This window comes from Schistocerca nitens, chromosome 7, assembly GCF_023898315.1.
Source record: "Schistocerca nitens isolate TAMUIC-IGC-003100 chromosome 7, iqSchNite1.1, whole genome shotgun sequence".
NCBI lineage: Eukaryota > Metazoa > Arthropoda > Insecta > Orthoptera > Acrididae > Schistocerca > Schistocerca nitens.
Window position 1 is genome coordinate 279,340,840 of NC_064620.1, and position 72,089 is coordinate 279,412,928.

A 72,089-nucleotide genomic window follows, 5' to 3' on the forward strand; every position below is an offset into this window, starting at 1 on the left:
AGTTGAATGGAATTTGGCATAAAATGACCAGTTATCCTCCAAAGGTCATGTATGGATGACACTTTTCCGTACACTACAGTGACAGCAGAATATAGTCGCAGATTGCTGCTCACAATATCTGTCAGATCATTTGTGTATGTAGAGAATAAACGTGGTGCTATCACACTTCCCTGGGGCACTCTTGACGATACCTGCATATCTGACGAACTCTCGCCGTCCAGGACAACGTATTGAGTTCTGTTACTTAAGAAGTCTTCGGACCACGCACATATCTGGGGATCCTCTTCCGAAGGCTCGTATCTTCGTCAACAGTCAGTTGTGGGGCAACAGTTCCTGAAATCTAGCAATCCTCAATCTCGCTGCGGCCCTTCATCCAAGGTTCTTAGGAGAAAAGGGCAAGCTGAGTTTGGCATGAACGATGTTTTCTAAATCTGGCTTTATTTGGGGGGTAGAAGCTTTTCAAAAATCCTGCAACAAACCGGCGTTAAATGGTATTGGTCTGTAATTTCGTGGTTTGTTTTACCCCCTCTTATGTGCCGGAGTCATCTGCTTTTTTCCCAGTTTCTTGGCACTTTGCCACGGGCGAGAGATTCGCGATAAATACGGGATAAGTAAGAGGCCAGTGAGGAAGAGTACTATCTGTAAAACCGAACTGGAATCTCATCTGGACCTGACGTATTATTTGTTTTCTACTCTTTCAGTTGCTCTTCTAAATTATAGGGGGTGGACAAAGATATGAAAACACCAAAAACGTAAGACATTATCGTTCATAAAACGGTTTAGGAAACTCATTGGCATTCAAAACAATTCCTGAGACAATTCAACCTCGTACTCACAAGACCAATCCTAAATGGTGCGAGCTGTGTGAACAGCGGTCCTGTCTTCTTGAAACACAGCATCACCGTTGGGGAAGAAAAACTGTACCATCACATGGACCTGATCGGCCAAAATGGTCACAAAATCCCTGGCAGTAATGCGACCTTGCATAGTAAGCAATCGTCTTCAATGATCGCCTGTAGTTATCTCTTAATAAAAAGTTTCGTGCACGTTGTGACATAGCGAGGGACGTTTTCCCACTTTCCCTGTGTGCGCTATAAATTTTCGGTACGGTGTCTTTTGAAACACCAAAAACTTGGGCTATCTTGGTTACCACAACCACCAACAGTTTTCCCACGTTCGAATTCACTTAGGTATGACATAATGCACTCACAACTACACAGAACACTGTTCTGACGCGACTGACACTTGCAAGATACTGCGGACATTCTACAGGTACCATTCGTGGTCAAATACAACACTGCACCCTGAAGGCTTGGCTAGCATGTGTATTTAAGTTCAAACATGCGTTTCTCGCGGTATTTCCATATTTTTGTCCAGCCTCTGTATTTGATTACGATACATAGTAACTGAAGTCATCATGAGATTACTCGAATACGTTCCACAGTACCTCCTGTAAGTACACTGGTGTCCAAAATAAAGCAACAAACTGCTATTTCCAAGTCATATATCTAATTCACGACATAGTCGTACAAACTGTCAACAGATGTATGTGCGATCGTGTCCTGGACGGAAGAAGGCATTCTGGTCACTGGACAACCACGCCAACGATGACGTCAGGGCACCTATCAAACGGGAGAGTGTTTTCTGCGTAGACCCCATAACCACAATCGCCGTGTACATAGTCACTGTTGATGCAGTGTGGCGCAGAGAAGACGTCTATCAGGTTCTCTGCGATGGAGGTCCATGGGAAGAATGGAAGCAGGACAGTCGCACACTGATGTGGCCCGATGCCTTAATGTGAATCGTTCTCTTGTTTTCCGGATGTGGCGACAGTTTATAGAGATCGAAACTGTATCCTGAAGACCAGGGCGGAACCGACCACGTTTAAGAGAGAACCGTTATTTGGCTGTAAGGGCACGACAGTACCGCCTTAGTACTGCCCGGCAACTTCCATCCCACCTCGCAGCATCCACTGGACGTGTTGTAGCGAGGCAAACGGTGTACAGAAAACTTCGTCCGAGTGGCCTTTATTGTCGGAGACCTGATGTGTTTGTACCTCTGACGTGTCTTCACAGAAGGGAACATCTATAGTGCAGCTGTCAACATGCCACCTGGACGGTCGAACAGCGGGCCAATCTTACTTTCACAGAGGAGCCCTGATGTAGTCTGAACAGTTACTCTTGATGGATTCGCATCTGGGGGAATGTGGAAAACGATTTCGGGACCCAGCCATTGTGGAAAGAGACTGATATCGAGGATGATCCCCTATGGTGTGTGCAGGGATTACGTTGACCACTCGAACACTCATGAAATTGTACGGTTAAATCTGCAAGATTTAACTGATCTCAGGTATCGTGACAAGATCTTGGGACCTCATGTGCGGTTGCTGCGGGGTGCTATGGGCCCAGACTTCATATTGCTGGACCATAATGCTCGACGTTATAGCGTTGATGTTTTCTTGGAAACGGAAGGTATTGGTTCAAATGGCTCTGAGCACTATGGGAGTTAACATCCATGGTCATCAGTCCCCTAGAACTTAGAACTAATTAAACCTAACTAACCTAAGGACATTACACAACACCCAGTCATCACGAGGCAGAAAAGCGGAAGGTATTGCACGCATGGCGAGGCCTGCTTGCTCTCCGGATTTCAATGGCATAGTGCATGTGTGGGATGCACTGCGGAGCCGGCCGGTGTGTCCGAGCGGTTCTAGGCGCTTCAGTCTGGAACCGCGCGACCGCTACGGTCGCAGGTTCGAATCCTGCCTCGGGCATGGATGTGTGTGATGTCTTTAGGTTAGGTTGGTTTAAGTAGTTCTAAGTTCTAGGGGACTGATGACCTCAGATGTTGTCCCATAGTGCTCAGAGCCATTTGAACCATTTTGCACTACGGAGACAAAGTTGTATCACATCGGCATCCACCAACCACTCTCCAAGATTGGCGAGCAGTATTGCAGGAAGAATGGGCGTTATTGCCTCAACATGAGATTGGTGACAACATTCACAGCATGCCCCGTCGTTTGTCAGACCTCTATTGCTGCCACAGGTGGTCACACCCCAATCTCATCGCATTATCCAGTTGTCGGAATGTGTGTGTAAATCCGTTAAGTTGGAAAAAACGAAGAACATTTTTGTCTGCCGTTATGCATATTGTAGCTATTACGTTCTGTATTCTTTATATTGTTTCTAGTTTACTATCACCTGATTATACTGCTTTGTGGCAAAATAAACGCTACCTTGCAAAATTTCGGTTTGTTGCTTTAGTTTTGGACACCAATGTATTTGACTGCATTACTTAGTAACTTCTCAAGTTTTACTACGTAACGTATTCAAATAATCTGATGACGGCTAGGTAAAAAGTGAAAACCGGTAATGCTTGTATTCGTGTGACTTAAAGCTGTAATATGTAATAAAAATTGTACTACTTTTCGCTACTTTGTCTCTAGTGCCTATTTGAAGCAGAAATATCTATTCTTCCGCACGAATATCGCAGTTTTATTTTATGGGGAAATGTGGCCATTAGAGGAATGTTTTTAGAGTGCATCCTTCCAGTTTCCTCTTTCCCCAATTTCAGGTTAACTTTTTGGGAGTAGTGTACATGCCGTCGAGAGTCAAACTTTAAAAGCGGCATTTTGTTGGCGAAGCTAACCTCGTCGCAGATGACGAGTTCTTAAGAAACCACAGACGAATTTCTAGCGGAGCATGACTGTTCAGGGCGACAATATCGTTTATCCCACGGACCGGTTGTCGATTGGACAAAGCTGTTTCCTAGTAGCAGGACCTCCGATCAGCTAACGTTCGTCCACATCTACAACACCGCATGGAATTCGCAATCCTAAGACTAAACATCTCTGGCGCATGATCGTCTCGAATCGTGCCCGGAGAGGCAAAGTATTTTTGTAGCAGTGGACTACAGCTGCGAAGACAGATGATGTCCGCCACCAGTGTTGAGGAACAGTTCACTACAGGGTATTCTGTCTGTTTTTCTTAACCTTTTGAGACTACTATTGACCAATGATCACTTACTCGTAATACTGCATAGAAATTCGTGAAAGAAGACTGCGACGTGCTGTTTAGTGAAATATCGTCAGGTGCCATGAAAGCCTCGAACACTGTGGTGAATAATGCTTAGAAGCATTGACCCAGCACACTGTGGTACGATTTCGTACTTCAGTTTCTTTTGATATCCAGAATTTATAGTGTTTTGCCAGTGCACCAACGTCTCACTTACTTTAAATAACTTAGAAATTAAATGAAGCGACAAAAGGCATTTAATATAGGCACAATTTTATATGTAAAATAATTTGTAGTAAAAAAAACATATTTTTTGAGTACTTGCGTACGCGAGAAGAAAGTTCCCCAATAATGCAAATGAAAACAATTTCCAACAAAATTAAAAAATGACGTACTGAATAGTTATATGTTGCGTGAACAAAACAGAGAGAAAATTAGCGTTGTAAAACCTAAAAGAAAATAGATAGTGAGAGCGTCTACATAGTAATGTTCGCTGCATAGTAGGTGGCGCATTTGGAGGAACTTCGTAGCGGGCACGATCGCTGGTGCAGTGGCGTCTCGTAAGACCTCATGGTTGGCGCTCCAGGACACCGTCTCATGTAGATGGCTGCCCTCTATATTTTGGTTCTAAAATATAACAATTCCTCACTAATTTCAGTTCGTACATACCTTTTTGATTGCACTCTCCACGAGGAGAAAACTTATAATCACAACACTTTTTCCTCTCCGTCTAAATTCTTGACGGGGGTCTAGAAATTTTCCACCTGCTTGCTCAGTGGAATTTTGCAAACTTTCACTTCATCTTCGTCTCTGGATGGAGCCACGTGGATTTCCCCAGCGCCATGTCATCAGAGTACCGTGAGCGTGGGCAAGCGGCCCATTTCGCTGACAACCTCTCTGCTGAGGGCTCCAGATAATATATGGAAGTTCCAGCACTCTTCACCGCGTCTGTATACGCCATTATCCTATCATATATTTCAATCACTTCCTTCATGGGTATTCTTTTATCGTGCGTGATACGGCTTGATGGAAATATCACTGTTACATTCTATACAAACAAACCTTTTTACTGAAATCGTTTCGCAAAGGATAAATCATTTTCATTCCATTGTATCTGTAGCTTTATTCTCTTCAGTTTTCTTGTAAACTGTTTATTGCTTGTCTCGCGTTTAACAGTATCAGATGCACGCATTATTTTGTATGACTACATACAAATGTAATGATACAGAGCAGTCACTGTGAGGGACAAAGATACCCGGGGTATAAATCATGTAGAATACAAAATAGCATTTTATCGAAATTTCTTAATTATTTTTCGTGACTCTGTGGATCTATACCATCATCATATGTCTGTTGTTCTAAATTAATATGTAAAATATGAACAACTGATCCGAAGTGTAATGTCGCCGCCAGCGTACTCTGTGCTGTCGGTGAAGCTACACTACATTTAGGTGTGGTTATTTGTTATAGTTTTATTATGTTTTACATCTTTTGATTTGTTTATTTATACATGACTGCCAGAAACCGCATTTTTAAACCTCGTTACATCCTTCTTTGAACGCACTACATTAAAACGCGTTGGAAATTTGGAAATTTGTCGTAAGGTCTTATGGGAGCAAACTGCTACCATATATTTAATGTTAGATAACTGCAACAGATGTCATTTAAATTGGCGATATGCAATATTGTGTATAGACAAGCCTCAAACAAAATTTATATTATTAAAAAGTTCCTTTACACAGCGTTTTGCAGTTATAGTGCTCATGAACTGGCTGTGTGATATCTAACTATATTCATAATATACAGCACGTACAAAATGTATAAGCATAAGATGTAGTTATATTCCAAAAACATTTTATGTTTAGATTGTTTTGCTTTATCGAGACAACTTCATTAACTGAAATTCAAACAGAGACAGTAGACATAATGCTCGTTTTAACCCTTACAGCAAAATCTGTAAGTTATTTAGAGGACAATAAAGCGGAACAATAACCAGCCTGCAGAGCCTCATGATCACTAGATAACAAAGCAAGCAAATAAGATGTTTATAATTAGAGACCAGCATACAGAGAGAAAATTATAAACAGCTACATGTAATTTTAAAATCGTAACGTGAACACGACCAGAGATTCATTTTATGTGTTAGACACAGAATAGTAATCATTTGAAATTTAAAAAAAATATTGAAACTAACTCATACTGCCGCAAGCAAAATAAAATCAGGCCAGTGGCAAGATGTGGAAGCAAGAAGCAAGCCAGTATGGGTCAGATCGTCGACACATTACGACACCGCCTGTTGTCTAAGGATACACATTCAGCAGAAAAAAAGACTGTGACAGAAAACCAAAGGAAGCGAGACAACATATTCGTTAGCTCGTAAGACATGCTAAAAGGAACTGTGTCTCTTTGACAAGAGCACATAGCAAGGAACTGACACAGACGTTAACAGCCTGTTAAGTGAATAAGGATCACACATGCAGTCATTAAGAACTGAGGCTTGCGTCAAGGCCTCATGCTAGCTTCCTTTAAATACCACAGCTCTCCAGTTCTTGTCATGAATTCATCACTGGGATCGATAGCACTGACAGTAATAGCACTCAATTTCATGATTACAATACTGTAGTGAAACTATGTCCCAGATCAATGGTTTCAGTCTGGGGGTAATTACCCCCTTAGACGTACAACGAAATTTTCTGAGGGGTAAAAGATTAACGATTTGAGTCTGTTTCAGTCACGAAACTAAATTATTTTCAAAAGATTATTACTAATATTCTAACATTCTGCGTGGTGCCTGTTGTTCTATGTCGTGTCTCCCTACCACTTTCGCGCAACGACGCTCTGAGCGTGTTTTTTAGGGAATTGACTAGTTTCAACCTGGGACCTGTTGCTGGTAAGGAGACGCCGGACCACACATGACATGTAGAGTTCAGAAGAGTTCAGTGAGACTAGCGATGATATAACCAAATACTTAATATCAGCGTCAGCTCCACTGCACTCTCTGTAAAAGAATCTTAATACTAACTAAATTTAGTGGAAGGGGTTCAAGGCTTTCCTATTTTTAGTTAGCTGGTAAAATAACACCGAAAAAGCAGTTAAGTTTACCATTGGAAATTTTATTCTACTCACAAAACGTTGTTTATAAATTGCACTATTGATAAAAGGAAATGTTTTAATACAGGATGATAAAAACCAACTGCGCTCAACAAAAATGTGAACGAGTATTCCCTGAATGGGTTTCCAACTTCTGCAATGGATCGAAGGATGACCTATGCCATATCACATCTATAATCTAGGTTTAAATTAAGTTTCACAAAAGAGAAAACTATCAAAATGGTCTACAGTGACCCTCAATTATCTTAATTACTTATCTACTTGTCGTAAATTACAGTGGCTGATGTGGCTTCTCAGTAATTATATAACAGAAAAATCATCGCGTTTCAGATTTTAACTTACGTAGCAAATGTGAATACCATGAGATTCAATTGACGATCGACACTAGTATTATGTAAAAAGGGGATGTAACAGATGAGACTTCCGCAGTTCTGAGTGAAGCCTTATGCGCTCAAAAATGCGACATCGCGTGCGTTCATTACCTTTTCGGTGTTCGTCAGGGGGCGCCGGCCGGCGCAGCTCCATACAGCTCGCCGTCTCGGAAGCAACTCCCTCCTAACTTCTCCTTACTACAATTTACCGAAGTTGGTTTAAAAAAAAACTATCTGGCTGTGTTTTCATCTGACCAATCAGGGTCTCAATGTTAGCCTTAACCTCTGCCTACAAAAATTCTGTCTATCCAATGAGAAACGTTATACTTTTCGTGGTGGGGCAATGTTTTTAAGGTTTGCAACGTAACAGAGACGCGAAAAAGTCTCACGCTAAAACTTGCAGCTGGTGTGGCCCTTTTAGTGTTATCGGAAGATCTATACTGTTCTTCTGGAGGGCTCTATCTTTTAACATGGGTTGGGGGTGGTCCTGGCGGTTACTTTTCGTGGTGGGGCATTGTTTTTAACGTTTGCAATTGAACAGAGACGCGAAAAAGTCTCATGCTAAACCCTTCGGCTGGTGTGGCCCTTTTAGCGTTATCGTAAGATCTATACTGTTCTTCTGGAGGGCTCTAGCTTTTAACATGGGTTGGGGGTGGTCCTGGTGGTTAGCTGGCGACGTGGGTGTCCGTCCCTTATCATAGGGCCTTCTAGCTTAACACGGTTCTGCTCTCGGCTTCTGTTCTCGTTTCTCCCCTCGGAACTGCATCTGTCTCACGGTGGGAAGGTATGATATGCATTTAGGCTTTCTTGTGTTAGTCTGTGGTATTCCATTTTCTCACTCGTTACTCGTATTACTTTGGTTAAATTAATGTCACGATTTATTCGGAGCTATGTGACATACTACTGGATTTGCTTATCATGTCAGGGTTTTCATGGAGGGTGTTGGATTTGCCTGCCACCTTACATATCACCACCCTTCGAACTTATTTTTGCACTGAAGTTGGGCAATGATTGAATAGTTGTCTAAGTCAGTCAAAAATTATTCCTTTATCTAAATTTTGTTGCCTACTGTTCAGCCATGTTATTCTGGTTCTATGCTAGTTTGTATTACTAATTTATATTTTTATATTCTTCCATATTATTCTCAAAAATATGTTTATATTGACAAGAGAAGAATATTTTTATGCTATTATTATTATTTAATTTTATTTATTTTCTTTCCTTATTTAAGCATGAAGTTTGTTTTTTAAGAAGTTTGCTATCGAAAGTGAGGAGTCTTTCACATCGATTTACTTAGAAATATTTTTTTACAAATGTTGTAATTAAGTAAAATCTATTCCTAACACATTTTCTAAATATCATGTACAAGTAAAATGTCTTTGTTTCTAGACATTCATTTCAACATTGTTACACTAACAAATAAGAATTATTTCCAATAATTGCTTTGACAAAGAAATATACATACACAAGTATTGATATATTATCCTAACAAATGGTACAAATGTTTAAAAAAAAAGGGAAAACATCCAAAAAGATAATTTTTTATTCTTTGTTTTTATAAGGAGAAAATAAGTAAAATATAGTTATTCTTCTATTTTTATGAGGAGAAAATAAGTGGCATATAGTTTTAGTGTTTATTATGCCTTACTTTTGTTCTTTATATACTGTCCATTTCAGAACTAATGACTTATTTTTATCGATAGTCTATTTTTTACTTAAGTCCATAGTCAATGACTGTTATTTTGTAGTTTATTAGCTGTCTGGTGTGCTTAACGCATTTAGTTTTTCACACGTTTCTTTTGCACAATTCCTACATCACATAATTTGATTTCACACATTCACACAATCCTATGAATGTTTAAGCATGAGGTTGGCAAATGTTTTTGCACGAAGGTGATGGACTTGAGCGAGATAGATCTGGGCAAGTATTTGATGTAGAGATTCGTTCGTCGTTCCTTGTTGGCTTTGCAAGTGTGTGTTGCTGTTGTGGAGGTACCGTAATGGAATGGGCCTGTGAGTGCAGAATCTCGTGGTTTACTGGCTTTGTATGCATGAAAGTCATCGTTATGTGTCGCTGAAAGCGGTCGTTTTTCTTTGTAATACTTCGCAGACGACTTGTTTACAGTAGGATAGGGATTTGGGAAGGTATGTCGTCTATTCTTCACCCATCTTCTTTCTTGGTCTCAATCTTTCGAATCTTCAACTTCCTCCTGCTTTTTCTCTGCTTCTTACTTGATTCTTGGTTCTTCTCTGGGCAGGGTATGAAAATATTTATTGATAACTAGTCGATTTGAAGTTCTCCTCTTAGTAACAGTTTGATAAATTGTTTGGGTGTGTCATTTTTACTTTGTGAATTTTTCTTCAGTTTCGTGCATCAGCGTGCTGTTTAATAGCAGTATTGTGACTTTTACACATATTTTTTCCAGTGGTGGCGTGCCCAAGTGGTCTTCTCATCGGGCCGTTTTTTGCTCGCTCCACTGAGTTGGGGCGTTCCAAGACCCTCTTGGCCTTCCGTGTTCTGTCCCAGCAGGGTTCCACCACTCTGTGGTTCCGTGTTCTGTCCCAGCAGGGTTCTGCTTAGCGGGCAGATTTACTGCCCACTTCGGCTACAAGAGCCCTCTGTTGGTCTCGCTGTCCTTTCCCTTCTCTCGACTCTTCTGCCTTGTAGGAATCGTGTCTTGCTAATTACATCCTTTTCTTTCGTGATACTTCTCACATTGCAACTTGTGGGTCGTTGCATCTGGCCTTTGCTGGAGTTTTTACAATGGTTCTTACAAAAAGTTTTGCTTATAATCATCTAACATATGTCTAGTACCTACATTGTTTTACGTCTTCTTAAAAAGCTTTACAAATTTCGGCACCCTTTCCATGTTTTCGTTTTTTATCTTTGTGTAGTGTCGTGGTGTATAGGATTTTAGTATTTCATACTGTTAGACTATCTACATTTTATCCCTTCACCTTAATCTATGGTACTATTGGTGTTATCTTTGTTTTTGTTTTTATTGAAACTACTTTCTTTTTCCCACATTCCTCTCTCTTCATTCTTCTTTCTCCTGACAATCTTATCTGCAACATAGTCTTGAAATATTGTGGTGATTATTTACCAGTAATAAAATTAATCTTCAAACTTTTTGATATGGCTCATATGGTGAAGTCCTAAGGTTTTACCTGTTTTTGGGTTCATTAGTTCCACAGCATTATCATGAGCAATTCGGCTAATTATGACAGGTCCTTTGTATGCAGCGTAAAACTTATGTATTTTGTGTTTCTGTTTGCTGGAGAGATGGTATGTTATGTTTGGGGGTTCAATATTTTTAAGTACAGTAACTGGAGGTAGCAGCGTAGTGCTATGTGGCATTTCATTTATTACTTCTTGAAAATCTTTAAGGTATATATCCCAAGTGTTGTGTCTTTTGCCTGCATATAATCGGCATAAAGTGTCTATGTCTTTCATAGATCGTTCTGCCGGATTTACGCTAGGTTTGTACTTAGATATGTAGATGGGTTTTATTTTGTGTTGTTTTATCGTGTTCTGCCATTGCACTGATTTGTATTGTGGGCCATTATCCGAAATTATTCGTTCCACTTGACCTACTTGTCTGAGAAAATCTTGTCTAAATGCTTTACTTATAGTAAGACCTGTTGCCCGTTTTAATGGTGTCAAGGTAACATATTTAGAAGTAAGTTCCAAAACGACAAATATGAAAATATATCCATTTTTTGTGTGTGGGAGGGGCCCCATCAAATCTGTTGCAGCTATTTGTTTTAATTTTTTAGGGATTATTGGAAACATAGGTGGTTTGGTTTGGAAAGTGATGTGTTTAGCCCTCATACATTTTTTGCATTTGACTAATATTGTTCTAATTCGTCTTTCGATATTAGGAAAATGGCTTGTATGTTTTATTTTTAAAAAGCATTTCTTTGGTCCAAAGTGACCATTACTTAAATGTGTATACCATATGTACTTATTAACTAGTTCATCTGGGATATAAATTAACCATTTATTCATTGCAACATTTCGTCTAAAAAATAAAACATGGTTTTTTACGAGATGGTGCTGTCGAATGTCTGGAAAATCCTTACTTCTCCACTTGTGTTTGATTCCTAGTATTTCGGGATCCTTGTCCTGTTCTTTGCCTATGTTTTTCAATGCTGTCGTAATGTAGTTTTCGAAAGGTACTTGTTTCATATAGTACATTGTAAACTGGTCTTCTGCTGCCTCCAAACCTATGCTATTGGATGCACCCTGTGGACATCGTGATAAAGCATCTGCTAATACATTCGCTGGTCCTGGTATGTGTGTAATAGTGAAGTCAAATTCTTGTAGTATTAACATCCATCTGGCTAACCTCCCATGAGTTAGTTTGGCGGATAACAGAAATTCTAATGCTTTGTGGTCAGTGTATACTTTTGATTTTCTTCCGAATAGGAAGTATCGAAAACGTTGGAAGCCCCATACAATGGCCAATGCTTCCAGCTCCGTGACTGAATAGTTTTTCTCGCTTTTTGTGAGTACCCGACTGGCAAATGCAAATGTTCTATATGATCTTAGCCCTTCCTGTTCGTATTCTTGGAATAAAACAACTCCTAAACCTGTTTTCGCGCTATCAGTGGCCATACAAAAATTTTGTGTTAGATCAGGATGTGCTAAAATCGGTGCTGTTGCTAGTGCGTTTTTCACTTTTAAAAATTCTTCATTGGCTTGTTGATCCCATACCCATGGCGTGTTTTTTCCAGTCAATGCACATAGGCGTGGTGTTGCGAGAGAGTCGATCCAAATAAATTTTTTATAGAATCCGGTAAGACCTAGAAATCCTCTGAGAGTTTTCTTATTATATGGAGTACAGAATTCTTTGATTGCCATTAGTTTTTCTGGGTCGGGCATTACCCCTTTCTCTGAAATTATGTGTCCTAGAAATTTGACCTCTCGCCTTCCAAATTTGGATTTTGTTATATTTACTGTGAGCCCATGCTCTTTCATGATCTGTAAAAACTGATTTAATGTGTCGTTGTGATGTTCCCAAGAGGGTTTTGCTATAATCACATCATCAACATAACAAGTAATTTTTTGTAAAATTTCAGGACTGAGTATAGTATTAAATCCCCTAATAAACGCTGCTGATGATATGTTTAAACCAAATGGCAATCGTTTAAACTGGTAACATCTACCGAATATGATAAATGCTGTAAATTTTCTACATTCTGGGCCAATTCTATTTGCCAGAAACTACTCTGTAAATCAATTGATGAAAATATCTTAGCACCGTGGACGTTTTGCATCAATTCCTCTAATTTTTCTAGGCGATCTATCTCAGTGATTATGATTGTGTTGATCTGTCTGGAATCAAGCACTAACCTGATGCTCCCATCTCGATTTTGTACAATATGGAGCGGGCTGTTATATGTGGAGGTAGCTGGTTCAATAATATCATCATCTAACATTTTAGATATCTCCTGGAATACTTTATTCCTGTAGCTTAATGAGATTGTATAGGGTGGCACTCTAAATGGTTTGTGCTGTTTTACTTCAAACTTGTACTGAAAGTGTTTAATACTGCCAGTCTTATGTAAAAATACCTCTGCTTTATTTCGTAAAATACCCTGTAATTCTCTTTTACTGTGTTCCGAAATACCTTGAACTTCTTGCAATTTTTCGTCGATTTCTTTATGGACTTCTAACATGAGTTGAGGCGATTCCCCCTTTTGTGCATACCATTCTAATTCTTCATCCTCTTTATCTCGCGTCATTCTTAATTGTTTGTTTATAACTGGTATTTCTTCTAATTTTAGCTTTTGCTCAAAGAGAAGTGTGACATTTCCGAATGTTACGCTACCTTTCCCCATATCTATTATCGCTCGTCTCTCATTTAAAAAATCTGTACCTATAATCAAATCTACAGTTAGTTTAGGTATAATCACGAAGTTGGCTTCGATCTTTTGACCTTGACACGAAAGAGTTAACCTCGTTTGTCTCGTAACTTCCGCAGCATTGTTTCTAATAGGACCTCTTACTTTAATCTTACGTGTTTTCAGATCTGGCAATTCCTGATTGGCATTACACTGCACGGATAAATTTTCTGAGATCGCAGTCAGTTCACTTCCGCTATCAATTACAATATTGACTGGGATATGCTTTACCATGGCCTTCACAATTGGTTGAATTTGAAAGGGTTGGTTCTGTTCTTCTTCTTCTTGCATCAACGAATCCTCCACTGAATCATACATGAGTCTTTTCAGGAATTTCCCTTGTGAATTCGAACTTTCTGTAGGATAAGCTTCGACTGCTACTTCTCTCTCTTTTATTTCCTCTTCTCTATTTCTTCCTTCATTTACGCTTTCTTCAACATCCTCTACTTTTTCCTCACCCTCGTCTATCTTCTCCTTCTTCGTCGCTACTTCCACATAATCGCATCTAAATGCTCTAATTATCGCTTCATAACTTCCTTCATTATATACGTTGAATTGTGTGCCCACTAGTAACTTATTTTCAACTTCTGTCGACTGCGCATTATCCTTATTGAATTCGCTTTCCCTGGTTTCCATCTCAAATAGCTCTGCCATACTCATTACTTCGTCCTTTCCTCCTACATTCGTTGTGCATGCCTCTGATAATTCATCTTCCTCGTCAGTATTCTCCCAATTAAGTTCGTCCCAACACGATATTGTTATTTTCCTGTCTTCGTTTTCATCTGGTCCCTGCGGATTTGTTTCTTCCTTCTTCTCTTCTCGTGATAAGGTATTTACTTCTGTTCAAGGTGCTGCAATTGTCCTGGGTCGGTGCGTCATTCCCTTTGGCATGGGCGCCTAGCTGTCAATTCGAACGTTTTTAGGGGTTTGGTGGTCTTACCTCCACCTCTTCTATCTGTATTCTCTTTTCTTGCTCCGCTTGTTGATAGTGGTTTCTTTGTTGATAATTTGTCGGTCTATTGGCGCTCCAATACCCGTTCCGGTTGTCGTTATTCCCTCTGTAATAGTTGTTGCCGTTCCTGGGTGAATTATAGTTATTGCCATATTTTCTTCTAAATCCATAACCGGTTTTTGTTGAAATCTATTGTCGTTTCTTGGTGCGAAGTTATCACGTGGTTCGTACTGTGTCTTGTGGATTCCACTGCTTTTTGCTTTCGTTTTCACGTGCGCTTCGTCTTTTTCTTGCGTCATCTTCCGAAAATATGAACTCTAGTTCCCTTAGAATACCTTTAAATGCTTCGACGTCAGTGCCTCCGCGACCTACTAATGATTGCTGGTATTTCAATGGGAACTTCATGGCACATAATTTAATCAACTGTCCGTCACTGTATGGTACATCTAAGCATTGATTTTTCTTTGCCATTAATTCGAAAAATTTCACGGGACTCTTTTCTCCTTTATTTTCAAAATATGGCTTCTGTAATAATTCGTACTTCACTCTGTTCTGTGCTTCGCTGGACCAATATCGTGAGAGAAACTTCTCTCTGAAATCTTCGTACGATCGGCATGTCGCTGCAACATTCTGCATGGTTTCTGCGACTGTTCCTGACATGTGTGCACATATAAAGTCTAATTTGTGTGCTAGCGTCCAGTGTTCTGGTAATCCTACTCGGAATTGATCAATAAAAGTTCGTGGATGTAATGAGTTTCCTTCTCGAAAGTGTTGAAATTTTCTGACTGTGAGGAAATGATCGTTGTCGTACTTTGTCATAGTTCCATATGAAATTCGCGATTCTTCGCCACTTTTGTTTCTGATCATTTCTCCCGTCGTTCTTTCCGGTTGTGGTAGATCCATTGGATATTGTCCACTATAACTTTCGCGTACCCTTGCGTAGTATCGTTGGAGTGGTACGCAATAATTTTCTTCCATCGGTTGTGAACGTGTAGCTGAATGCATTGCACTGTACTCTTCGCGACCTGGCTTTCCATTGTCAGGTATTGGTTCGGTATCTTGTCTGGCTAACCTTGCCGCTTCATTGCACGATCCAAACTGTCTTGACACATACATTTGTGGTTCTGCATGTGTTTGTGGTGCCGTTTGTTCATCAAGAATTTCGAAACGTGTTTGTTGCGGTACAGGCTGTCTGATTCCACGTATGTTATTTTCCGCCTGTGATTGGAATCGAAAATGCATGATATCTTCGTTAATTGCTTGTTTTTCCGGTGCTGTTACAGATACGGATGTGGTTGCAGACTCAGTGCTTGTTCGATCTTGTTCACTACGCTCTTCAATGGTTTGCAACAACTCTGTTCGCAATTTCTGAAATTGTTGCTTCGTTTGCGCTTCTATTTTGACTATGCGGTTATCATATCTTTTCAGCGCTGCTTTTGTGATACGTTTGCGTAACACACTGTTTTCAACAATTTCACACGCTGTACCTGCTGCTTGTCTACTAATTACGTTTATCTGTTTCTCTAGTTTCTTGACTTCTCCCTGGGTGTTGTTACGTAATGTTTTGATCTCGTCCTGAGTGTCATTACGCAATGTTTGTACATCCACTTGTACCTTGGCAATGTCTGTTTTCAATTGATTGTGACCTGTTATTAAGTTTCCTATCACTTCTCGAGATTCTTTTGCCTCGTCTTGAATACGACTTAGGTGTAACTGAATTTTCTTGTTTTGTTCTTTAATCTCACGCATTTGTCTCGTGGTTTCTGCATTCTGAATTTGAATTTGGTTCGCTATGTCTTTATTTTGCCTTGTCATGGTTTCCGTAATTTGTTGTAATAATTCTGCCAGATTGGTGGGTCATATTGCGTTTTCTTCCGACGTCCTACGCTCTGTGTTTTCGCCCAAGTGTTGGTTTGCAACCGATTGCATTGAACTGTGCTGTGACACGTTTCTGCTCGCATTCCTTGTACTCTGTGGTGAGGGTGCTCTGATTACTTGTACTATGGGTTCTACGTAATCAAGACGCAAGTTAGAATCCTCATCGGCTGTCTCTCTACTTTCCTGCTCCTCTGTCGTATGCTGACCTAGGTTTTCTGTGCCTTGGCGTACATTATCCTCGTTATGATGCGTTATCTGTCCTATTTCTCGCGATACTGCATCGTCTGTTGTACTGTCCTCTGTTCTCTGTCCATCTTCATGTTGGGTCTCTACCTCAATTCGGTCAAGGTCTCGATCTGCCATTGCTAATCTTTCCGAATCCCTTATTTTCTGTTTTAAAAGCAATTCACGCGCCCTACTTCGCGTCAACATGCGCTCATACGATCTCTCGCGTTTCATAAACTTTTTGCACACACCACTTGACAATCCATTCACTTACTTGTTGGGTCGACACCAACTTGTCAACGATGTATCCGCCACCTGTGCGCTTGCATTGGAGAGAAAACTTAATTCTAACAATATTAAAATTCATAACTTAATTATGCTATTGTCTCTGCTATAATGTCTCACGTTCTATTGAATACTTTCTTACTATCTATCACTGCAGCTACTGTTTTCCACTATTTATAACTTTCGGAAAAAAATTTTTTACTACGAAAATTTTTCAACAGGATATTTTTCTCACCTAGTTAGGCATGTTGTCGCCCTTCAATCATGGTATTTTACTATCCTGGCAGGGTCGCCATTCTCTAACGCTCTGCGTGGTGTCTGTTGTTCTATGTCGTGTCTCCCTACCACTTTCGCGCAACGACGCTCTGAGCGTGTTTTTTAGGGAATTGACTAGTTTCAACCTGGGACCTGTTGCTGGTAAGGAGACGCCAGACCACACATGACATGTAGAGTTCAGAAGAGTTCAGTGAGACTAGCGATGATATAACCAAATACTTAATATCAGCGTCAGCTCCACTGCACTCTCTGTAAAAGAATCTTAATACTAACTAAATTTAGTGGAAGGGGTTCAAGGCTTTCCTATTTTTAGTTAGCTGGTAAAATAATACCGAAAAAGCAGTTAAGTTTACCATTGGAAATTTTATTCTACTCACAAAACGTTGTTTATAAATTGCACTATTGATAAAAGGAAATGTTTTAATACAGGATGATAAAAACCAACTGCACTCAACAAAAATGTGAACGAGTATTCCCTGAATGGGTTTCCAACTTCTGCAATGGATCGAAGGATGACCTATGCCATATCACATCTATAATCTAGGTTTAAATTAAGTTTCACAAAAGAGAAAACTATCAAAATGGTCTACAGTGACCCTCAATTATCTTTAATTACTTATCTGCTTGTCGTAAATTACAGTGGCTGATGTGGCTTCTCAGTAATTATATAACAGAAAAATCATCGCGTTTCAGATTTTAACTTACGTAGCAAATGTGAATACCATGAGGTTCAATTGACGATCGACACTAGTATTACGTAAAAAGGGGATGTAACAGATGAGACTTCCGCAGTTCTGAGTGAAGCCTTATGCGCTCAAAAATGCGACATCGCGTGCGTTCATTACCTTTTCGGTGTTCGTCAGGGGGCGGCGGCCAGCGCAGCTCCATACAGCTCGTCGTCTCCGAAGCAACTCTCTCCTAACTTCTCCTTACTACAATTTACCGAAGTTGGTTTAAAAAAAACTATCTGGCTGTGTTTTCATCTGACCAATCAGGGTCTCAATGTTAGCCTTAACCTCTGCCTACAAAAATTCTGTCTATCCAATGAGAAACGTTATACTTTTCGTGGTGGGGCAATGTTTTTAAAGTTTGCAACGTAACAGAGACGCGAAAAAGTCTCACGCTAAAACTTGCAGCTGGTGTGGCCCTTTTAGTGTTATCGGAAGATCTATACTGTTCTTCTGGAGGGCTCTATCTTTTAACATGGGCTGGGGGGTGGTCCTGGCGGTTACTTTTCGTGGTGGGGCAATGTTTTTAACGTTTGCAATTGAACAGAGACGCGAAAAAGTCTCACACTAAAACGTGCGGCTGGTGTGGCCCTTTTTGTGTTATCATAAGATCTATACTGTTCTTCTGGAGGGCTCTAGCTTTTAACATGGGCTGGGGGATGGTCCTGGTGGTTAGCTGGCGACGTGGGTGTCCGTCCCTTATCGTAGGGCCTTCTAGCTTGACACGGTTCTGCTCTCGGCTTCTGTTCTCGTTTCTCCCCTCGGAACTGCATCTGTCTCACGGTGGGAGGTATGACATGCATTTAGGCATTCTTGTGTTAGTCTGTGGTATTCCATTTTCTCACTCGTTACTCGTATTACTTTGGTTAAATTAATGTCACGATTTATTCGGAGCTATGTGACATACTACTGGATTTGCTTATCATGTCAGGGTTTTCATGGAAGGTGTTGGATTTGCCTGACACCTTACAATATCACAATTTTTTAAGACTCGAATATTGATTATATAAGTTATCAATAATTACTTTTTGTCAATTAGTAGCATTAATCCGGTGGAGGTTGCAACTTCCTCACATAGACCATCCGCTAGATAAATATTTTGGGCTTTTTTCCGTACATTGCTGATGACAAAAGTGAGACATATACGTAACAAATGCTAAATATCTCAAGAAAATATCTTCTCCAAGTTGTAGAGAGTACCATAAATTGTTTCATTGCTCGCCTACAGATAAATGAATTAACTGACAGCCCGACACAGCATAACTACATAAGGTATGCGCAATGTTATTATTATTACTATTATAGTTATTATCATCATTATTATTAGACTGGTTTGACACAAAGCATTAACAGCCTGTAGTTGTGCAAACAGAGTGCCCAGGGCCCTCTGGGTATAAATAATGGACAAGATACTCCAATACGGCATTCTCCAGTAGCACCTGAAGAAGGCCACGAGTTACGTGGCCGAAATATTGTGCCAGAGCGCAAACATCCGGCAGTAGACCCTATTATTCCACGTGTCAAGATCTCGCCGGGAAAGCCTGAAGAGTTACAATGTTAATACTGTTGTCAGATTTTAACACTGCAATGGACGCTTCAGGGGTTTGTGTCACAGCTTATACTTCCTGTTTAAGCAATTCATTTACTGCCTACATGTTTGTTACCAGACTCATACTGGATGTTTGGTATGTTCAATATGAAAAGAAGACTTGCTCGGCAAATTCAGAGCGGGAGAGTTCCAATATGATCCAAGAAACGCTGCTCTTTCCACACACACATATAGTGCACAAGACTATGAAGGACGACTCAACTGCCCATACCTATGGGTTTTCATGCAACTTGCAACGCCAGGAAAAACCACTCACGAATCTTCCGTATTGTCTCGCTCGCTACACGCAAATTATTAGTCTTGCAGAAAGTATGAACGGGAAAATTTTGTAAGAAATTTAATGTACTTAAATTCTGCAGTGGGATACGTTTTCGCTGGATGCCACAATTTTCGATTTATTCAAGAAAAACGTGTTTGAAAGCAACTTTTATAGCTTTTTCTTCAACAACTAAAAAACTACGACCTATAGCGAAAACGTACCCGAATACAAGATTTACCTACATTAAATTTCCTACAAACAGATGCTGTTCATTTCTGTTCTATAGGGCTAATAGATTCCATGTAGCGAGCAAGAGAATATCAAAATCTTGATCGTGATAAGGCGTTGCAGGTTGCATAAAACCCATAGGCAGCGTCAAATTTGTACAAAGGGCAGGATTTGAACTAGGGTCTCCCTTTCACAAGGCAGATGCGTTAACCACCGCGGCACCCTGGCATAATGGCTTTGCACAACTGCACGGACTACTCCAACATGCCTCCCTCTTCAATCCAAATTCCCTTTCGCACCTAAGACTATGTTTCAGGAGGATGGCTAATTAGTAGAGACAGCAAGTGTAGTTCCCGCAGTCCGTGAAAAGGGGAGAGGTGTGAAGGAGAAGTTTCTGGAACCCTGACAAGTGCGTGCCCATGCCATGTGACACGTAGAAGGTTGTTGACTTTTTTGTTTTTATGCGCATCTATGAAAGATACCACTACCATATCCTGTGGTCATTTTCTATCCAACCCTTACCATCAAGCCAGTACTGCAAATTGAAACACTAATTTGTACAAAACAAGCATGTTCAGAAATGTAAAGGATTGTATGAGCACTGTACCCTTGGGTTCCTCATCTACCTGCAGTCACTGTCATCGAACGGTTACCACTTACACTGCATCTATAGAAAGTCAGTGCTGACCATTAAAACTGCTCCACCAGAAAGGATAGCATGTAACGAAATTGTGTTTACTCGTCGTATATAGTATCATAGGAAGAAAACATGACTAAATTTGTGGATGATTTTGCGATATGAAGAGTGCTAGCTGGCAGCAACAGCGCGTCCAACCCAGCTGTGCAACGAATTGAACTGATCTCAGATGACAGATACCAGTACATTTTTTCGCGCTGTTGCATTCAACTCTATTTCAGTATTCATCAATTGTAGTGCCTGCTGTCTGGGATATACCAGTATCTCTGTAATCCAAGAAATTATGTATTGATTGGGTGAGAAATCTGGAGAACGTGCAGGCGTGCAGCACAGTAGAACACCCTCTGTATTTAGGTAGGTCGGGACAGCAGGAGCAACTTGCGGCCTTGTGTTATCTTGTTGAAAGATAACATGATGGAGATCTCGAAGGTTTGAAATAATCATCGGCCTCAATACATCATAAATGTAATGTCTGCTCTGCAAGTTACAGAAGTGGTCATGTGTACCAAATGGTGCCTCATACCATCACATGTACTCGGCTAATATGAGGCTGACGAATTAATCTGGTAACGTTCATTCTCCTTGAAGTCTCCACACATGGTTACGTCCATCGTGGTGCTGCGTACAGAGCCAGGACTCGCTTGAAAAGACGGTGTGGTGCCACTACTGTATTTAGTCTGATCAATGGACGCATCTCTGTCGACGCGCCTCTCGAGGTAAGCTATGCTGACAGTCAGTTGCGCCCCAGGCCTCTTAACACTATTAGTGTGGATGCTTGTCTTACATCAAACAAGCCTGCTTTCTGAGTCACAGAACGCAACATGGCTGTACGGTTTGGCAAGGTGGAACGACGAACCTGCCTCTCCTCTTGGGCGCCAGTCGCGTCGAACCGGTGCAGGGTGTTGAGCATAGTCCCGCTTGACCCATCTATTCCATATGGCCATGACTGTTGTGGTATCTCTACCAAAGTGAGCAGCAGTATAACCAGAAGACAAACTTCAGTTTTGACCCTGCTGGTGTCGCATTCCGACACATCCTGGTAACGCTTCTCGTTCTCACACGAGTGGAGTTGTGAAACTACCGTAGGTTACTGTAGACTACCATAATTAAGCGTAAACTACAGTAGTTTTCCTGGCAGCTCTTGTCAGTTAAGGTCGTACCCGCGTTACCTGTACGTTAAGTGTGTTGCATTACCTGTCACACGTTACCTTATAATAATCACTCTATTTACATATGTGATCAGCGTCTTATTTGATTCCCCTAAAAACAGAAGCGTGAACCGTCCAGAAACTGAGGGAGGATATATTAAGGGCCAGGCAACTTCCGGAAAAATTTTATTCTACGTAGTTACTCACTTGTCTGTTGCTTACGAATAAACAGTATTTATAGCAAAACTGAAACTGTCAATGTTTAATTCAAGTTTTATTCGAAAATTGTTGATTTGTAGCGTGAAACATAGGGATGTTGTAGTAAAAATAAAGAAAAAAATACAGATTTATCATAAAGGGCTAGAAAACGCACTTTGCTCAACAAATAGGTTATATGAAAAAAACCGCAAAACAAAAAAAAAATGTTCTGTAAAACATGTTTCTGTTATTTATAAACAACTTTTGCATTATCAATACTAATAGGAAACGCTTGGCTTTGATCATGATGAAGAGCGTTCTACTGAGTAAAAAAAAAAAAAACAATATCTACGTATATTTTGTATGTTTATGTACGTAAATTATAGTTGAATCAAATGTAATTGTTTTGTTTACATAAAAAACGCAGAAGTTAGGTGAACAACAAATTTTTATTACTTATAAATTCAATTTATATTCTGTAAGGATACAAAATACACAATGCACTAACACTGAATGATCAGCGGTGCTAATTATATGCAAAACTAACAACAAAAATAAAGAGAAGTCGTTGGCTCCCATTTTCTCTCTTAGTCATTCATTTATGTTTCTTTCCCTACCAGTTCTACCAATACTACGGGTATTCCTACCACTTACTGTGTCACTTCTGTAGTCTACAAAAACTGGCGAACCGCAGTTTTGGTAGAGTGCATTTCTGTACACGAGGCAGCACAGGATCTCCACGCAAACAGTCTATATTCAAATGCCATTTCTGAATGAGTATCCCGCTGTGTACTCATTCCCTCTATACACAATCTGTGCTGTTGCGCTGAATCGTTGACCATTCGTGTATCTAAACAAGCAAATTCAGCAAGTCAGGAATATACCAACTCAAATACAACTCCTATCGGTACCCATACGATAAGGAACTTGCGAACACATGAGAGCTCCGAAGAGTGACAGCACATATCCTACTTTCGTACAACACTTAATAAATGAAAACCACCATCCACAAATACCGAAACTGATCTGCACACCAACGGCGTGCCCGGTAAATGAAGGCTAGAAGATTACACACAAAAGGCTGTATTGGCGTAATAAATGAACACACAACATTTTTCAACAGCAGGATCTTTAGTGCTTTAAGAGAACTGACACAGAACAGAAGGTAAGGAGCAGAAGTCGTCAGAACTCCCGTTACAGCCTTCAAAAGCTTCTTGTGATATGCGATGTATCTCGCGACACACGTCAACAAGATGATGTAATGTTCTGAACTATTGTCAGGATGACAAGCTATGTTTCTCTGTGCTTTTACAGCATCAAGAAGCCCACCAACTAACGTTGAGCACATCACATGACTACGATACAACCTAGCACCTAGCAAAAGTCCAATAACAATAACACTCACGTTTCTATTTTTGTTGTAGGCAACGGCCTTGCAGCAGTGGATACAACGGTTCCCGTAAGATAACCGAAGTTAAGCGCAGTCCGGCGTGGCCGGCAGTTGGATGGGTGACCATCCGGGCCGCCATGAGCTGTTACCATTTTTCGGGGTGCACTCAGCCTCGTGACGCCAATTGAGGAGCTATTCGACCGAATAGTAGCGGCTCCGGTCAAAGAAAACCATCGTACCGACGGGGAGAGCGGTGTGCTGACCACACGCCCCTCCTATCCGCATCCTCAGCTAAGGATGACACGGCGGTCGTATGGTCTCGATGGGCCACTTGTGGCCTGAAGACAGAGTGCTTTCTGTTTTTGTTAATACCCGCCGCTCATGCCTTGGATATGACATGCTAGATGCTGAAAATATAGCAACAAACATGGAAGTTATGCAAAGAATCTAAAGTAAAAAGATATTATAAACCTGTTCACACAATATAGTATCTGGAACCAAACAATGCACAAGTAATAACGGTTTTCGTAACGTTTTGTAACGATGCTAATTTTTGTATGTTTTAGAGAAAAGAATTCCACTGACGGCTGTATTTCACTGAGATTAATTTGGAAAAGAAAACGACAAAAGTATTTTGCATCAAGGCAGATCCACAACACTGTATTGTTTTACGCAGACTCGGACCCAGAGAAGCGTCTTCAAGTTGCAGTGATTGTAAATCTGACATTTGTTGCATGCCTTTTTAAATTGTGATGCATTGTCTGCTGACTTTTGTCTCGGGATCTTCACGGGGCGTTTGTTTAACGATTTTCCTGATTTTTCGCGAGAAAAAATTGTTGCCAAAGTTTCACTCTCAATTGCTGCTGGCGGACTGGTGTGTTATGGACTATTATGTCCCTTTCATGCCAACGTCTGAGGGATTTCCTCTGGTCATTACTGCCGTGATTCTAGTCTTGTAACCTCCAACGGTCGTTCGCTACAACAAGAGTATATAGGATGGGTTTACCTTGAGGCTTTCTTCTTTCATGTTAAAACGGTCATGTTTGTGAATGTCAATGGCTTCCTTTCATAGAAATTCACAACGTCATATTACGAAATAAAGAAGGCCTCAAGGTAAGCGTCTCGGCGAACGACTGTTGCAAGGAAGAAGAAGGGGAGAACCACAGTGATAATGTTCGGGGAAAAGCTCGCAGACGTTGGCGTGACAGGTACATGTAAGTTCCTGCTGTGGGCTCGACTCAACACCACCTGTATCTAGAAGGTTTTGCTCCAGTCCGCCACCAGCAACGCAGCGTGCTCCTTTGACAACGCCAGCCACTCGTGCTGACGGAACGTCAGGCAAATCATTAAAGGAATGTCGGCAGAAGATCCCGAGACACAAACTAACAGTCAGTACGTCAACAGGTGACTTTGAATGCCTCGACCGTTTTTTACTTGTTCATAGTATTGCAATTTTAACGCCCAGTGGTGTACACTAAGTATAGATTCTGACGTAAATGTAATAATCAGACTATAGTTTTAGGACACACTAGACGATCTTGTTTCAAAGACAGCTTTTTCCTTAATATAGGCCGAAAAGGAATTCAGAGGACTGCATACAGGATGATACTGTGATGATGTTATAGCCCTTCAGTGTTGATGAAGGAAGGTAAATGTACCAACTTGAGGTAGGAGAACCTGGTCAGGAAACAACAGAGTCGAAAATTATAAGCGAAAATCGTTCTGATACCTGTGGCAGTGCAATATATGTATCGGTGCTGTTGTTGCTGAGATTTTAGGATAGACAACTTTCAGAGATGGTAGTACGGACCAACATAAGAAAATTATGTCCAAGAAACAAGGGCACTAGAGTGCATACTTAAGAGCTGTGTGCACTTGTTTGTCTTCGTTACCTTGAACCACATCTCTTCTACCCAACAAGTGCCTATAGCTCTTAAGTTTGCTTTAGAATCCATGTTTAGCCAACGGCCTTCCCACGTTGGTTCCCATCAGATCACCGAAGTTAAGTGCTTGAATGGGTGACCATCCCGTCTGCCAAGCGCCGTTGGCAAGCGTGGTGCACTCTGCCCTTGTGAGGCAAACTGAGGAGCTGCTTGACTGAGAACTCGCGGCATGGGTCTCGTTAACTGACATACAGTCGGGAGTGCGGTGTGCTGATCATATGCCCCTCCATATCAGCATCTAGTGACGCCTGTGGTCTGAGGATGACATGGCGGCCGGTCGGTACCGTTTGCCCTTCATGGCTTGTTCGGGCGGAGTTTAGTTTAGTTAGTATCCATGTTTACTAGATATTCTATTCCTGTTTTGGTCCATACTATACTTCCTCTGAAAATTGCCCACACTTCAATATTAGCAACGACAGTACCAGTACATGTATTCCGCTGTCAGAAGTCTCAGAAACATTATCGCTTTTAACTTTCGAATCGGTCGTTTCCGAACGACGATCCTTTACCTTAAATTGGTACATTTATCCTTCCCCTACATCCGTAAAAGTTTGTAACATCATCCTGAATGTGAAGGAAATCTTCATTTTCGAATGTGTCACAATACCAAGGGTGGCTGAAAAATAACAGGCACCATGAGGAAGCCTATTCTCACACCGAAGATAGCGGGAAAAAAATGGCTGTGAAAAAGAAGGAACCGTTTTACTGGTGCTCTCGGCTCTGGGCAGAGGGAGGGACACACACACACTCACACACATATACACACACACAGAGAGAGAGAGACCTGCACAAGTGCTGAGACGTGCTCGATGTCACGTAGCTTGTAACTCGTCCTGATCCTTTTGTCTCTGCTCATCTAGCGACATCGTTTCATCCGTCGAGGAATGGTTCCAATTCGAACGATTGTCCTCACTCCGCCGGAGAGTTGATTGTGTTTCGTCACGCTGTCTATCAGATATCCCCCGACGCGCTTCTTCGCACGCCGGCGAGGTCAGGGGGGCGTCAGAAGCTTGGTCAACGCCTCCCCAGCCGTCACGAGCGGCTGCCTACGGACCGGTGGTGGCACAAGTGATGCGCTGGTGGGTCGGGCGCGAAAGGAAGGTGGCAGAGAGAGGGAAAGCAGGGAAGCCCGGCGGTGAGCGAGCCGAGGCAGAACGAGCAGCAGCCGCGCACTCTGCGTGCCTTCTGCACCAGCACGACCCACGCGCTCTGCTTGCCACGTGTAACCACTGCGAATGGTCCAGAAGGTTGAGTTCACGAAGGTGCGGTGGCCGATGCGCAGCGTCGAATATCCGTCCAAAGCGCTTATTCGGAAGGGGAGAACGAAATGGAAATGATCGTATAGCATTGTTGGCCGAGAGGCCCCATTCGGGGGATTTCGGCCTCCGTATTGCAAGTCCTCTTTAGTTGACGCCACGTCGGCGGCTTGCGAGTCAATGATGATGAAGGACACACAACACCCACTCCGCTGCCGGGAATCGAGCTCGGGACCCCCTGCGTGGTAGGCGGTAACGCTACGGCTACGCTACGGAAGCGGACAGGGGAGAACGACGCTGCACTGATACACCAACTACACTGAAGGGAGACATAATTGTTGAAACTTCTTTGCAGATTAAAAATGTGGGTTGGACGGAGACTCGAACTAGAGACCTCTGCCTTTCGCCGGAAAGTTGGTCCAGCACTTGACCCTGAAAGAAAAAGATCCCGAGTTCGAGTCTTGGTCCAGCCAGTAAGATTCATATCAGCACAAAGTCCGCTACAGAGTGATAAATTTATTGTGGAAACATCCCCCAGTCTGTGGATAAGCCATTTCTTCACAATACCGTTTCTTCTAGGAGTGACAGCCCCGCAAATTTGTCAGGAGAACTTCTGTGAAGTTTGGAAGGTAGAAGATGCACTGGCGGAAGTAAGGCTCTGAGAATAGGCCATGCTTTGGATAGATGTTAGTAGAGCACTTGCGCACAGTAGACAAACGTTCCGAGTGCGAGTCTCAGCTGACACACAATTTTAATCTGCCAGGAAGTTTCATATCGGCACACACTTTGCTGCAGAGGGTTGCGGTAGCGAGCGATAATGTATAGCGAACGTTCGACTACAATGTTCACACATGACATGGCTTGAGTACGTAGCAATCAGTATACACATAAATTACTTCACATAGATCGCACAGCAAAGTAAACGTCCTATTCATATTCCACTCTGCACTGCTTGCACAGACATGGTACACAGGCTAATTACATTGCGCGCAATTAAGATGTTAAACGTGCGGCCTACTCCCTACATTGTCGCTGTCTACAGACCACACAGGATAAGGTGGCCGATGCGTAGTGATCAGTTTTCGTCAAAAGTCCTGAGCGCGTTCATTCATTTTGTTTGGAAGGGGAGACCGGCATTGTCTGCCACCTTTCGGCCGGTCAGCGATGACAGAATCGAGGCACACGCCCTGCAGTCTTTCTCAAACGATTTTACAGAAATTATTCGGCAAAAAAAAAAAAAAAAATCGTTTTTGTTTTACTTGTAGCTTTATATGTCATGTTCATTATGATGAACTCATCATTTAGTTAATAGTCATAGTTATTTTGATATTTACGTGGAAGTAAGAAACTGAAAGAAATTCGATACAGTTTGCAAAGGAAAAATAGGGGTTGCTATGATTTTGAGTTTGGTGCATATTACATAATATGTTAATACGTATTAAATTTAGTTAACATACTTAATTTTTCTTTAGACTTGAGTGGAGTTCTCTGTCTGCCACCAATCTCGAGAAAATTGGTCTGACGTAGCACAATAATTTGCGAACGCGCCCCGCCAGCGATAAAGGTTGGTTGGTTGAGTTGGGGGAGGGAGCTAAACAGCAAGGTCATTGGTCCCGGCGGATTAGGAAAGGATGGAGAAGGAAGTCGGCTGTGCGATTTAAAAGGGAAATCGCGGGAAACCTAAATCAGGATGGCCGGACGCAGGTTTGAAGCTCGTCTTCCTGAGCGAGAGTCTAGTGTGCTAACCACTGGTTGAGTTGGGGGAGGGGGCTAAACAGCAAGGTCATTGGTCCCGGCGGATTAGGAAAGGATGGAGAAGGAAGTCGGCTGTGCGATTTAAAAGGGAAATCGCGGGAAACCTAAATCAGGATGGCCGGACGCAGGTTTGAAGCTCGTCTTCCTGAGCGAGAGTCTAGTGTGCTAACCACTGCGCCACCCCGCTCGGTTAGTGTTAAAGCCACAACATTCCTCATGCTTCATAAACGGTGTGAGGTGTCGAAATGAGATTTTGGCAAATGATAGCAAGCAAAGAGGAAACTATTTTTACCGCATTGTTTTTATACCCGTAGCCGCTAGGAGAACCTCTAGTGTTGTTTGATATACATAGTTGTTAAGGTAAATTTTTAAGCTGTTTCTTACTGTAACGGCATGTATTACATTGCGCGCAATTAGGATGTTAAATGTGTGGGCTACTGCCTACATTGTCGCTGTCTACAGACCACGCAGGAATGACTCTAGGTACCGTGTAAGGCAAAGCTGAATGTTAAGTTCACTATTTGATCACAGGTATCTGGATGTACGGATACTTACAGAGTGTGGAGAAAAACATGGAAAAACGAAAAGCGCATCAAACTGCTAAGCGTCCTGTATGGCTCTCAGGAGAATCTTATACCATTCATCCTGTGAAGTAGTGGCAAGTTTGGATGCCGATGATGGAGGTCGAGAGCGACCACGCACCCTCCTATCCAAAGTAGGCCACAAAGGATCAATAATATTCAGTTCTGTTGACTGTGAGGGGGAGGTGAGATGCGTCAATTCATCCTCGTGTTCACAAAACCAGCCCTGGACGACGCAAGCTGCTCAAAGAGGGGCCCTGTTGTCCTGGAACACAGCATCACCATTGGGAAACAAACACTCTACCGTAGGATAGACCTGATAAGCGAAAATGGCCACATGATCCTTGGTAGTAATGGGATCTTGCGCCCATTGAATACCGTGATATGGCTGCTCAAGTCATCACGAACCCCTGCCATGTTTCACTCTTGGGACGTAAACTCGGTCAGAAGTTGGCAACGAGACTCATTCGACAAAAATGACTCTCTTCCATTGATCCATAGCCTAGGTTTTGTGGCTTCGACACCAAGTTCTCGTGTTACAGGCATTTGCACCACTGATGAGCGGTTTTGGAATTCCAGTTCGCCCTACAAGACCCTGCTTATGGAGTTCTCTTTGTGCTGTTTTTGATGCCAACAGGGTTCGCGAATGCGACATTCAGTTCTGCAGTGTCTTCCAGCTGCCATTCCCTTATTTTTCATCACGGTTCTCTTCAGCGACCGTCTGACACGATCAATAAAGACACACATTCGTCCGCTTTGTGAATTAGCGGCTGATGTTTCCGCGCCTTTCCCATATGCGGTATAAATCATGGAAACAGTGCCCCTTCACTACGTCGTCTGTTGTTTCGATCTTGTTGTTGTTAGTTAGGTCCTTCGTTGGTCGTGTCCGTCCTCTCCCGTTGTGTCGTTCGCGGGCCGTTCCGTGGGTCCCATCGCGCTTTCCGTCACGTCCGGTCGCAGCTACAATATTTATACAGGGTGTTACAAAAAGGTACGGCCAAACTTTCAGGAAACATTCCTCACACACACAAAAAAAGAAAATATGTTATGTGGACATGTGTCCGGAAATGCTTACTTTCCATGTTAGAGCTCATTTTATTACTTCTCTTCAAATCACATTAATTATGGAGTGGAAACACACAGCAACAGAACGTACCAGCGTGACTTCAAACACTTTGTTACAGGAAATGTTCAAAATGTCCTCCGTTAGCGAGGATACATGCATCCACCCTCCGTCGTATGGAATCCCTGATACGCTGATGCAGCCCTCGAGAATGGCGTATTGTATCACAGCCGTCCACAATACGAGCACGAAGAGTCTCTACATTTGGTACCGGGGTTGCGTAGACAAGAGCTTTCAAATGCCCCCATAAATGAAAGTCAAGAGGGTTGGGGTCAGGAGAGCGTGGAGGACATGGAATTGGTCCGCCTCTACCAATCCATCGGTCACAGACTCTGTTGTTGAGAAGCGTACGAACACTTCGACTGAAATGTGCAGGAGCTCCATCGTGCATGAACCACATGTTGTAAAGGCACATGTTCTAGCAGCACAGGTAGAGTATCCCGTATGAAATCACGATAACGTGCTCCGTTGAGCGTAGGTGGAAGAACATGGGGCCCAATCAAGATATCACCAACAATGCCTGCCCAAACGTTCACAGAAAATCTGTGTTGATGACGTGATTGCACAATTGCGTGCGGATTCTCGTCAGCCCGCACATGCTGATTGTGAAAATTTACTATTTGGTCACGTTGGAATGAAGCCTCATCCGTAAAGAGAACATTTGCACTGAAATGAGGATTGACACATTGTTCGATGAACCATTCGCAGAAGTGTACCCGAGTAGGCCAATCAGCTGCTGATAGCGCCTGCACACGCTGTACATGGTACGGAAACAGCTGGTTCCCCCGTAGCACTCTCCATACAGTAACGTGGTCAACGTTACCTTGTACAGCAGCAACTTCTCTGACGCTGACATTAGGGTTATCGTCAACTGCACGAAGAATTGCCTTGTACATTGCAGGTGTCCTCGTCGTTCTAGGTCTTCCCCAGTCGCGAGTTATAGGCTGGAATGTTCCGTGCTCCCTAAGACGCCGATCAATTGCTTCGAACGTCTTCCTGTCGGGACACCTTCGTTCTGGAAATCTGTCTCGATACAAACGTACCGTGCCACGGCTATTGCCCCGTGCTAATCCATATATCAAATGGGCATCTGCCAACTCCGCATTTGTAAACATTGCACTGACTGCAAAACCACGTTCGTGATGAACACTAACCTGTTGATGCTACGTACTGATGTGCTTGATGCTAGTACTGTAGAGCAATGAGTCGCATGTCAACACAAGCACCGAAGTCAACATTACCTTCCTTCAGTTGGGCCAACTGGTGGTGAATCGAGGAAGTACAGTACATACTGACGAAACTAAAATGAGCTCTAACATGGAAAGTAAGCGTTTCCGGACACATGTCCACATAACATCTTCTCTTTATTTGTGTGTGAGGAATGTTTCCTGAAAGTTTGGCCGTACCTTTTTGTAACACCCTTATACATTTGTAACATGCAAGTAGGATGGTGACACGCATTCATATCATGGAGGTAAAAATAAGGGGAGTTGTCGTGAAGCGAAAAACTTGAAGCCGACGTCCACCACATTAGTTGCCCAAAACATTTCCTTCAGTTGTTTGTTTCGAGTCGTGAAAGTCATATAAGCAATTATTCCAACTTGCATCGTTTATGGGTGAACTAGTGAACTATTCGTTCTGATTGCCCTTTATTGTGGAGTGTTTCGTAATATGTGTAAAAGTACAGATTTTTCAGAAGAAATCAAATGAATATTGAATGAATAAAGTGGTAGCTGCCTGCGGTAATATGCATCATTGGTTGAAATATTAGGAAGTGGAAGATTCTTCCGGTAATCCATACAGATTGCTTTCTTAATAGTAGATTTTCTACACTTCAAACGTCCGGAAAGTTTAATCTCGTGAAATGTGTCTGCTTTCCTCTTATGAAGTTCATTTGAAGTTTTTGGATATTGTTTCTACTTATTCGGAGTTTGTATCGGAGTTGCACGTTTCTTGTTCTACATCTGTAAATCAAGTTTAGAACAGTCGGCTCTAAATTTGTGACTCACTAACCATGTGTCCGTCCTGGGAAAATTTGTGATAAGGTCTGACGGGACCAAACTGCTGACGTCATCGATCCCTAAGCTTACACACTGTTTGATCTAACTTAAACTAACTTCCGCTAAGGACAACACACAAACACACATACACACACACACACACACACACACACACACACACACACACACACACACACACACATGTCCGAGGGAGGACTCGAACCTCCGACGGGGGAGAGCCACGCGGACGTTGCAAGACGCCTCAGACGGCGCGGCTACCCCGCGCGGCATCAGTCCTGGGGCACACAGAACTTATGTTGCAGATAGTCGCAAAAATCAGTCAATAGTGTTCGTATGACACAGGGTTTGGAGGATTTTTCTCTGAATGTAACAGTTGTAACTTTCGAATATTAAGTTGTTCTGCAAATATAACCATTTGCTATCATGAAACCTGTGGTGTGGTTTGCAGCCCGTCAGTGACTGTATACATTGATGCACTCTAGATACGATGGGACGTTAAACCCAGTCTTCCTGTTTTTCCTTTGCACTTTAGATACAGTTTCTCCTTTAAGCTCATTTGGTCTAGTGTTATGTTTCCCTCTGGTCTCCACATATGCTTTCCCTGTAGTAGCCAGTGCCTTTTTAATAGTAAGACGTCGCTCGGTGATGCCATGCAATGGCAAAAATGCTGGTTGACTCACCTTAACATGCTGTATTTGTCCCTTATAGACACAGGAAAAATCATGACATGCAGATTCAAGTGGTTTAAATGGCTATAAGCTCTATGGGACTTAACATATGAGCTCATCAGTGCCCTAGACTTAGAACTACTTAAACCTAACTAACCTAAGGACATCACACACATCCATGCCCGAGGCAGGATTCGAACCTGCGACCGTAGCAGCAGCGCGATTCCGGACTGAAGCGCCTAGAACCGCTCGGCCACAGCGGCCGGCACATGCTGCTTCATCTGGACTTTTCTTCACATCACTATATTTACACTGGGAAGAGCAGTTAGGTAAATTTTGTGTATCGTAGGAAGTCATTTGACTAGATTCCTTTATTAATCTATTCTTTTCTGGAAATGGAACATTCTGAAAACATCTCAATGGTAAGCACTTAACAATCGTCACCTGTAACATGTCTCATCTGTCTCCACGTACGCGTACACCATAATTAGTTACCACGCAAACTTTTGGGGTTCACTCGTCTGGTATGAGACGTTCCCGAAGGGGAGGGTCTACTGGGGGCCAAACTGCACAATAACCCTGGGTTCGGTGTGGGGCGGCGGTGGTGTGAGTGGACTGCTGTGGGGTTGTGAACCACTGAGGGCTATGGTGGGACGAAGCCTCTTCTTCGTTTCTAGGTCCCCGGTTCAATACACAGTACACAACATGACTCACGGTCCGTAATTTTTTGAAAAATTAGAAATACTGCCGTACGCTTTTCTTTTTCTTGCACTTGCATTCGGCACAGGACTGAAATGTTCGTCTTCATTCACTGACATTTCTGATGCCTTTCGTTCACTTAAGAAATAACTTTATGCACAATCTCGGTAACCGTAACACTTCAGTGTTGCTCGTCAACTTCCCGAGAAAAACTCCTTTTTCAGCCTACTTTGGTAGCATCGTGTGACGCAATTTTATATCGGTCTTTGTTTTGTTACTAAATATTATAACAGTTCGAAGTCCGTTTACAATATATCAGTGGCTCGCACGATTTGTCGGAAAATCAGTAACATGAAGCCACAGCATTGTAAGAGGAAACATAAAAGTAGGAGAGAAAAACGCTAAGTGGAAAATGTATCTTGTTTGTTCTTTCTGAGCACTGAATTGAACTTGATCATTTCTCTAACGTACGTCTAAACTTCAGCTCACATTTTCAGCCATCTTGATCTTTTTACAGAAATCAAACCTCACCACATTATTGTACCCTCAGTCCTCTATAAGATGGCTCTACACACTAAATTTTAAAATTTTGGTGGTTCTTGCTCGTTATAAAGCGAGAAGATGTGTAAATTATAATCACACTAACGCGCTGTCAATCTAATAGCACAAGAACGCAGCTCTGCATGAAGATATACCTCGACTTCTTTCACGTTGATGACATCCATAATTCATGATAGCATGCCTTGCTTACTTCTTTCCTCATTGCACAATTTTATGGGCTAACAAAGAAAACGTAGGTAAGTCTGTTTTCAAACGTGAACATTAAATATGTTTTTCATTTGATTTGAAAGTTGAAAATGTAACGAGTAAGAATCAGTATCAGTAAGCAAACAGGCATTGTTTCCGGGGTTGTAGTTTCATCATCTGTTGGTGGAAATAGAGTAAAAGAAAGTTACACTTACGAGGGCAAATACGTCCAATTACTGGATGAAATCTGCATTAAAAATTCCTTCCTGGTATTATATTATTAAAGTAAGCACTGTAATATTTATTATTTAAAGCAACTTCGCGTACACATGACAGAAATTATGAACTAAATGAGGTCGTAAACAATCTCCATGTAAACAATAGTCTACCAACGTTTTGGGACATCTTACATGGCGGCGCCGGCACCAAAACAAAGTACAGCGTAAGTCTATAGCGCCGTATACCCTTATTTTTACCTCCATGGTTCATATATGTAAAATACAATCTTTGGACAGTTGGTATATGATGGTAGAATATAAAAAGGGTATAAAATTTCAAAATAATCGATGAAGAGGGATATTTCCGGTCAGCGATTGACAGGTGAATCAACTACCCTTTGAGCTCTGGCAGTTGACCTCTCGTAATGCAGACCCTTCGCTTTCCATACTTTGAGAGGGGTAGTATGAACGAAAACTAGAAAACCATGTTCAATAAACACTGGCTCTAAAGCGCATACTTTAAGATGTGCGACCACTTATTCATCTTCGCTACGGCGTAACACGTTCTTCTACTGCGCAGTTGCTCTTAACAACTTAAGCAGTTTAGAGCCCATGCCTACCAGAGAATTTTTTTCTTGTTTTGGTCCGTACTACCTCTTCCCAAAATATGGAAAGCAAAGAGCTTTCGGTAGAAGAGATTTGTTTCACAATGTCGAAGAGGAGTGCTCATAGATTTTAAGTTGTGCATTTTGCAGACCATGTTAACTAGACATTCTTGTTTCGAATGATGGTTCCTATCCCTGAATATTGACCATTCCTCCTGGCACACCCGGTATAATCTACTTGAATACAGCTAGCAGACTGAGATGGATGTAGTGTACAGTACTTACAGGCCGGCCGAGGTGGCCGAGCGGTTCTACGCGCTACAGTCTGGAACCGCGCGACCGCTACGGTCGCAGGTCCGAATCCTGCCTCGGGCATGGATGTGTGCGAAGTCCTTAGGTTAGTTAGGTTTAAGTAGTTCTAAGTCTAGGGGACTGATGACCTCAGATGTTAAGTCCCATAGTGCTCAGAGCCATTTGAACCATTTGTACAGTAGTTACACAATATACGTTAGCATAAAGAGCTGCATCAAATCTATATTCGGACTGACAGCTGCAGCCCAACAATAGCAACCTGTGTAGTGCAACAAGATATTGTAGCTTCCCGCATAAGCGATTACGGGTGACAAGAATTAATAGTAATATATATTAAAGTGATACAGCGTGGACTTCCGATATTTTATTTCTGTGTTACATCTTTAGGTGTAGCATAATGTAATAAATACATTTTGTCTCTATTTCACGTCTGGGGCACGAGCTACGCAACATTTCAACGGCAATATCTACGCTGCAGCAACTGTAAATGCTGAGCCGGCCGTAACTTCCGGAACAGTCAGCTATCACAAGCAGATCCCTCCGTACAATGATGCAGACCTCTAACTCCATCGTGTTCATTAAATTGCAATTTCGTGTGTAATAGAAAAGGAATAATTTGACGACTCAAATGTAGCGTGTTGCAAATTGTGTTGAGACTCATTGATACTTGATGTTAAAAAAACAATGTGGCATCAAGTACATTATCTTGAAAAAAAACATTGCATCGCATTTTAATTTAATTGATTTATTGTAGATTGAAACTCATATTAAGACAATACATTCCTAAAGATTTAAAAAAGATACGAGTATATTAAATTTCATTTTAAAGAAGATATGTTTCACGAGCGTGCAAAGGCTCAAAGGTGGTATCTGAAAACATCGTTAATAGCGACATATTAATAAATCGTTATTTTTATACAATTTGCAACGTAGTGTGATAGGATCACTTTTGTTCTCTCTGTATATAAAAGATATGTTTCCGACGCACCAATTACAGTTAATTGTAACCTTAGCACCCTCGTAATGACTACGAAACACAAACTGCGTCGCTATTCAGTACATCAGTCTCCAGCCGACTTCTCTAAAAGCGACTAAAGCAGCCACGGTCACCGGATGGACGTTCTCCTGGGAGTCAAGTTTCTTGTTTCAGACGCGCCACTGGCAGTTAATTGTAACCCTCGAAATCTGCGACTCTTGTGTGACTCTAGGAGTATATGGGAGGACTTAGACAGGATTTCTATTTGGTGTGATGAACGCGTGATTGGTCTGAGTATAGGAAAATGTAAGACAATGCAGATGAGCAGGGAAAAGAGTCCCGAAATGTAACAGAATTACTGGTGTGCTACTTGACGTGGTCACGTCGACTGAATATCTGGGCATAAGGTTGCAAAGCGATGTGAAACAGAACGAGCACGCAAGGTGGGTAGTTGGTAAGGCACTGGTTAACTTCGGTTTACTGGAAGAATAGTAAAGTGTTGTTCATTCATGAAGGAGAGAACATACACACATTAGTGCGACCCACTGTTGAGTACTCTGGCTCTGAGCACTATGGGACTTAACATCTGAGGTCATAAGTCCCCTAGAACTTAGAACTACTTAAACCTAACTAACCTAAGGACATCACACACATCCATGCTAGAGGCAGGATTCGAACCTGCGACCGTAGCGGTCCTGCGGTTCCAGACTGCAGCGCCTTTAACCGCACGGCCACTTCGGCCGGCCACTGTTGAGTACTGCTCGAGTGTTTGGAATCCCTGCCAGGTCGGATTAAAGGAATAAATCAAGTCATAGACGTGCTGCCAGAGTTGTTACCAGTAGGTTCGATAAAACTGCGAACGTTTCGGGAACTCATATGGGAATCACTGGAGGGAAGACGACGTTCTTTTCGACGGACACAATTGAGAAAATTTGGAGAACCGGCATTAGCGGCTGATTGCAGAACCATTCTAATGCCGCCATCGCACATTTTGCGTAAAGACCACGAAGACACGGTAAGAGAAAATATGCGTTATGCGGGATATATAGATAATCGTTTTCCCCTCGCTCCATTTACGAGTGGAGCAGAAAAGGTGATGCCCAGTAATGGTACAGGGTACCTTCCACCATGCGTAATATACATGTAGAAAACATGGCAAATACTGATTTACGAAGCTTTTATTCAAACCAAATATGATACAGACTTTCGCTGAAAATATAAGCGCAAAATTTTGTGGTCTAGATTCTGGAGGAAGCTAATATTCCGAACACGATCATAAGAAAATTACAAAGCGCTTATTCGTTCGATTCTTGAGTATCGTTCATAAATGTGGACCCCTTACTAGGTAGGACTGATAGAAAAGATACAGAAGATACAAAGAAGAGCGGGGCGTTGCGTCACAGAATCGTTTGGTCAGCGCGAGAGCGTTTTAAAGATGCTCAACGAACTACATTGGCAGACCGTACAAGAGCGGTGTTGTGCGTCACGGGGAGTTTGCTATTGGAATCTCGAGAGAGTACTTTCCGGTAAGAATCGAATGACATTACTTCCTTAAATGAAACAACAAGTTTACTGTTACCAGTCACCGTTTTATTTGTTTCCACGACGCGTTTCAAAGATTTAAACCTCAATGATCGGGTGGATTTACATTAGTTAGTATGAAATTTGTGTGTGTGTTGTGTTACGATTTTTTGGAGGAACTTGTGCCACTGCCCCCAGTGGTCACAGGTCCTTTTCGTTGTCGTAACACATCACATGTGTTATGATGTGGGGCATGTATACATGTGATGTGTTGCGACAGCGAAAGGAACCTGTGACCACTGGAGGCAGTGCCACAAGTTCCTCCAAAAAATCGTAACAAAAAAAAATGGCTCTGAGCACTATGGGACTTAACATCTATGGTCATCAGTCCCCTAGAACTTAGAACTACTTAAACCTAACTAACCTAAGGACATCACACAACACCCAGTCATCACGAGGCAGAGAAAATCCCTGGCCCCGCCGGGAATCGAACCCGGGAACCCGGGCTTGGGAAGCGAGAACGCTACCGCACGACCACGAGCTGCGGACAAATCGTAACACAAAGCACACACAAATGTCATACTAACTAATGTAAATCCACCCGATCATGGAGGTTTAAACCTTTGTAACGCGTCGTGGAAATAAATAAAACGGTGACTGGTAACAGTAAACTTGTTGTTTCATTTAATGTCAATAACAGTCACGGTAAAACCTAACCTAAAATGACCCCATTAAAAAAAAAGACCACAACGAGATAATTCGAAAATTAAAGGTAATACAGAGGCTTGCCGACAATCATTCTACCCACCTGCTATTCGCGAATGAAAGAGGTAAGGGAGAACGAATTACTGGTACCAGAAATACCCTCCGCTACACACCGGCATGTTGTTGTGGGGTATTGACGTAGATGTGGTTGTAGGTGCACATCGTCGGAGTAACAAAAGTAGTGCCGTACTATCTCACCACGACGAAGCCAGTTAGGTGTGGACTACAAACTGCATCTTGCCGGAGTAGCATGACTTCACGGACGCGAATACTGAATGACGCAATACCTTAATTTGCAGGTACGCGTTAGCTTCTCTTTGGCTTCTGCAGGCCGTATCGCGGGTTTTTTCACGCAGGCCGCGCTGAACTCTTTCCTCCGGCGGCCCCTGTGAGCGCCTTCCGCTGCCAGGCGCACTCCACCTCGCAGAGAAAGCCGTTTCCTTCCGCCGGGCTTCCCGGCAGCCGGCACTCGGCTCGGCCCAGAACAGCTGCTCGGGTCGACGCACTGGGTACTGGGGACGCGACTCGCGGGAGCACGGCCGGGTGCGAACTTTCGCCCGCGAGGAAAGCCGGGGAAAACCGCGGAGGCGCCTGCTGCGCCTGTGGCTGGCGGTACCAGCACTGCCGTGACACGGTCCCGTCGGCCGCGAAGGCCTGCTGGCCGGGAAAGCCGCCAGTTGCATGAATAATATCGGGGCAGTCCGGTGGGTGCGCGGCCGGGCACCCCGCGCTTTCATAATCGGGGGCTGTCTGAAACTCAACAGGGAAACACAGCTTTAACCGTTTCAGCTGACTCCGCTGTGAGTGCACGCCTGTGCGGTGGCGCTCGAATCGGGGGTAAGGCGGTTCGAATCCCGGTGGTGGATGAAATTTTCACCGCCAGTATTTAGCTGTGAGGGGAGGAGAGGTGATGGTGCGAAGTTCCTGACCACAATTCTTCGTGCCAATGGCCTGGATTAAATTCTAAACTTCACAGTTCCTCATGAAATGAAGGTCTATAACGGTATACTGGTGATCTGTCCATCGGTTCGAAAGATCTGGCCGTTCTAGGTGAAAGGCTAATGCACTATCAAGGGGAGGCCGCGACATTCGTGTCACGGATTTATTTCAGAGTTTTAGTAGTCCATTAGGAGGCGTACTACTTAGTCGAGTTCGAGAAAATCGCAAGAGAAGTTTTACACATCAATGATGTAACGGTGCCATGCGACGCTCAGAGGCGGTCATGTGGTTAGACTTCAATCTCGGTAGATAACTAAATCGAGTCCCACTCATATTATTTTTTTTAATTTATACTTTTTAAACACTAGTCATATTTGAACATCGCTGCTAAGGTTCAGTGACCGTGTCAGAATTATATTAGAACAAATAAGCCCTCGGTCACAAATATTAAGTCAAAATTGACCAGGTTTCGACGCTTCTATGACCGTCGTCTTCAGAATTAAACTAACTGTTCTAAAACATAATAGGTATATAAGACACTAATAAACTAAATTGTGTACTAACTGGAAAGAAAGTTTTGTTGCAACCCCTGTTCACTCAGATACGAGCAGCCCTTAGCGGCTCGCCATCATATCTTATTTACAACTTTTCATGACGTCGCCTTTCCGGCTTAGATTTTTTTTAGAATGTGACGTGTAAGTTTGTTTGGTATGCTACTACTTGATGCATCTTTGGATGCAAATACAGTGAAGAGTAGGAGTGTATTCGGAATGTTGTTACTTTAAACATCTTTGCATGCTGAACACATGAGCGATATACAGTCTCTACTTTCCAGAGACTGCATTATTGAGGAGAGCGCGGGCAAGCAAGTAGGTAACAGTCGAATCGGGTCGCCCCCGTGGGCAGTGCTAGCTGAATCGTTGAGCGAGGGTGTTGTATCATGGCGGAATGAGTAACTTGGATAGCACAGAGATTTTTATTTGAGATGCTCCACAATGTGTAAACTGAGGATGACGGATGATTTTTAAGATGATTGTATAAAGAGACTGCACATCAGAAAAAGGTAACCTATTTTGAGTTTGTTAGCTGCAAGCGCGACTTCAGTAATTACTACTGTGCAAAGATTTCATTGAGTCTACTAATATCTGCGTATTGGTAATCAGAGAGAACTATCAATCATTTGTTTAGTATTCCATGTACCCGCCCTCCATTTAGATTAGTTAAATAGTATTATACTAAAGCCGGCCGGGATGGCTGAGCGGTTCTACGCACTACAGTCCGGAACTGCGCGATCGCTACGGTCGCAGGTTCGAATCCTGCCTCGGGCATGGATGTGTGTGATGTCCTTGGGTTAGTTAAGTTTAAGTAGTTCTAAGTTGTAGGGGACTGACGACGTCAGAAGTTAAGTCCCATAGTTCTCACAGCCATTTATTATTATACTAAGAAACCAAGAAAACAATTTTTTATAGTAGAAACATTTGGTACAAGCAGAAATTATTGTGAATGTCAAGGTAGAGAGAGACAATGCAAATTGTTCATATTAGTCTGAGTTTACTTCTTTGACGTTAAAAGGATTGAATATAATTTCAAAGTACTTCCATTTGTCATTTAAAAATATTTCGCGAAACGTATCCCCACAGTCCAAAGAAACATGTTTGGTAAAATTTGCATTGTCACCGCTTACACTTTTGCGTGGACGGTAATAAATAATTTTGAAAAGAGAATCAAAAACCAATTCGCTGAAACGGCAAGTTAAAAGAAATAAGAATAAGAAGATAAATTGCCGCGCAGTGATTTATTTCAGCTCCTCTTTCTGTCCGTGTAGTCAGAGCAAAGGCACGTTTTTTATAGGACCTAAATCAACATTTCTGACAAAATATTAGGAACAGTTTTAATCAGTGAAATTTCATGAAAATTGAACAAATGCTTGTTTGTAATAGGGCACATTTAAATTACGTGTCAGTTATCCTGAGTATTCTTGAGAATCATTCTTTTATGAAACCTAATTTACAGAATGTTAGATGCATTTCAGATTAATTAAAATCACATTCCTAAAAAAAGTAATTTGCATAAGTAAGTTTATGTTCGACAGTAGGGTAGCTAAGCCGATTCCAGATCTGAACCTGTCGGACAGTTTCCAGATTGTTACCGAGACGTTTCAGCATACAAATTACACCAAACAGACAACTGTCATAGTGTTAATACACATAAATACATTAATCAGTTTTAAATTACGAAAAGAAGAATTAGTCTATTTAGTATATAATTAAATGAATATTAACACTTATTCTAACTGTAGCGTACGTACACTCTGAGATGTCTATATGTGGCCTCGTGGGTAGGGCTTTTAATGAAATTACATTTAAAAAAAATCTGTTACCTTTTTTAAATTTGTTTTTAGTTCATTTTTTTTTCTTTCCTTCTGTACGTACGAACTTTCTTGTAGAACCTCTTATTTACGTGTGGTAATAAAAATTCATTAAATTACGTGAATTCATATTAACTGATTAAGAATATTTAGTTGAGAATTAAATCCTTTACATAATTCGGCCTTGGCACACATTTTCTAAATGCAGTGTTTTTTTTTTTTTTAATATTTACTGATTCTTTCCCGGCGTTAGCTGTGGAACACAAGACTGTCTCTATTAGCAGAAAATGGTTAAATATTGCCAAGCCGACGTTTAATCATCATTGATATAACACACTTCACTATACATTTAAGTAATTTGAAAGAACCAAAATTGTTAAATTTCAACGTTAACTATCCGCCTATGAATGCACAAATGTGAAACTAGTAATAAATTCCGTCAGTCTCAGGATCGCTGTAAAAGAAAAACATTTTCTTAATTCACTGCTAATTTTTATCTGCTCCCGATTTACGGGTTTGGTTAATTTTTCTTAGCGGAACAATTTTTTAAATGTGCCGCCGCTGCAAATCGTTCGGTCGCGGCCGGCCCAGCAACACCGCTAAAAATGATGAAAATTATTTAAAGAAATATTATAGATGACATGGGCAAGCTAATTTACATTAGTAATACACACTTTTGTTAAATTATAATGTATTTAGACCACAACAATAATTCAACTTACATTAGTTTGTAATTTCTCCTCTAATGGCGGCTACCTCTAGATACAGACAAAAGAAGTCTACCCATTCATAAAATGCTACGTCACAGCTTCATCTCACTCTCAGCTCTCGAGGAAGACGACAAAGAATACACACTAAGTGGTGCTTTTTATACTACTGCTGACCATTAACATCTCTTTGTAATCTTACAACATTATTTTCCTCTGTGGCTGAATTTTACATTTTTGTCATCGCAGATATTGACACATTTCGCAATTACATTATGAGTATAGAAATATTACAATCATAAATACATCGAGAATATTACTACAGAAAGTATTACAATAATAACGAATGCCCTTTACACAAAATTAAATAATATTTTTTGTTAAATAATTACAGTATATACAAATTGCTTCATAGCGGCGTATATAGTACAATTAAACTTTAGTTTATTAATAGTGTGAGTGTTTCCAGGGAACGTTACATTGCCCCCTGGCAGCATTTGGCAAAGAGTTTCTATACTTTGACACGATGGTGCCAGTAACGTTCTTTACAATTCTGTATTTTTTTTATGGAATGGCTCTTTTAATTAGTCCCAGGATTATATATGTTCATGGCTCCCCCATTTGGGCGAAGGCAGACGGGAAACCTGGGCAAAACTGTGCCGGAGCCCAGCCATCCCAGTTGGTTCATGATTAATCTTGTCTCTTTAACAGTCATTCTTTTGAATTGATTTAGCGGTTTGTCATCAACGGTTACATAATATCACAGTCACATACAGTTCAACAAAAGTTTGTTGTGTGTGATTAAAAACTCGTTATTATTATTTTTGCCATATACTGCAAGGTCACTTGTCCTAGGATATATCACTTCGTTTTTTGAAATCATTTAGCACAACGTCACTTTTCATAATGTTCCCACTACCTACGTGTTACAAATCCATCTCCTACACTTGTTAGTGTTCATTTTCTCTTATCAGTTTACGGGTATACATAATAAATGTTCAATGTTTATCAAAAATGGAGTCATTGACATGTTATGCAGTTTGTGTAAATATTCTGGAATATGTCAATAATGCTGTAGTTGGTGAGGATGCGGAGTGATTGTTGAGCGGCGCTCGGCGCGGCGCGTCGGCTCCGTGTAGGTCACCGCCCCCGGTGTTGACAGCTACGGCGCGGAGAGGCGTGTGGCTGTCTGGACTGCTACGGGCTGCTGCGGCCACTACGTGGCTGAAGTAGCCGGATGCGCGTTGTGTATCAGCTCGCCCGTGTGACATCTTCTTGCAGTGCTCCAGCAAACATGCAACAAGTTCACAAACAGTGTACTATCCTTATGGGCATTTTTCCTGCTGTGGGAAAAAACGCACACAGTTATTGGCAGTTATTATTCAGTAGGCCTTCACTAGTCTGGTTTGCACAATGTTTCGTTGTCACAGTAACACGTTTTATGGGCACACAATATTTTTTCACCATGTCATGACTTGTCATTAGTCACACACAAGTTTTCACCTTAGGACAAAATGTATCTCTGTAGTCAGTGCGCTTTCCTAGCGTCCCTTGACACACAGAGTTATAGTTTGACACTAACTTGGTCCACCGTCCGTTATCGGCTCACTGTTCGTGTCGTGCTAGTTCCTTGTCCACTTGCACACACGGCGATGATACAGTTTCTTATTGCTTGTTCAAAACAACCTCGTGACGTATTGCTGTAGGTTTAACAGTCACTGTCTGTCTCTGCCACACAATACTGCACTTTTGTTTAAGTTTTTTCATTTACAATGTTCGTTGTGCAATTTTTTCAACAGCACATTCGTAACTTCTTTGCTCGCTCTTTACCAAGGTGTGTGATATTTGCGTACATGGTAACAAATTTTAAAATTTCATATTAGTTTGCCCAAAAATCATCTATATTTATGTTCGAGTAGATTTTATTTGTGCATTCCAGCCGGATTCAGGCATATTGTTCAATAACTCCTTTGAAATTATGTCTCACTTTACTTGCAAGGTCCTACGTAACTACAATGTAGTCTCTGTAGGCTAAAATTGACTCGGACTGTATCAGGCTAGCTCCTTTTTACTGATTGGATCTGCACATGCTTCAATTGAAGCTTCTTTGTGCGTAACCTTGCGCTACTTAAATCTGCAATAAGTTTGCCTCCCATGGTGCCCTCGGGTCACTACTGGGTGCATTATTCTCTTTGATAACACTGGTTTGAAAATAAAGTTCTCAGGGTCTCATATTATTGGTATTATTCTGGGTTCGGATCTGTCAATCTGACAGCTACATATATACACATATACATATAATAGAAAACATTGTACAAAGAAATATTTCAAGTTTGACACACATATAGAATATTATGCAGTACACAAACTAATCACTACTAAAATGTTCCTCCTGACTGATCTCTGTCACAATTTAACACTATAAATAATTGCACTAATCAGGTTATCTGTGCAGACATTTAGAGCATGTTTAAGCTAACACTAATTAAAAGAAGACGTAACACAAATATTCATAAACAAAAGAGAAAGTCAATCATATTCTTATAACTAAATACTTCTACACTATTACATTATCTCTACAGATCACACATCATTAATGTTCATTCATTTTCAATAGAATGGTATCCCTTTTTCTTTTACACATAACACATAGGACTATTAGTCATTTACTGTAGGAATATTTTTACATCCTTACGCGGATACAGTCCCCGTACTCTCCCTGAGTGGGGATCTGCTAAGAGATAGCTACTATTTCCTTCTTGGACTAAGGAATGGAGTATGAGGCTCGACAGTAGGTTTTGTGAGGCTTCACCTCGATATTGTATTGATACCCCTTAACAATTACTGGTCGTTCTGAAAATACATCTGCATAGTTAGATAATAACTGTACCAAATCCTGCTGTTGCATTGAGTTCAAATTTTCGGACTGTGATATTTTGTTCACAAGTGCGTCCACATTTGCTTTTAATTGATCACTTTGTACGTCTGGATAATAGAGATTTTGTCCTAGAGAATCATTGTCTAAATGTAGTATTCACTGATTCCTACATTTTATATTAATAACATTACAATTAGGCACAGGTACCTCTTCAGATCTGAGCATGGACAATTCAATCCTCCTACCCGCGTTCATCAAACTTAATTTTCCCCGAGAAAGGTCGATTACTGCGTCCCTTCCTCTCAAAAAATCTACCCCGAAAATGCAGGCTACCTTTAAACCCTTTACTACCAGGAATGAGCACGCTATGGCTTCTCCCCCTATATACATCTCTACCCGCATTTAATTATTTGTCGCTGTGCACTGATGGCTCCAGTGACTTTGCAATTGTTCACAGGAAAAGTCAGCATACCCTTTTCTTTTCCCAGTACTCTGAATAAGTCCATACTCATGACACTGACAGTAGCACCTGTATCTACGATTGCTTGCACATCAATATTGTTAATTTTGATCTCTATTATCGCATGTACTTTGTCTTTGTGCTCCTTTATGCACGTGGGTGGTTCAGTTATTAATTCATGTCCCATCTGTACCCCGTCATTATACCTAAGGATACAGATTTCCGATGTTTTATTCTGTGTCGGGCTGCTCTCACTCCAAACCTCAGCCGACGATGGAGAGCGTATCTCGGCTGAATCTTGTTTGTTGGATTATTACTGGTGGATGGGTGTGGCTGCTCTGTGTCGCTGACCTCCACTATGTGTAAGTTGTGTTGCGTCGGCCGCCACGGTTGCGCAATTGGCGCATTTTGTGGTGGCGGTCGTTTATTGCCATATCTTTCACTGTTTTGCCGGTCCGGACTGGGCCTCTGGTTCTGTGGCCAAGTTCGGTTTGCATCGTTATATGTATTAGTGTTCCACGGCCCCCTGGCATTTTTCCATCTACTATTGCTTGGTGGGCCTCTTTCATATCGGTCCTCTGACCTCCTTTTCCGGTCATTATTCACCGGCGGACTATTGCCGTTCCGGTCTCTACCTCTATTCCCGTTTTGTACATAATCTTGTCTCCTATTGTTACCTCCGCCGTTTCCATTATTTGGTGGAGGCGTGTTATTTCGACCATTTCTGTAACCGTTTCCGTTACTTCTAGCCTGTTCAGAGGCTGCCTTAACATCCTCCTGAATCAGGTCAATTGAGTCCAGAACAGACAAGAAATGTTCCATGTCGTTCTCCGGTACGTGTATAAGTTTTTCCTTTACGTGTATCGGCAAATGTGATTTCAAAAGTCTGATCAAATCCCGGGATGAAATCTGCTCGTCCCAGTAACGGGTCTTATTAATGTACTTCTCAAAATATTTTCGCAAATTGCCTAATCGTGGAGAATACGGCTCTGGTTTATATACCTCTTTCCGTAATCTCTCCTGAATACATGTTGACCAATATTTGGCCAAGAATGCCTTTTCCAATTGCTCATATGTGTCGCAACTGTCAGCTGCTTCGGTTGCCCATAATGCAGCATCTCCTTGTATGTAAGACATAACGAACTGTATTTTCTGTGTATGACTCCAAATGCTAGGCAAAATGTTTCTAAATCCCTTGATAAACACTACAGGGTGAACAGATTTCTTCTCCGTTGTAAAGATCTGAAACTGTCGGTTTCTAATCAGGCTTTCTTCAATCACTATTTTGGAGTGACATTTGTTTGTTTCGCTAACATTGGTTGCCTGTTCTGTTTCGCAGTCGCAATTTTTCACTGCTGTACTTATATGCCTATCATTGTTGGACCTGGCTGGCGTGACACACGCCTGTGCGTCACCGTGCAGCAAGCTGCTTTCCAGCTCCGCAAGACGACGGTTGACATTCCGCTGCCACAGCGGAATGTCAGTGTGCACCGCGTTTCTTGGGTCCTGCACTTCCGCATTGGAGCCCAAGTCTTTCGCCTCAATCGCGGCGTGCACCTTCTCGTCTATTTTTTTTGTGCACTTGTTCGGACATATTGTGCTCAGTTACTTGACTTGTATCAATTTCTAATTGTTCCATCCTGTTAGCCAGTACACTAATTTCACCCACGATACTGGCGTTAGCCACTTGGATATTATCTACTCTTTCGCTCAGTTCTTGCACCGCTTTGGGTATGGGTTCATAGTTTTGTCTCAAACTAACAATCTCACTTTGCATAGCTTCCAAAGATTGCACTAACTGCAAATCTCTCTCATGCTGGCGTCGATCACGCTCTGCTTGTTCATGCATAAACGTAGCTTGGAAATTGAGCATGTGCTCGAACATAACTCTTAATGATTGCACTTCTGACACCTCACCACTCTCTGGTCCGTGTCTAGTGCTTGTGGGTGGTACAGTATTTCTACTTTCAACTACTGAATCACTGGCTGGCAGTGGAAACATTTCTTGCCCTTCTGCCCCCAGATTCTCACATTGTACTTCCTGAACTACGCCACTAACATTAGTTTGTGCCCCACTTTCTAACTTGGTATCACTGCTTGCTAACTGTTGTTCATTATCCATGTTTATATCTTTCTGACTACGCAATCTAACCATAGTCAACAAAAGAAACAAAATCTGAACTAAATATCCAAACACTCAGGTTTCACTGACGTAATCACACTAGAAATGGTCATTTGTTGAAACCCACTTATTATATACTACAATGACTAACTACTCAAATGTCCTGTTATTTCTTAAAAAAAGAACATTAACAACAAGCACACCACTAATGATCCGAGAACACTGCACTGAGGCTACTTTACTATCCACAGGACAACTACACCGTAGCTTTACCTTATGGTGATCTATCTTGGGTGCAGCTGCCCCCTGGTATTGTGGTAGGTAATTAATTTTTCAATATAATGAGCTCTCTTCTTCAGCTTGCCTCTGGGTATATAGTGTTCTCATGCAAAAATCTTATACAGGTATTACCACACAATATTGGTTAGGCAATACATACAATACATGAAAAAATATTAATTGTTCTCCAACAAAGTTCGACTACAATAATTCCCTAGTTATCTCATGGGTATTTTGTGACCACTGCATATTCGAGCCCCACGTTGGGCGCCAATTTAATGAAATTACATTAAAAAAAAATCAGTTACCTTTTTTAAATTTGTTTTTAGTTAATTTTTTTTTCTTTCCTTCTGTACGTACGAACTTTCTTGTAGAACCTCTTATTTACGTGTGGTAATAAAAATTCATTAAATTACTTGAATTCATATTAACTGATTAAGAATATTTAGTTGAGAATTAAATCCTTTACATAATTCGGCCTTGGCACACATTTTCTAAATGCAGTGGTTTTTTTTTTTTTTTTAAATATTCACTGAATTCTTTCCCGGCGTTAGCTATGGAACACAAGACTGTCTCTATTAGCAGAAAATGGTTAAATATTGCCAAGCCGACGTTTAATTCTCATTGATAAAACACACTTCACTATACATTTAAGTTATTTGAAAGAACCAAAATTGTTAAATTTCAACGTTAACTACCCGCCTATGAATGTACAAATGTGAAACTAGTAATAAATTCCGTCAGTCTCAGGATCGCTGTAAAAGAAAAACATTTTCTTAATTCACTGCTAATTTTTATCTGCTCCCGATTTACGGGTTTGGTTAATTTTTCTTAGCGGAACAATTTTTTAAATGTGCCGCCGCTGCAAATCGTTCGGTCGCGGCACAGCCCAGCAACACCGCTAAAAATGCTGAAAATTATTTAAAGAAATATTATAGATGACATGGGCAAGCTAATTTACATTAGTAATACACACTTTTGTTAAATTATAATGTATTTAGACCACAACAATAATTCAACTTACATTAGTTTGTAATTTCTCCTCTAATGGCGGCTACCTCTAGATACAGACAAAAGAAGTCTACCCATTCATAAAATGCTACGTCACAGCTTCCTCTCACTCTCAGCTCTCGAGGAAGACGACAAAGAATACACACTACGTGGTGCTTTTTATACTACTGCTGACCATTAACATCTCTTTGTAATCTTACAACATTATTTTCCTCTGTGGCTGAATTTTACATTTTTGTCATCGCAGATATTGACACATTTCGCAATTACATTATGAGTATAGAAATATTACAATCATAAATACATCGAGAATATTACTACAGAAAGTATTACAATAATAACGAATGCCCTTTACACAAAATTAAATAATATTTTTTGTTAAATAATTACAGTATATACAATTTGCTTCATAGCGGCGTATATAGTACAATTAAACTTTAGTTTATTAATAGTGTGAGTGTTGCCAGGGAAAGTTACAGGCTACCCTCCAAGAATAAGTGTACTCCAGCAGTATGCAATTGCTTCACTTCCACTAATGAACGTACTACAAATTCTTTTCATTCACAAGAGTAAATAGATAGCTTAGACAGATAAAACACTAAAGAGTGTTTCCAGTTTAAAGAACAAACACATTGTTCAACCAACAGAAAAACTGCAGACTGGATTCATTTTAAAAGAAAGAACGAATAATTATATACAAATCTACAACGGAATGCATCGACTGTTTTCATTCGGTTACTGTCACTCGGATGAAATGAATGAATAATAGCCCAGCCGATGTACGAAGTGTGCCTGTAAATTGACGGGATTACTGCTATAAAACATTTTATTCCAGAAACATACATATTTAGTTATTGTCACCCTCAGCATACTCCTCTCCTCTTGAGTTCCTTGGTAACGCATGCCGTTTTTTCTTTCACTGTTTCAACGAACTGAAAATTTGTTCCTTTTAAGGCAGATTTAACTTTGGAAAATAGAAGAAAATCACTTGGTGGATGTCTTGACTCTGGGATACTGTACTGCGCAAGAAACCTTTTAACAGACAATACGGCATTATCCGGTCTGTTGTCTTTATACAGAACCCTTGTCTTGGTCTTGGTTGAGCAAGGACCTCAAGGTAGTGGCGCTGGTTAATGGTCTGACCTCCAGGAATCCAGTGAAGACACGCAATACCATGAATAGGCCCTGTATATACAGGATTATTTTTTTCCACCGTGTACAAACTCTAGGGATTGATCTATGAGAAGATACAAAACAAAAAAGATCTACGAACCTATGGCCGGAAATGAATGGTTTCAATCCGGAAAGGCATGATTTCCATGCTAGAGACCATTTATTCAATCATACTAGAGACTGACGTCTAATACGCACTCTGCCATGCAAGCACAGTTAAAGTGTACATGGTTTCCTCCTAGAGGGAGGTACTGTGCCTCATACGTCATGCCCTAGCGCACTCTCCTGCCATTGTAATTGGTAATGTTATGTCCGATTCACTTTTCTTGCTGATTCACCTTGTAGTGGATATGATACAGCGTTGTACACAATGGTTCCGTATTCGATTCTATTGGAGCCATCTCAGAAGTATTGTGCAGAGCCCATTCCAGATGTGGAGACACTGGAGCAGCGTATTCATATTGCCTTTGACACTCCTCGGATGCAGCCTGACCGATGTGAACGTGTGAGCCAGAAGATGCTACGGCACATACGCTCTTCCGTTGAGTAATACGGAAACCATTTTCAGCAAACACTGTAACTGTGGCTGCATGACACTGTGAGTATTCGACGGCAGTCTCTGTAACAGTGTATGATTGAATGAGTGATCTCTAGCATGGAAACCATGCATTTTCGGACATAAGTTCATTAGACGATTTTTGTTCCGTATCCTCTTATATATTTATATTGATTTGCTCATTCTAGCTTGTTTTTACCTTATGGTGAAGTTGGGCACTTCCAACGCATGGAATGGCTATTGGTTTCTGGATCATAAGTGAAAAACCAAGATTCGTCACACGTTATCGCTCTTTCCAAAAAAACGTGGATCATTTTAAATGGTATTCACAGTTGTCAGTACAAAACTTTTCACGAGCTTCTTATTGTTAGATCTCATGTTAAACTCATTATATAAAACTTGCCTTCCGCTTTCTTCGTCAGTTCCTACAGTCTCAGCAGTCGATCGAATACTCAGCCGACGGCAAATGAATCAAATTATTTATTTTTTAGATATTTTCATCTATTTTTGACGTGGAAGGGCGTCCCGAGCGTGAGTCATGTTCAGTGTCTTTTCGGCCACCTTGGAAACGCTTAAACCACTCAAAAACCCGCGGACATGATAAACAGTCTTCGCCGACAATTCTTTTAGTAAGACGTAGGCTTCAGTATCAGTTTTTCCAGGTTTCAAGTGAAACTTCATGACACTTCGTTACTTTCTTATTACACTGGACTCAATTATGCTGCGCGCAGTCCTAGGCGGCTGGCGAGAGCAAGAGACCCCCAGTACTGAACCCAGGGCTCTCGGAAACTGTCTGTAGTGTCAGGAGATTACTACCTCGAGGGGTGGCCTTGCCTCAGCAGTACCAGATGGAGACCCAGAACCATCTGATTTGGTTGACGACATGAAGACAAGCGGCTTCACCAAGTTTATGGTACTGCTCACATTAGCTGTAGCTTGGCGCTGATGGAAGTCAGTTGCAGAAGTCCCAGTGATGGCTTGACGGGAAGCTTCTTCACTCGCTCCAGCTGGGTGTGTTCTGACAAAAGGCCGCTTCCCATCTCGCAGTCGGCCGCGGAAGTCCCGCGTTGTGTTTCAATATGCAGAAATCCAGTCAGGCGCTACAGTAAACCTCTGCGTTGCGGAATACTATGTCGGCATTATTTTAGTGACTAACTGAAGAATTTCGTAGGTGGCTCACGTCATACGCCTTGGCTAGTGGTATGGCCGATGTTAGTATAGTAAGGATAGGAGTTTAAGGAAGACTCTTTTAGAAGAAGATGTAATCTCCCCACAATAATTTAATATCATTAATACACTCCTGGAAATTGAAATAAGAACACCGTGAATTCATTGTCCCAGGAAGGGGCAACTTTATTGACACATTCCTGGGGTCAGATACATCACATGATCACACTGACAGAACCACAGGCACATAGACACAGGCAACAGAGCATGCACAATGTCGGCACTAGTACAGTGTATATCCACCTTTCGCAGCAATGCAGGCTGCTATTCTCCCATGGAGACGATCGTAGAGATGCTGGATGTAGTCCTGTGGAACGGCTTGACATGCCATTTCCACCTGGCGCCTCAGTTGGACAAGCGTTCGTGCTGGACGTGCAGACCGCGTGAGACGACGCTTCATCCAGTCCCAAACATGCTCAATGGGGGACAGATCCGGAGATCTTGCTGGCCAGGGTAGTTGACTTACACCTTCTAGAGCACGTTGGGTGGCACGGGATACATGCGGACGTGCATTGTCCTGTTGGAACAGCAAGTTCCCTTGCCGGTCTAGGAATGGTAGAACGATGGGTTCGATGACGGTTTGGATGTACCGTGCACTATTCAGTGTCCCCTCGACGATCACCAGTGGTGTACGGCCAGTGTAGGAGATCGCTCCCCACACCATGATGCCGGGTGTTGGCCCTGTGTGCCTCGGTCGTATGCAGTCCTGATTGTGGCGCTCACCTGCACGGCGCCAAACACGCATACGACCATCATTGGCACCAAGGCAGAAGCGACTCCCATCGCTGAAGACGACACGTCTCCTTTCGTCCCTCCATTCACGCCTGTCGCGACACCACTGGAGGCGGGCTGCACGATGTTGGGGCGTGAGCGGAAGACGGCCTAACGGTGTGCGGGACCGTAGCCCAGCTTCATGGAGACGGTTGCGAATGGTCCTCGCCGATACCCCAGGAGCAACAGTGTCCCTAATTTGCTGGGAAGTGGTGGTGTGGTCCCCTACGGCACTGCGTAGGATCCTACGGTCTTGGCGTGCATCCGTGCGTCGCTGCGGTCCGGTCCCAGGTCGACGGGCACGTGCACCTTCCGCCGACCACTGGCGACAACATCGATGTACTGTGGAGACCTCACGCCCCACGTGTTGAGCAATTCGGCGGTACGTCCACCCGGCCTCCCGCATGCCCACTATACGCCCTCGCTCAAAGTCCGTCAACTGCACATACGGTTCACGTCCACGCTGTCGCGGCATGCTACCAGTGTTAAAGACTGCGATGGAGCTCCGTATGCCACGGCAAACTGGCTGACACTGACGGCGGCGGTGCACAAATGCTGCGCAGCTAGCGCCATTCGACGGCCAACACCGCGGTTCCTGGTGTGTCCGCTGTGCCGTGCGTGTGATCATTGCTTGTACAGCCCTCTCGCAGTGTCCAGAGCAAGTATGGTGGGTCTGACACACCGGTGTCAATGTGTTCTTTTTTCCATTTCCAGGAGTGTATAAATAAATGTCGTCATTCAGTGTAACCTGCCCACAAAATTCTTTCTGATTTAATCTAAGCTCAAAATTCATCCACATTTAGCGTAACCTCAAAACAGAAAATATTAACATAAATAATATTCGCGTTTAGTGTAAGCTCAAAACAGAAAAATTCCTAAACTTCTCAACAAAAAAATTATAATTACGTCGTTCACATTCAGTGTAACGTCCCAATAAAAAATGAATTCAGTAACCTGGTAATAATACAATGTAACTAACCTCTCAATTAAACTGTCGCTCACTTATGACTTTTCAATAATTCACTGTTAATTTAACCTGGTAAATTTTGGACGACAGCAGTGCTGCGTCATGGCCCTGAAAGATCATTCTGAATAAAAAAAGGAAAAATTGTTACCTCAATGAAGTCGCCGGATACATCTGCTCTTACAATAAATTTTTCCGGCACAGCTCTGTGCAATGCTGGCCGATATATCTCTCATTTATGAAAGGAAGCAACTGATTTTTTTTTCTTTTGCAACAATCGGGATGATCATGGATGGGAGAAATTGAAATGAATGGTTGTTAAAAGTTACTTTTTATGAGGAAGATTATTATTACGAGAGTTTTAAAACATTTACATGCGACTTGAGATAACATTACTACATATGCACGAGGCTGCTTTTTACCTTATACAATAATACTCAGGCTCCGACATCGCTGCACCGCAACCGGGCCAGCCAACACGATACACCATACCAGACCAGAGCAGACTCCAGACTAGCCACAACTTACTGCTACAGCTGCACAGTTCCTACTGCAGTCAACACTGCTCTCTGGTCAGAGACCTTGCATATTGCAGGCAGCGCATGAGCAATACATCGAAATTACATCTGCTCGGACCTCTTACAAAGAGACATATTAGTGGGCCATTTGCTGCGGTGTCTAGAAATAATACAGATTGGCGATGGAAGGAGCAATATAGGAGAAAAATAAAATGGAGAGTCAAGGATCAGAATTTGTTTAACAGATTATAGAGGATGATGTAAGGATTAAAACATTAGCACCAGAAAGGAAAAGACAAACATCAAACGAAGACTGTAGACATAAAAACACACATAACTACCCAAAAAACCTGGGTTTTAACCCAAAATCAGTCGCAATATATAATTTAACATTGTAACTTATTAAATGCGCTATGCCTGGAACCAACAAAAGGTAAGGTAATGTTGATTTTATTAACCGTTACGGCTTGTCAAAAGACATCGTTGATGTCATACCGTCATACAAACTGTGTACAGCGCAGAATTTGCACCTAGCGGCCAAAACTGAAAAAAATATTCCAACGTAATCGGCTCCTCATTAACGCATTAACATTTCTACCAATACGATAATTAAAGCCCATGCTTGACCTCCGTGACAAATTACACTGTATTTACAACCACCCGATATGAATATCGGAGACATTACAAAATGTTCATTTCTGTCTTACCGCACCTCTCGTCGATTTCCTTTGACACCACAGGTTACTTTTACCTATCTACATACTCACTACACTCATTTCATCTGACACTGGAAATGATCGAACAGAAATCACCATGCTCATTCTTGAAAATCTGGAAAGCGACCTCTGCTTCAAATCTTCTGTTACCTCTCTAGGTCACTCTCGCCCATGACGGGAGATATCTTTCAAGGTGCATTTGCACCTGTACACCTTACATCTAGTCGCTGTGGACCAGTGTTTTCCTCAGACGCAGGGAGAGGAATGCGTGAAGATACATCCAGGTTTCTGGAAGTGAACGCACGTGCGATTCCGTTCATACTTAGAGAGAACCACGTGCGCCGTTGCCGTGACCTAGATGTCGCTTTGCTAACAGCGATTCTCGCTGCAGTCGGTATATTTCGAGGTTAAGACGAAATCGTAGGAAAAAAATCAAGTTTTGAGGTATGTCGAATCTTTTTCTTAATGCATGTGTGAGTGCGGTGGAGTATTCTGTACAACAACGGTGCTCGGGATTTCGAAGTAATACTTCAACATGTTGGGCAACTGACAGCGACTGAAAAAATAAAATAAAGAGACACTTCACCAGTGGTGACAGTTCTGATACTTCGAATTCTTGCTGAGGTTCCAGTTCATGATGTCTACTGCAACGAAGTCAATCATCTCAGATATTTTCTAGGTTCTGGTGGAAGCTCCGGAAATTTACATTGAGGCAAGTTTGATGTTAGTATTCGAAGAATATGCGAATATGTGCTTTTTTTCTGAGTAAACAACACTGTAGAGGCATATGGAATGGAAGTAACGATAGGATAACACATTTCCATTAACATACACGTCAGTTAAATCGCATCAGCGTTGGTGTGTGTGTGTGTGTGTTGTCAAAAGCGTTTAATTACATTTTTTTAATTTCCTTTCTATTTATCTTCAGCCTCTGCGAACGCTAGTGAATAATGGTCGGATATCACGCGAGTTTTTAGTCGCGCTGGAGTTTCTCGCATTATTAGAGCCTTTGGACGGCTATCGTACGGTTCCGCAGACCTGTACAACAAATATCGCAGCTTAAGTGTTGCCTTATATCCTATCCCCGACGAAACCTATTTTTGAATCAAAGAGGCTTATAAAGGAACCAGAAGAGTTCGCTAGATAAGTTGCCTCAGAATCATTGTTCAACATGTATTCGTTTTCAGAGTTCTGTACCTCCTGTAAGTAGGCTGTTTAGGTTTTTTTATTGGTAACGCCACCTCTGTATGAAAATCACTGGCTGTGCTGTGTGCAGTCTGTGGCTGCTTTGCATTGTTGTAATACTCGCCATTGTAGTGTCAGGCAGCTAGCTGTGAACAGCGCGTAGCGTTGCGCAGTTGGAGGTGAGCCGCCAGCAGTGGTGGATGTGGGGAGACAGATGGTGGAGTTTTGAAATTTGTCAAGAACTGCTATATATATTATGACTATTGAGGTAAATACATTGGTTGTTCTCTATCAAAATCTTTCATTTGCTAACTATGCCTATCAGTAGTTAGTGCCTTCCGTAGTTTGAATCTTTTATTTAGCTGGCAGTAGTGGCGCTCGCTGTATTGCAGTAGCTTGAGTAGCGAAGATTTTTGTGAGGTAAGTGATTTGTGAAAGGTATAGTTTAATGTTAGTCAGGGCCCATTCTTTTGTAGGGATTATTGAAAGTCAGATTGCGTTGCGCTAAAAATATTGTGTGTCAGTTTAAGCACAGTCGTGTAAAATTCTTCAGAGGGGACGTTTCGTATGGCGACCCTACCAGGATACCTCACTGGAATCTTCTGATTTTTTTTCTTGTAGTTTGTGTAATTAGTGTAGCTTTTGTTTATTGCTAGCACGTAATTGTAGAGAAAATCTCCTTTGTAGTTGCAGTCTTTCATTGTTGTACAGTAAAACAGTTGTGGCATGCATGTAGATTTGCACCAAGTATTTCGCAGCTGCAATTAACTAGATATTATTTTCAGTGCTATGTTAATGTGTTCTCTTATTTTTGCTCTTCAAATTGTGTTTTTCTGTGTTGTCGTGTGAAATACTGTGACAATAATGGCGTGTGAAAAACGTAATACTAGGCTCCAAAGTAAATTGAGAAATAATAGTGACGACGAGCGTAGCTTATCAGCACCACTGTGTAATGAATTAACAGACATTAAAAATAATAATTTGGTAACTGTGCATAGGGAAATGGAGCGGGCGTCAAATAATGGTGTTGACAGTGAAACAGGTAGTGAACAGGGAAGCATTATCGATCGATCGGTCGGCAACAGCTCGCCTCAGGAATCGGGAATGACAGAACACAATATTGCAAATACTGTAGACTCAGGTTTTGGGTTCTCACCGTTTTCTCAAATGAGTCAAGACACATTTTCCGTTTGTCAAAATGTGAATGTTGCCGGTGCAAATTCACTGCCGAAATGCACTGAGGAATATGTTTCAGACACCAGTGCATTGATATTACAATTAATGCAACAAATGGGACAAAAGCTTGAAAAATTAGACACAATGGAACAAAATCAGAGACAAACACAGCAAAAGCTTCAAAAATTAGGCACAATGGAACAAAATCAGAGACAAACACAGCAACAGTTAGACACAATGGAACAAAATCAGAGACAAACACAGCAAAAGCTTCAAAAGTTAGACACAGTGGAACAAAATCTTAAAAACTTAGACTCATTGGAACAAACTCTTGAACAAACACGTGAAGATTTAACTACTGAGCTACATAACATTGAATCGAAATGTCAAAAGGTCTGTAATGACGCAAAAACTCAAATTTGTGAGATTTTCAACCTATTTTTTCGCGGCATGGAAATGCATTACAGAATCAAGAAGCAGCCATAAAAGAACTGCAAACTATTGTTCATGAAAATCATGAGACCTTGCAAGCTAAATTTGACTCAGTTGCATCTACCGATTCGGTTACGCAACTTGCAAAAACTCAGGAAAACTTATAGGACACAGTAGATACTTTGAAAATTGGTTCAGAAAAACACACTGAGGAAATAAGTACACTATCGGAGAAAGTAGCCGAACTTTCGGATCAGTTCACTAACTTATCTACGAAGGTAGATGATAATCTGAATGACACAAAACCGGTAGTCTTTAATGACACAGAAGAGTGCGAACAAATTAGGAAATTCAATCAAAATCAAATCAATATACAGTACAAAAGAGAAATCCGGGAAGTACAAGATCAGTTGGCACAAGTAATACAAAAATTACAAATGTCGGAGGACACTCGCGCTCCAACACGGGAAGAGGGACTTAGAAATACGGAAAAGACGCAAAATAATAACACAGGGCATTTCGGAAGTTATGAAAGAAACTGGCAATGTGCACCGAATTTTGAGATGGAACGGCCGACACGACCTAACAATGACCGATATGCGACTCGCCGACATGATGATTTTGACTATAAGCTGTTCATTACTACACTTAAATTCAAAACATTTAAGAATTCTGGCAACGACATTCATCCACAAGCATGGCTCCATCAATTCTCTCATTGTTTTCCTCCCAACTGGTCGTTAGAACACAGATTAGAATTTATGTGTGGCTACTTAGAGAATGAACCAGCTGTAAGAATGCAATCGGTCATTCACGATTGTCACAGTGAAGGAGAATTTTACCATGCCTTCCTCTCAGCATATTGGTCTCAAGCCACACAAGACCGAGTAAAACATGGCATCATAATGATGAAACATTTCGAACAATCTGAATTCTCCAGTCTTGTGAAATATTTTGAAGACATGTTGCACAAGAATCAGTACCTGTCAAACCCATACAGCCCCTCAGAACTCATCCGCATTTGCTTAATCAAATTAGCTGAACATTTACGACATATTATTCTAGCAGGACGTTGCAAAGAAGACGTTGAGGCTTTTCAGGGACTGTTACAAGAACTGGAAATTGACACTGACAATCGAGGAACGCGGAAACAGGAGCACAACAATTACAGGTCACATCTGTCACAATTCCGCGATGAAAGAAATAATAACTGGACACGACAAGGCTATTTTCACAACACATATCGTGACCAAAACAGACACCACCCCAATGACAACCGTTGGCAGAGTAGTAATAATTACAGGGAAAGATCACCTCTCTGCGGTAGTGACTATCACAGAGACAATCAGAGAAACAGACAATTTGGGAACCAAAATAATTATTATCAAGGGAGACAGAATAACTTTAGACGCAACGGTCCAGCGCGTAATTACGATTCAGGGAGAAATTCTCCACCACTTAACCGACAAGAAAGAAACTACAGGAACTACCGACATGACGACAGACGATGTGATCGTAACGACAGACCTGAATTGCATCAGAACTGGCGGGATTTAAACAGGGCAGGGCCCTCTCGTCACGGTGAATTTGTAGAAGTTAGGTCTCCAAATCCCAATAACGACGCGCGCCAACAAAGAGACAATAGGCAATGACTCACACCGCTGGCAGCCACAAAACGTACTTATGAAACTGACGACGCAGCTGCCGTAGCTAGTAATTACGTAAAAATGGAAGACATTAGGGACATCTTACTCCAAGAACACGACGTAAAACATAACAACATTGCATATCCTGTGATTCACATTACAGTAAATGACGTAAAATTTACGGCAGTACTTGACTCTGGCAGTCCCATTTCAGTAATTAGTGTAACAGCCTTTAGCAAATGCAACAAATCGAACGATTGCCCCACACTTCCGTTACGTAAGATTAAATTACAAGGTGCAATCTTTGGAAAAAGTGTAGATGTACGCCAACAAACCAACTTAGAATTCTTTTGTCAAAGCCACAGCTTCTCTATGAACTTTCTCATTGTTCCATTATTGTCGACTGAAATTATATTGGGAGTAGACTTTTTGAATGAATACAAAGCAATCTTAAACTTTCACGATGCTGAAATAAGTTTAGAAAAAGAAGGTAAGTCAGTAGCTTTGAAATTTGAAGAGTGGCTCTCAAACCATGACGAAGAAATTAATCGGCTTTACCTCCTGTTAGACAACAGTTCGGAATTTTCGACGGAACTTGACACTAACAATCACTCTGCAAGTATTGACAGGGGTGATATCGACGGCGCATTTGATACTAATGAGTTAATTCAGAATAAAATTCAAACAATTGAGAATTGTAATGACAATGATAGGCAAGACCTTTTTGAGATTTTACAAGCACATTCAACAGTTTTTACTCACAAAACAGGAACAATCAAGGGATTTCAATACCAATTTCGTGTTCGTGAGCATACTAAATTTTGTGTTAGACTATATGTAATTCCGGCGCATTATAGGGACCGTGTTAGAACAGAAGTACAATCTATGCTTGACGAGGGCATTATTGAGCCTGCAGTAAGCTCATACAACAATCCATTACATGTTGTTGAGAAGAAAAATGGATCGATCAGGCTTGTCTTAGATTCGAGACAAATCAATACTATCATCATTCCTGAAACAGACAGGCCGCAAACGCTGGAAGAACTTCTTCAAAATTTTAATGGTGTAAAAGTGTTGTCTTCTATTGATCTCAGATCCAGCTTTTATCAGATCGAACTATATCCAGAATGTAGAAAATACACAGCTTTCCTTTGTTTCGGCGTTTGTTATCAGTTTCGGAAACTTCCCTTTGGTTTGAACATTTCTTCAGCAGCATTCATTCGCGGGCTAAATTCCATATTACCTGAGTTCTTAAAACGTCACATCACCTTATATGTGGACGATATTCTAATAGCAGAAGCTTCATGGGAACTACATAATCGCATCCTCAACAGTTTGTTACGTATTTTTGCAGAATCTGGAATTACAGTTAACTTGGAAAAGTCTGAATTCGGTAGGTCAAAGGTGAGGTTTTTGGGACATATTATTTCTTCTGAAGGTATTCAGCTGGATCCTGAAAAGTTAGAAGCAATCAGAGCCATTCCAGTTCCATCCACAAAAAGACAAGTCCGCAGTTTTCTAGGTCTCCTAAATTTTTACCGTCGTTTTCTGAATATGCAAATTCTTGTTACACCAAAACTTTGTTCTCTAACTGGAAAAAATACTATTTGGAACTGGGACGAACAAGCACAGTTGGAATTCAATTCTTTGAAAGAATTGCCACTTAACGCGCCAATACTAGCACATCCAGATCTGTCACAAGATTTCTGCCTTAGCACGGATTCTTCTAAAGTCGGTCTTGGTGCCCATTTATTTCAAGAAGCCACAGAAAGTGACACTACTGTTCAGAAAACCATTGCTTTTGCTAGCCGAGTGCTAACAAAATCTGAAAAAAATTATTCCGTTACTGAATTAGAAGCTTTAGCTATCGTTTGGGCATTTAACAAATTCTGTTTCTTTCTTTCTGATAAGCACGTAAAAGTATACAGCGATCATCGTGCATTACAATTTCTTATGTCTTCAAAATTAAATCATGACAGGTTAAAACGTTGGGCACTGTTTCGGCAAAAATTCCGCTTCACAATAGTCTACATTCCCGGCAAGGAGAACATTGTTGCGGACGCACTGTCACGTGCACCGGCTGGGCTTGAGAAAAGTAACACAGAAGGCAACCTTGAGAAAAATTTCAGTATTCTTTACATTCAGAAAGTCGCCTTTGAAAACTTCATCACCACATCTTTAAAGGACATTGCTCATGAACAAGATAAAGATCCGATTTGGAAAGACATCAAAAGCAAATGGCATGAAAAGACACACACTCAGATTCGGCATTATTACCTGGTTAGAAACAACATACTCTTCAAACGCTGCACTGTTGATGATAAGCTATGGGTACTTTGCATTCCTGACGATTTTGTTAATAAGCTCATTTGGTACATTCATTTCAGCTATGCACATTTTGGCCCACGAAAATGTTTCATATTCTTCGAACGACTTGTTATTTTAACAATATGGAAAAGAGAATTCGAAGAGTCTTGTCTATTTGTAAACTTTGTCAAAAGGCGAAACCATCTACTATCTCCCATCGTGCTCCGCTGTTTCCTATCATTCCTTCTAAATTAAAAGAATTTGCTGCTGTTGATCTCTTGGGACCGCTTGTCAGAACATCTAATGGATTTTCGTACGTTCTAGTCGCTGTTGAACTTACTTCAAAATTTGTTTCTTTCACACTGTTACGTAAAGCCACTGGACGGTCTGTATCCAACGCCTTTGTTAAAAATTTCTTACGTGAAGTTGGACACGTTAGTAAAGTCATTTCAGATAACGGACCGCAATTCAGATCTGCTGCTTGGTCACGCATGCTTCGGAATCATAAAATCAAACCTGTTTTTATTTCATTGTACTCACCACATTGTAACCCCTCCGAACGGATTATGAAAGAAACCAATAAGCTTTGCAGACTTTATAGTCACAGAAAGCATCAGCATTGGGACAGATATTTACACTTATTTCAAAACGTGCTGAATGAAATGCCTCATGATTCCACTGCTTTACCACCTACTCTTGTACTGAAGAATGAAAAATCACCGAACAGAATCAGAGAGCTTGTACCTTTCCCGAATACACGTAAACTTCGACACAAAGACATAATTGATTTGGCTCTTAAAAATATAAAATCTGCAGCAGACAAAAGGAGAGAACTACACGGTAAAGCAAATGCAAAGAAATTGTGTAATGGTCAGAAAGTTCTCATTAAAGCTCATTCATTGTCACATAAGAAGAAACACTTGAGTCACAAATTCTTTCTAGTTTACAATGGACCTTACAGAATCTGACGTATACCACATGATAATTGCGTTGAAGTTGAAACTGTGCGTACTAGGAAGAGTAAAGGTTTACACCACATTTCACATGTAAAACCGTTTATTGAAAAATAATCTGCTTTTTAACTTTGTCTTTGCCATAAAACTTTTCACTTCACATTTCTAGTATGCTTTGTCAGACTTAGAAACTGTTACCATGCAACAAGAAGTTAAATATCCAATCAAGAACCAAGAGAACTTATTTAAACAGAAATTACGAATGCATTGTTATAGTGAACAGACGTCACAGTGTTATTGTGTGTGTACATTCTTGCTTGTTAGTTGCACAATTACGTAACAACTATAAGGCTTACATACTTAGAATATTAACCAGTACTGCTAATGAGGTTTTAATGCAACATTTTGGTTTACTTGAAAATACATTCTGGATTTAAAGTACTTTCTGTGAGATACCGGATGACATAGTGGTTAGTTTATGTGACAACTACACGGTTTTATCACGACGCTACTAATGAGTGACAATATACAATGTTGCTTTTGCAGTGTTTCTGTTTTATTTCTGCACAGTTTTTCTGTATTATTCTGGAAAGTAAAACATGTTTTAGTAGTAACGTTTGTGGTATAGCTACAATGAGACAGCCTTTTTCGTAGCACAACAATACGTTACATTATCGTACTTTCTTGATCACGGTAAGGTACGTAATAACTACAGTACCCATACGCAAAGCATTTCACTTTCGTTTATGATGAGGTAAGTATATTGATTTCAGCAGAACTTTTCTTACAGAGGACGATAACTACGACAGTTCCACAGAATTATCTTACAGCAAGACGCACATTTAGCGCTACAGGACACGCATTTGAGAGATTAATTTTGTTCTTAAGCCATTTATTTTTCAAGATTTTTGAATTACAATGAAAGTTTTCCATGATACATTTCATTCCATTGCTGTAATCTGTAACACCTGAGGGTATAATTACATTAATCCTCAGGGGGGTACACGCCTACTTTGTGTACCATGTGTTTGGCAACCACAAGGAGCCCTAGCTAATATGGTATTTGCTTACACAACTTTACACATCGGTACCATACTTCTCTAACACAGAATTACGCAGCTATCTGATTATTTAACAGAGAAACAAGAAATTTTTTATGTCAGTGACACATGTTTACGCAATTACACAGTTGGGTAACTTCACACTTATGAAATTGTATTTTGTCTATACTTTGTGAACAGTTCATATTTTTTCGGAACCATTGTGATACTATGAGAGTTTGAATGATGTATTTGGTAAGGGAGCACGATTTCAAAGTACGTTTGAGGTTGCTGACACTATTGAAATGAGCAGAGAATTTTTTTTAGGTTTTGAAATTATTGGAGGAAGCTATGACGATTTTGAGAATTGACTGAGATGTTATGATATTTTTACGATGACGATGTGTATTATGCTGTTGAGGTATGTTTATGATCAATAAGCTGATGCTATATGAGGAATTTGATTATGCTATGTATTAATTATGATGAAATATTGAAGTGTCGTCGCAAGATTGACGTGTCGACGAATCTATATATGTGTAATAAGGTAAGGAGTAATGAGTAGTGGTTAGGGACTCTGACTTGTGAAGAAGGATGTTGGAAACCAAGAATCGTACTTTGAGAGTTATGAAATGTGTGTAAATGGGTCAATGTATCACAATGCCCACGAAAATTTTTTGGACACTTTTATATTTACAGGATTTTGTTTCTACATTTGTAACGCAAATTTTCGACCTGTGTAATTTTTTATAAGAGACTGTCACTGTAGCGGAAACTGCTGTCGTAAATATTTCCGTAAGAAAGTTAAGTGACCACCTGCACGTAATGCGTCGTGGGCACCCAGATGGGCGACAGTCGCCTGGAAAGAAGTCATTAGTGTGTGCCAGAGGCGCAGGTGGAGAAGAAAAAAAAGAAAAAGGGAGGCCATTATCCTCGCTATTGACGTTCCTTTGTAGAGAGCATCGCAAAAACGACACGGTCGAACTTGAAAACATATGATTACACTGTGGAGCTCTTAATTTATGATATTTACTAAAATGCCTAATGAAACGATGAGAAACATTTCACAGCTATTGTCTTGCTAATTGAGAGAAATGCCATATGGCTTGCTTTATGTATTTATTTACTCAATTTGTTTAATGTCTAGTTTCTAGCTGCACTGCAGCACTGGTTAAAATAAAATTTAATATATGTACTAATATAAATATTTTATGCCTACAGATCCAGTAAATAATTTTATGATCTATTCAAAAAAACGAAGGAACATAAAAAGACATTTCCCTTCACAGGAATTGCATACGGAATTTTCTTTTCAACTACTTGGTAATTTTTTGGTAGAATAACTTCTTGTGGTGCACCACTTTAATTTCATAGACATTAAGATGTGAACAGACATTTCCCTTATCTGCATTGTTGTCTTTAGTGTACTATTTTTTCCGCTTGAGCTTTGTCATGTTTAGATGCTGCTGCTGTTTGCCATGCATAGTGCTACTAAATTTCACTTTGTATTATTCTTTTAAGCCAGTTTTACTACTGATTAATTTTTCTTGTTTTGCTGCTCATTGCCTTATATTAGTTGTAATTTATGCTGCTTGCTTTGCCTTTTGTATTTTTTATCATTGCTGTTTGTGTTAATTGTTTTGTGCTGCTGCATTGCCTCATCCCTTGGTTTAGCATCTGAGCTCAGTAGATTTAAGTTAGCTTAAGAGGGGTAGACTATATAAGAAACTGACTATGAAGAATAGGGAAAGAATGCATTGAGGAGTTATATGAAAAAGATTTGGGCCAAAATGAGTATTGTACAATGAGAAATAATTATTTTGAAAGAAATATGAATAGAATACAGGAAGGAGGTATAGATAGGACTTTTTGGGACTAATGATGAATGAAGGGAGATCTCCAAGAAGTAAAGAAAGTTTTGTTTGCAAAATACTGCAGTAAAACAAACCCTGTCCTTTCCCCCTGTGTTATTCTGGTATGTGTTTGTGTACTCTTGTATATTTGTGTTTTTCCTGTCTTTATGTGTTAAGCTAATAAGAGTTATGTTGTAGAATTTTTCTGATAATATGTTATTTTCTTTGTAAAGATGTTTAGACATTATTTATTCTGTTTTGTTTTAATACTCATATGTGAAGTTGATGTTTCGAAAGTTATTCTGATCTTTTATGTATGTACTCATGTCATAATTCCTGTAACACTGACGTATATGTTATTTCGATTCTTTTGTAAAGCCTGTATTACAAATATTCTCTGTATTGTTATGTTCTTTAATGATGTATTTTGTACCTTTGTAATTGTATTCTTATGTTATAAAATTGTAATTGACACCAGGTCATCAAATTAAGTAACTTGTAAGTTCCATTTCACTGCACATGTTTCTGTTGGTCATAGTATATGGACAATATGTGAGAAGTAGGGACTGTTAGTGTTTGCATGTGTGTTAATAATTCAGCAAGGGACTGGATAACAGCATTGCTGGTTCTAAGTACAATTAAAAAAACTTTGTGAGTGCACAAGTGGTGGTTTATGGACTTGCTATATTGTCCGCAAGACTCTTCGATGGTGATTGTGCACCTGCGCATTTGCAACAGATGGCTGCTGACCGTCTCTACAAGGACTACAGTGGGTCTGCGTCTTTGCTGACTCACCAGTACCATTATTTCTGCAAGGACTGCAGTGGGTCTGCGCCTCTGGTGGCTCACCAATACCGTAATCTCTACCAGGACTGCAGTGGGTCTGCTCTGTGATGACCTACCAAACGATATTCTTCAAAACTTCGATTGACTCCGCTGTGGGTTTGCTATGTTGTGGCCCATTACCTGTCAGCCTTCCGTTGGAAGGACAACACTACTTCTTCAAGACTGCATGGAAATCCACTACTTCTGTGTGCAATTTCTTTTACTAATGAGACTCTGGGAAAAAGAAACTGTAATTACTATTATGATGAATGATCAGGACTATCTTTATGGACTGTGAGAAAATTTTAGCTTTTGACCAACATTGTATCAATAAGTGTGTGCATTTGATTTCTTTGTTATTGTAATTACGATTATGAAAAATTTTAACAAATATGTATTGCCCAGTGCCCAAACCAATTTGTAAAATTTTTTGTGGGGAACATGGGGGCTATGTAAGTAGGCTGTTTAGGTTTTTTTATTGGTAACGCCACCTCTGTATGAAAATCACTGGCTGTGCTGTGTGCAGTCTGTGGCTGCTTTGCATTGTTGTAACACTGGCCATTGTAGTGTTAGGCAGCTGGCTGTGAACAGCGCGTAGCGTTGCGCAGTTGGAGGTGAGCCGCCAGCAGTGGTGGATGTGGGGAGAGAGATGGCGGAGTTTTGAAATTTGTCAAGAACTGCTATATATATTATGACTATTGAGGTAAATACATTGGTTGTTCTCTATCAAAATCTTTCATTTGCTAACTATGCCTATCAGTAGTTAGTGCCTTCCGTAGTTTGAATCTTTTATTTAGCTGGCAGTAGTGGCGCTCGCTGTATTGCAGTAGCTTGAGTAGCGAAGATTTTTGTGAGGTAAGTGATTTGTGAAAGGTATAGTTTAATGTTAGTCAGGGCCCATTCTTTTGTAGGGGTTTTTGAAAGTCAGATTGCGTTGCGCTAAAAATGTTGTGTGTCAGTTTAAGCACAGTCGTGTAAAATTGTTCAAAGGGGACGTTTCACTCCGTCCGTAAAAACGGAACCCTCATAGAATCACACTGTGGTCCCTCTGTCGGACTGTCTGTCTACCCGTCTGTTAAGAAACCTTTTTTCTCAGGAGTTACAACAGCGATTGCGAAGTTACACAAAAAGTTTAAACTTAAAATTAAAACATTCTCGAGACCGATATCTTGCAAATATCAATATAGGTAACAGGCAAAAATCGTCGAGACTCTCGAATCCCGAGAGGGATGAACTATCTATATACACTGAAGACCGAAAGAAACAAGCACACCTGCCTAATATCATGTAGGGCCCCCGCGAGCACGCAGAAGTGCCGCATCACGACGTGATGTGATCTCAACTAATGTCTCAACTAGTGCTGGAGGGAACTGACATCATGAATCCAGCAGGGCTACCCATAAATCCGTAAGACTACGAGGGGGTATATGTCTCTTCTGAACAGCACTTGAAAGGCATTCCAGATATGCTCAATAATGTTTATGTCTGGAGAGCTTGGTGGCCAGTAGAAGTGTTTAAACTCAGAAGAGTGTCCCTGGCGCCACTCTGTTGAAATTCTAGACGTGTGGAGTGTCGCATGGTCCTTCTGGAATTGTTTAAGTATGTCGGAATACACTATGGACATGAATGGGTGCAGGTGATCAGACAGGATGCTTACGTACGTGTCACCTGGCAGAGTCGTGTCTAGACGTATATCAGGGGTCCCATAATATTCCAGCTGCACACGCCTCACACCGTCACAGAACCTCCACCAGCTTGAACAGTCCCCTACTGAAATTCAGGATCCATAGATTCATGAGGTTGTCTCCACACTTGCACACGTCCATCCGCTCGATACAGTTTGAAACCAGACTCGTCCGACCAGGAAATGTGTTTCCAGTCACCAACAGTTCAGTGCCGGTGTTGACGGGCCCAGGCAAGGCTTAAAGCTTTGTGTCTTGCAGTCATCAAGGATGCACGAGTCGACTTTCGGCTCCGAAAGCCCATATCGATGATGCACGTTGAATGGTTCGCACGCTGATACTTGCTGATGGCCCAGCATTGAAACCTGCAGTAATCTGCGGGACAGTTGCACTTCTGTCGCGTTGAACGATTCTCTTCAGTCGTCGTTGGTCCCGTTCTTACAGGGTCTTTTTCCGGCCGCATCGATATCGGAGATTTGATGTTTTACGGGATTCCTTATATTCACAGTACACTCGTGAACACCTGTCAGAGTCGTATCCAGACGTATCAGGGGGGTCCCACATTACTCCAGCTGCACACGCCCCACAACATTACAGAACCTCCACCAGATTGAACAGTCCCCTGCTGACATGCACGGTCCATGGATTCATGAGTTTGTCTCCATAAACATGCACTCGCCCATCCGCTCGATACAATTTGAAACGAGTCTCGTCCGACCAGGCAACATGTTTCAAAATGGTTCAGGTGGCTCTGAGCACTATGGGACTTAACTTCTGAGGTCATCAGTCCTCTAGAACTGAGAACTACTTAAGCCCAACTAACCTAAGGACATCACACACATCCATGCCCGAGGCAGGATTCGATCCTGCGACCGTAGCGGTAGCGCGGTTCCAAAATGTAGCGCCTAGAACCGCTCGGCCACACCGGCCGGTCACGACCGAGTATGTAACTCTATGTGACCGGTTGCTGGGACTGATGAAAGAGAGAAATTAGACGAGGTGTAACGTACAGATTTTATGCTCCGTAACCTCTTTATGATCCCTTTCGTACTGAAACTGTAAGTAAACATGAGCTGCAGCAGCAGGTGCAGCGTAATTCGGACTAGGCGACCGTGTATATTTACATTGTACGTAATCTATCAAGGTCGGCGTCCACGAAACGTGCAACCGCTGTGCGTGTCCGATCAGGAGGGAATCCCGTAGTTACGCTAATTTTCTGCTATTATCCGACACGAGAAATTTTTTTGTTTGTTACAGCCAGTTACGTGGTGTCAGAGTTAATATCGTATAATCTCGCAGGACACGACGAGCAGTGTGGAAATCCCGTGGACAATTTTCGTATCTGAGGATTCATAAATCTTGTCTCCATTAATGCAGTACACAAAATTCTGTGACTGGGGTCGGAATTTTGACCAACAATAGAGACAGAGAGAGAGACATACGGTGGTGCTTGGCGTGTGACCAATAAACTATTACTGGCGCTTTGAAATAAGCTCCACATTTCTCTGCAGCATTCTATAAATGTAGGGTACATCATTCTATTGATATTGTGTGTGACTATGAGGGAATTTGTAAGAGTCATTTTCCAACTGCTATGCCACCAGACATACAGAAAATTGAGTGGTGGCCGTTTATTTAACTGATTTAGTTTTTCAGTCAATAATCGCTGTAAGGTTTCAGATTAAGTAATGCTAACATAAAAATTTATGATGCGATTATTAAATATAAAAATCTGTGATGCGATAAAAGAAAACATGCACATACTTAAGTTAGTCGAAAATTAGTAGTGCAGAGGGACTGTAATTCGAGAGAAGAAAGAGCAGGAAAAATCAACGGTAATACGCCCTTTTAGAATCACGTAAGAAGGTTGTAGCCGTCAAAAAGACCAGGAGATATTGGAATGTTCCAGATTGACATACAAAAATATCTAAAGCTGTTCGGAAACTGTGAGACATTTTCAGGGAGAGATGTGGACTCTGACCGTAACTGATCGAGCATGACCTGCAGTTTAAAACTAAAAATATTGCAAGAAGATAGAAAATTTAGGTGATGGGACCTGAATAAATTCAAGGATCACTAGCCAAAGTTGAAATGAAACAGGACAAAAGAATTCAACACAAGACGAATGGGTAACTTTGAGAGATTTAATAGGGAACGCAGCAGAGAATTACAAAGGAAAAAAGAAGTATAGCAGAAACCCCCGGATATCACAGGAGATACTGAATTTAATTGACGAGAGGAGAAAATATAAAAATGCTGCAAATGAAGCAAACAAAAGGCACTACAGACATCTAAAAATGAAACTGACAGAAAACGAAAGATGGGTAAGTAGGAATGGCTAGAGGACAAACAAGGCTTTGGAAGCATGAATGACTAGGGGAAGTATAGATTCCGACTATTGGAAAATTAAAACGACCTTCGGAGAAAACAGAAGCAGCTTTATGAACATAAAGGGCTCAGATGGAAAGCCAGTACTGAGTGAAGAAGAGAAAACTGGAGGGAACGTGTTAAAGGGGCATACAGGGTAAATGAACTAGAACGCAGTGTTATAGAAAGGGAAAAGGGAGGAAATGAAGATGAGATGGGAGATACGATATTGCGAGAAGAATTTAACAGTGGACTGAAAGATCTAGGGGAAAACGTTAGATAGGAATGCAGCCACCCCCCCCCCCCCTCCCCCTTCTCAGTGTCCTCAGAGGATTGGAACACCCGAGGGGAGGGTTTCAGCAGTGACAAAGGTTGTGGAGAACGTCTTCCCGTTTCTAATCGCACTGCAAACTGTCGTTTTCGACCAAGAAGTGTGTGGCAATCAGCAGCGTAGGGAAAGGTGTGGTTTCATTGACACTCCTTATGCCACACAGCGCTGCCTTTTCGTGCCGATTCTCAGCGGCGGTACGTCGATAATGTGTTTTCCTCGGCTAGCCATAAGAAAACCAGGTGATTTCGACGCTAGGCGTCGCGGTTCTGAGCTCCATCGCAGAGGCGGCAAAAGAAGGGTTGAAATGTGGATAAGAGGTGGTGTGACGACCTTCAGATCGAGTGACTCGTCCGCGGTGGCATTGGACAGAATTGTGGTGAAATTTGGTGAACATGTGACACCATTAGCTCACCTTACACGTCACATGAACTTCTGAGCTGTTGCCTTTTTTTTCTGCATGTGTCGACACGTTGCTATTTGTAGCGTCGACGAACCCAACGGTGACGCCACAGGACGCCACGCTTTTCCACCATTAGAGAGGAATGATGTACGCATCTCTGAGCCAAATGTCAAACTTAAGTATCGCAATGGCTGCGAATTATGGGGTTTCGAAAAAGTAATCCTTTAATTCCGTTGTGCAGTGTAGGTTTAGAGAAAGTTAGCGAAAGGTTATTGAAAACTTATACTGGAACCAGAACGTAATTATTTGAGTCGAAGGAATGGTTGAAAAAGGGGTGAGACAGGGTTTTAGCCTATCCTCACTCTTATTCAATCGAACATTGAGCAAGTAGTGAAGGACAGCCAAGGGAAATTTGGAAAGGGAGAAGAAATAAGACTTTGAGGTTTGCCACTGGCATCGTAATTCTATCAGAGGTAGCAAAGGACTTGTAAGAGCAGTTCAGCGGATTCGGTAGTGCATTGAAAAGAGGTTATACGATTTACATAAACAAACATGGATAATGGAACGTTATAGGATCAAAACAAGGAATGCTGAGGATTAGATTAGGAAATGGGACACTAAGTAAGTTGTAGGCGAGTGTCGCTATTTGGGCAGCACAATGACTGAGAACGGCTACAGTAGAGAAGCTGTAAGATGCTTGTTGGCAACAGAGAGGAAAGCATTTTTTAAAAAGAAGAA